Source organism: Molossus molossus, unplaced genomic scaffold (assembly GCF_014108415.1).
Source record: "Molossus molossus isolate mMolMol1 unplaced genomic scaffold, mMolMol1.p scaffold_m16_p_3, whole genome shotgun sequence".
Classification (NCBI taxonomy): domain Eukaryota; kingdom Metazoa; phylum Chordata; class Mammalia; order Chiroptera; family Molossidae; genus Molossus; species Molossus molossus.
In genome coordinates, this window is record NW_023425366.1 from 85,183,280 (window position 1) to 85,255,368 (window position 72,089).

The following is a 72,089-nucleotide window of genomic DNA, read 5'->3' on the forward strand; positions in this document are numbered from 1 at the left end:
GAAACAATATGGTGTTACCTCAAAAAATTAAAAATTGAACTTCCATTTGACCCAGTGATCCTGCTTCTAGGAATATACCCTAAGAAGCCTGAAACACCAATCTAGAATAATATATGTACCCCCATGTCATAGCAGCACTATTACAATAGCTAAGATCTGGAAACAGCCCAAGTGTCCATCAGTAAATGAATGGATAAAAAAAGCAGTGGTACATATACACAATGGAGTTCTATGCAGCTGTAAGAAAGAAAGATCTTTTATCCTTTGAGATGACATGGAGAGACCTGGAAAGTGTTATCCTAAGTGAAATAAGCCAAGCAGAAAAAGACAAATACCACATGATCTCACTTATATACGGAATATAATGAACATAACAGTCTGAGGAATATGGTAGACCCAGAAACATGGAAAGTAGGGCACAGACTGACATCCCTCAGAAGAGGGGGCGGGGAGAGTGGGCGGAGCTAAACCACAGAACTTATATGCATGTATGCCTGACCAATGGACATGGACAACAAAGCCGGGGACGGGGCTGGGGGTGGGATGGGGAGGGGGGTGCCAATGGGGTAAATAAGGAGAAACATCTGTAACAAAAAATAATTAAATAAAAAATTAAATTAAAAAAAGGATTTCAAAACCTAAGAGAAGTTGGAAATAATTTTTCTTTGATACCCCAAAATATTTTCTGCATGAGGATATTTGTGCTAAGCTAAATTGTTTAGAATGATTTATTCTTTGAATGGAAGAGGATGAGTCTGTCTGGTCTCACTGAGAGGATCCTCATATAGATTGCTTAGGTAAAAGCAGGTACCTGAGAGTTCAACAGAAAATAAGCAAAATAACAGTCTTTTTATAAAGTGCTACTACACTAACCATCTATATTAAAGGACCTTTTTTTAAATATCTATTTCATATAGACCAATATTTTGAAAACTTTATAACAAATATTAAATAAAAAAGACATACAAAGTGTAAGCCTAACTTTTTTAAATATTATATTCAATAGGCAAAAAGTACACTGTCCATTAATTATACATTTCTTAAATTCTTGCTCTCGATTTCTATTCTTAAATTGTCATGAACCAGTAAGATCTTGCAGACTTTTTCAGCTAGTACTGGTTTAGTCCACCAACATTGTGTTAGTCAGGATAATGTTAACTGTGGTAACAAATAAATCCCTAAATATATAATGGTTCCAACATGAAAAAAGCTTATATCTTGTTCACAATAGTCCAAGGTGGCCAACCCCAGTGCAATAGTGCCAGAGACAAGATTGTTCCATCTTACAACTTCACCATGCCTAGAGTGCCAAACATGATCTTGACCCAGGCATGGAAAGAGAAATAAAACATGCAGGGGCACCTGCTCCTTAAAAACCCTTGACTCGAAAGAAGCATGAATTGCTTCTACTCAGATCGATGAGAATGAGACATGTGATCACATGTAGACAACTCAAAGGAGTCTGGGTAATGTAATTACAGACTGGACAGCCACCTTCCAACAGAACTCTATTGTGGAAGAGAAAGCATGAGCTTTGATGGACAGCCAGTTCCCTCTGTCTTAACTCATCAAAAACTGATCATTGTTTTGACTTTACTCTATCTTTTGTTATAAGATCAATGACAGCAGAAATAAATAGAATAATGGCAGATAAGAGTCATTATTTACTGAGCACATCCTATATACCAAATATAGAGCTAAGAACTCTTAGTCCCTATTTTATTTTTAAAAGATGAATTTACATTTTATTTATTAGTAAGGATTTGTTGAAGGTATTTGGGTCTGATTGCCTCTAGATGAGCTAAAAAATATTGTAGATTTTTAGGGCTGAAGGCTGGATTTTAGGAAAAATCTCTCATGGAAGTGTGTGTGTGTGTGTGTGTGTGTGTGCGTGTGTGTCTAATGTCTTTCCCTTGTTTTTTTTTTTACTTTCCACTATGAATATATCAATAGAGACAACAAGGTTTTAAACATTTCACAAAGGCCGTAGGGGGAAATTATTCTCTGGTTTCTATAATATTTGGGATTTATGAAAGAGAGAGGTAAAATTGTACTGTTTTTCTTTCCACTTTGGTGGGAAATTCATAAGACAATGAGAAGTCCTTTCATATGTTTTGGCATACTTTCATTATGATTATTTATCAACATCCCAGGCCGGATGGGGCACAAGAAAATTTTCCATGGTTAACAGGTCAAAAAGCCATTTGGTCTGACTTGGAAAATAATATAACACAGTTTCCAAGGAGAATTTTAAAACATCTTCCCAAACATTGTGGTTTTCCTTTTCCTTATTAAAAAAAAATTACTTTAACTTGGAGTATTCTTTATTTGACATCACAAAAATAAAATAAATATGCCTAACATGAAATAGGAACTTGAAAATGAGAAAATAAAACCAGTGAACTTACTTTACTATACTATCTGTTGGTTGTACCCATACATGGAGTAAAAGGCTAGAGCTATATTTTTAGCAGTATTGAAATGTTGAGAAAATCATTTGAGAAGGCATTCTGCTTCTGTGTTGTTGGGTCCATTCTAACAAAAAGAAAACTTCAGAAAATCAACAAAACCATAACTTTTCTTAAGACATCAGAGAGTGGAGGTTATAAGGTAACGGGATGAATTGAATGTTAACGAAGACAAAACCCTCCTTGGAGAAACAGGATGCGTGAATTATTTCACCTCAGACAGAGCATAGGATGTTATACTTCTATGAAAAAGGGTGAGGTGAATGCAACTAAACTTTAATGAGTTTTAAAGGCTTGGTGATGACTAATGTGACAAATGTAATTCCTGAGAGCCGCAGATTCGAGGGTATACATGCTCACCAACTCTTTGCTCTAGACCTCTGTATGGATTCACATGAAAGATTAGGGGTAGGGCAGAAGATGTGAGACATACAGGCAGAAAATCCTATTGTCTTCCCAGGTCTATTTTTTATTCAGAGCAAACATTTTAAACTGCTGAAGAAGGGCTAGAAAATAGTTCCGCGCCAAGGGCTCTGGCATGCAGGGCCTCCTGAAAGCTGAGCATAGAATAAGAACTCTGAGGCAGATGTGGGGGCAGTCCAGGAACCAAACTAAATGAGGTAACATCTGGGTACTGCTGAAGTGTAATGCGCTAGAGCAGCAAAAACACAAACTCAGTTTATCTACTGACCAAATTAATTTATTGACTTTTTTTTTTTTTGGTACGTGTCTCTAGCAGGAACCGAACCCGGGACTCTCTGGTCCGCAGGCCGACGCTCCGACTGCTGAGCCAAACTGGCCAGGGCTGATTTATTAACTTAATCCCCTAACATACTCTAACAATCTGATGAAGAGGTATGGCCATTTTTAAGTTTAAATCTTAATAATTTATGTCTCTGCTGTCCTATATACAATGGACAGAGTTTAAATTTTTTAAATGAGAGCCACAAAAATTTAGGTGCAAAAATCCACTATTATATGATCAAGTTAACAAAAACAGACCCAAAGAAAAATCCCTTGGTTGGGATTATTTAAAGGGAACATTAAAACAACCAGTTATTAAGTTATATGAAAGAGTGCAAAAGCTAGAAAACATGCATGAACAGATAAAGAATTTCAGCACTGACATGGAAATTATAAAAATTAATCAAACAGAAATGTCAGAAGTTGAGAGAATGTTTTCAGTGAGCTTATTTGCAAAGAACAAAAGGGTAAGAAATTAGTGACCTTGAAGACCAGTCAACCAAAACTATACAAATGGAAAAGGTGAGGAATCAAAGAGTGAAAATATGAAACAAGTTGTAGTAGCTAACAGTTGTAGGCAATATCAAACAGCCTAATATAAGACTAATCAGAGTCCTAAAGGGAGAAGCAAGAGAGAACCAGGCAGAATAAATGTTTAAAGAAATAATGGTAGAGAATATTTATAATTTCTTCTAAATTTATTTATTTTAAAATATGTTATTAATTTTTTTGGAGAAATTGAAGGGGAAGCCCTGGCCGGTTTGGCTCAGTGGTTAGAGCGTGGGCCTGCAGTCCAGAGAGACCAGGGTTCCGTTCCCGCGAAGGGCGAGTACCTCAGTTGCAGTTTGTCCCCGGCCCTGGTTGAGTCATGCAGGTGGCAGCCACTCGATGTATCCCTTTCACGTCGATATTTCTCTCTCTCTCTCTCCCTCCCGCTCTATCTGAACAAAAAAAATGAAAAAATGTCCTCGGGTGAGGATAAAAAAATAAATTGGAGGGGAGAGAAAGATAGAAATATCCATGTAAGAAACATCAGCTGCCTCCTGCACGCCCCCTACTGGGGATTGAGCCAGCAACCTGGGCTGACCAGGAATTAAACTGGGACCTCTCAGTCCACAGAATGACATCAATCCACTGAGCCACACTGGCCAAGCAATATAATTTCTTATCAATTTAAATAACACTTTTCACAGATTCAGCATTTTCATGTGTAGATATAACTAAGAGAAATAAAATAAGTATGCCCACCCACAGACAAATATGTGGATATTTATGGCAGCTTTTGTCACAACATCTGCAAACTAGAAACAACCAAAATGTAAATTAGCTAGTAAATTGATACACAAATTGTGTTATATTCATAGAGTAGAATAACCCTCAGAAATAAAAAGGAGCAAACTATTACACATACCATAAAATGTTTGACTCTCAGAAGCGTTATGCTGAGTGAGAGACGCTAGATACAAAAGCCTACATGATTCCATTTACATGACATTCTAGAAGAGGCTACTGTATACTGTCAGAAGTCAGATTTCTGGTTGCCAGAGGCTGAGTGGGAAAGGAGAGAATCATCTACAGCGTGTTATAAGGGAACTTTCTGGGGTGATGAGAATTTTCTAAAATTTCCTTGTGGTGGCAGACACAATTGTCAAATTTCATTTTACTTTATACTTAATGAAAAGGATAAATTTTATTACAAACAAATGCTATTTCAGCAAAACTGACTTAAGTAATTTGGGTGAAATTAAGGAGAACGTGGAAGTCCTTGATGGAAATATTTTGATAGAATAAGGTCACCCCATCACAATTCTTCTAAAATTGTCGGGGAATCTTCCTGCTGTGTCTTAATAAATTGAACTTCTTAGAATATTAGTTCACTGATATCTTTGAAAATATGCAAAGCAGGATTCTGGCTACAACTCCAGGAAGAGCTGTCAATGAAGTAGAAATAAGATGATGCTTGTAGGAAGAATACATACACACACACACACACACGCACACACGCACACACATACACAAAAGTAGTAACACTATTTACCAGCAAAGCTATGTCTTTAAAATGGTTCTCAGACCTTCAACAGTTTTTTTAAATGGTCCCCTAGGACTTTTTTGAAAGACATGATCTCTTAAGTTACATTGAGTTACTTCTATTGATTAAGAAGAAAATAGAAAATTAAAGCTGAAGGGAAGGTGGGTTGCTTTAACTCTTAAAAACATATTTTTTGGGTAAAAGTTATTAAAAGAAGATTTTTACCTTTTGACCTTCAATTTTGCTTTAGAAATCTAAAATAAACAAAAATAAAATTAAAAAATCAGAATGTTTATAAGTATTATTTTTAATAGTAAATTGTTTGAAATATCTGAAATTTCTTATAACATCTGAACAGAAGTTATTATAAAAATTATAACATCAATAAACCATGTTATTTTCTGGAGGACTGGTGAAAAAGTGAAGGGATTGAGAAGTGAGATTAGAAGTTATAAAATAGTCACGGAGATGTAAAGTACAGCATAAGAAATATAGCCAATAACATTGTAATAACTATGTATGGTGCCAGGTGGGTACTTGAAACATTGAGAGGAACACTTTGTAAGTAAGGTACAATTGTCTAACCACTCTACTATATACCTGTAACTAATACAAAATATTACTAGATATAAACTGTAATAGAAAAAAATTATAAAAAATTTTAAAAATAAGAAAAACTGTTCTCTTTAAAAGTCACGTAAAAGGCTTAAGACTATCATATTTAGTATTCAGCAGAACACAAAGTTAGATCTAAAATGTGATTATAATTATGTCAAAACAAAAACTGCAAATATATTCACAAAAAGTAAGAAATAATGTTTAAATAAAATGATGTTGCTTGTTTGAGGACTGAGGGTATAATGGATATATCCTTTTATATTTCACTTAATTTTGCATGGTACTAATTAATGTTAATTTTGCATGAAAAAATGTTTTTGAAAATCTTATACTGTTACCATGTTGTTGTCAAAGTAGTCCAGAGGTACTATGATCAAATGTTAAGTCAGAGCTGTGGGCTAACGGCTTTATTTTTGTCTGAGAGACCAGGTCGGTTCTCAACAAGAAAAGATAACTGTGGTAGAGGCAGTTCAAAGAGAAAGATCCCTAAGTTGGCTTTCACTGGTAAGCTTTTCATAAATACAATCTAGTTAGTATTTGTTATTGTAGTTTTTCCTCTGTGGCAGGCTGTAGTACAATCCACATTACTAGACAGTCAAAATTTCCACTGCTGTTATTATATTGGTTATCAATTGCTGTATACAAGTGACCTCAAAATCTACCACTTAAAACAATAAATACTGTCTCACAGCTTCTGTGGTTCAAGAATCTGAATGTGACGTAGCTGAAAGCCTCTGGCTCAAGCTCTCTTGTGAGGTTGTAATCAACCTGCTGGCAGGGGTTGAAGCCACATTTAAATGTTCAGCTGACCATGGCGGGGTGGGGGAGGGGGAGTCTGTTTTCAAGCTTACATAGTTGCTTCCAGGCCTTGGTTTCTGACATAAGGGCCTCCTCTTAGGCTGCTTGAGGATCTTCATGACATGGAAGCTTGTGATGAGAAAAAGAAACAGAGAGAGGGAAGCAGGGAGGGAGAGAGAGAGAAGAAAGAAGAGAGAGGTTACCCAAGATGGAAGTCACAGTCTTTTTATGACCCAATTTAAGAAGAGGCATCATATCTCTTTGGTTGAATTCAATTAGTTACAAATTACTCAAATCCGTGAGTCTGGCTTACATTCAACAGGAAGAGTTACACATAGGCATCCATACCAAAAGTCCAGGGTAACTGGGGGCCTTCTTGGAGGCTGCTTACCACAGGTCTCCTCAGTTTCCAGGGCCAAGGTTCACCTGTAGGAACCCTTAACCCTTTCCACCTGGCTTATAACTATGTTGGCTGACACATATACACCCTTTCTAATCTTAATTAGTGACATTAACACATTTCTACTTAAAGACAGATTTCTTCTAATGTGTTCAAACTCTTTTTATCACGTTAATGATAAATATGAGTGATTAATAATAATATCAGTTGTTTGAGGGTCTCTAAGGAAACCATAATTCTATGTTAGGTAATTAATCTAAAATGAGAAAAATGTATATTCAGCTGCTTTTTTAAGAGTTGGATAAAAGCAGTAATCATTTTATAACAGATTGACAGACTATACTTTGTGACATAAATGCCTAAAAATGTAAAGCATGTTCATAAATACAATCTAATTTGTAGGCAGCAGATGCTATAGGTGATTTTACCATTCCTAGATATTTATATTTCAGTATATTATATACTGAAATAGCAAGTAAGCAACATAACCTAGTAACCTAGAACCCAAGCTTGAACCCTCTGGGATTAAAAAAATAATAATAACCTAAAGTCCAGTGACTTAGGTTAATTCTAAAATAAGAGTGACATAAGTTTATTACTCAAATAAGACTCTTTTGGATTATCTATGTGATCTACCAAAATTGAGCTCTGCAAATCTGTTCCAATTGATAGTTGTGGTTAAGTTTATAATTGATTTAGGGATGTTCACTGTTTTGCTTTTTTCTCCCCTAAGCACTCACATCTTATTCTGAAACTGCACACTCTTTATTCTGTAAAATGTGTTCACTCATTCTCCCCACTATAATATGTAGTTCCTGAGAAAACTACCGTCTTCTTGGATCTCCTCTCTTTTCCCAGCCACATGGAGTCAGGACATCTGAATTATGTTGAGACAGTCATTGTAGTCCATTCTGTTGAAAGTACTCATTGGCTTGGGAATATGCACATATCAGCTTTTCTCACTGGTATGTTGAGTAAACTAAAAAGAGCCCTTTTCTCATGTGGCAAAGGGGAGAAGATGAGAACCTGGAGCTGCCTGTGGCGGCCCCTGTTATAGAGCATGGAAAAGGTGCTCTGAGGCAGCTCAGAGCCGGAGCCAGAGAGCGTCCACCCACCCTTCCTGGCCCTGGTTTCTGTCACCTTTCCTTGATCTTTCCCAGACTATTTATATGGGGTCAATATCTTCTTTGTTCTTTGTTTGAATTTGTTTTTTAAAGCACATTTAAATTAGGTTAATGTTACCAAATATCATCAGATCTTAGTTCATGCAGAAATATTTATACTTGCATATGATCATGAATAAAATAAAGACTTAAGAGAGTAAAATGGACAATAAATAGATTAGAAAACTAAATGATATATTAATATAGGATAACAGTAAAAGGTAGGTTAAGAACAAGTGTTTGAGTGAGGCTACAGAAGGGTCATGAGTTTGATTCCCAATCAATGTCATGTACATGGGTTGCGGGTTTGATTCCTAGCCCGGATCACGGAGGCTATATAGGAGGCAACTAATCGATGTGTCTCTCTCACATCAATGTCTGTCTCTCCCTCTCTCTCTCTCTTTTTTACTCCCTCCCTCACCTCCCCTCCCTCTCTCCCTTCCACTCTTTCTACAAATCAATGGAAAAATATCCTTGGGTGAGGATTTACACCAACAAAAGATAGCAATGTTCACTGAGAGTTTACTATGTGTCAGATACTGAGTCATGACTTCAATACATCTGGATAAACTATTAAAGTTATTATATAGTGAATTTTTTAGCAATCCTGAGAGGTGGGAATTATTTTCACTTTATTGTTGAGGACACCGAGTCTAGTGGAGGTGGCTGCACTTACTTCAGGCCATCTAATTAACGCAGTGTCAGAATTTCAACCAAGATCTGCATAATACCAAGTTTGCTTTAGGTCATGAGTGCCAGACTAAGCAAGTTAGCTTTGTTCTGTAGGCAATAGAGGATGAGTGAATTGTGTGTGTGTGTGTGTGTGTGTGTGTGTGTGTGTGTGTGTGTTTAAAGCAGGACCAACCTTTGGAAAAGCTGTATTTTTTTTTATTTATTTATTTATTTATTTATTTATTATTATTATTTTTAATTAATTTATTTATTTTTGTTATAGACTTTGCTCCTTTTTCCCCCACTGATTCCCCCTCCCCCTCCCTCACTGCCCTGTCCGCAGCTTTGTTGTCCATGTCCATTGTTCATGCATCCATGCATATAAGTTCTGTGGTTTATCTCTCCCCCAACACCTCCTCTTCTGGGGATTGTCAGTCTGTACCCCACGTCTCTGGGACTACCCCATTTCTCAGACTGTTATGTTCATTATATTCCACAAATAAGTGTGATCTTATGATACTTGTCTTTCTTTGTTTGGCTTGTTTCACTAAGGATAATACTTTCCAGGTCCCTCCATGTCATCTCAATGGATAAGAGATCTTTCTTTCTTACAGCTGCATAGTACTCCATTGTGTATATGTACCACCGGAAAAAGCTGTATTTTTAGAAGGCAAGTTTTCACAGCTATGTGCAGAACTGAATCAGGGAAGGGCCAGACATATTCAGGACGCTTAAAAAACAGTCCATGTGTGAGATGATACTGGGAAATTTTTATAATATGTCAAATTGCATGTCTGTGAGTGATGGGAAATTTTTCACTATCAATAAAATACAGAGCCAGATTTTGTTAGTATGGTTTACTATTCCCCAGGAAGTGTATATGATAGGTACTCTGACTGTGAAGGTAAATATATAAGATTTCTTACCTGATCAACACTTACAGCAGCAAAGCCGTCTTTTCTGCACAGAAAAATAAGTAAAAGATGCTAGGCCCCCTGGAGCAGATTCAGTGATGCTATGCTACCCAGGCTGGAATCACTTATAATTATTTAGTTGATTTACAGTAACTGCTTGTCCCTATACCCCCAGTTGTCAGGAAACCATTTATATTTGCAGCCTACATGTCATTATTCCTAGTTTCTTCTACCTTGCTTATATTTTGATATCACTCAAAAGACAAGGAATTGATGAATACACTTATCATAGTCCCAGTAAAGATGACATATGTTTATCCCCTTATTTTTCTCTACTTTACAAGGAAGCAGTATAATTCAAAGACAGAGCAAAGAGAAGTTAGCAAACATCCTGACTTTTACATTTCAAATCTTCAGCCACCAGCTATATAACATGCCTGAAGAAATTATGTAATTTCAACATACACTTCTTAAAAATCTGGCGTATATCAGGTTTTAGAAGATCCCCAACCTCATTGAGCTGAGAAGGTAATTTACATGAGATCAATCAATGGATTATGGAAAAAGATACAGTATTGATTTATGCAGTCAATCAAGAATGGGACATTTTATTCAGACCCCACAAATTAAAGCCAATTTAGAGTGCCAGGTATCACTAAGCACCTTGGAGGAGTCAATGATACAAGCAGTAGATTCTCTATTATCATTGAAAGATGGTTGAGACCCACACTGCTCTTGTGCAACTTCATCCACAACAATGATTTGATCACATTCTACCAGAGGTAGGGAACCTTTTTTTCTGCCAAGGACCATTTGGATATTGATAACAACACTTGCAGGCCGTACAAAACTATCAACTTAAAAGTTAGCCTGCTATATTTGGTCAGGCTAATTTGGTGAGGTGTATGATGTGAGCTTGTATTGATTTCGCAGGCCTTACATGGCTTGTGGGCCAGACACTCCCACCCCTGTCTGAATAAGACTATTCCTATACCAGCACCCCATTACTTAGCCTCTCCAGTTCTGGGGCACTTCTCAAAACTAAAGGCATAGCATGGTGATTTTTCTGTTCACAGCTCTAAAGAAGCATACACCAAAGTGAAAATACAACCTCAAATGAATTAAAAAGGAGTAGCATTACCCTAGCAAAGGAAAGAAGAAGAACTCATTGGGGCACTGACATCATGGGAATTAAAGTATTCAAGGAAACTTGATGTTAGTTTAACATTTGGATTAACTATATTAACATTATTGTGTATTAACTATATTAACATCATTGTTCACAGTAGTGAGTTTATGATTGTTTTATCAAACCTTGTATATAGACTCAGAAATATGCCTGTCTCTATCAACACCAGTATTGTTTCCAGAATTTCTGAAACAAAGGGATTTAGGGAATGCAATGTGGTTTTGGGTGGGATGAAAGGGAGTGTTATTCAAGAACATTTGCTTAACACTTCATATAAGTTTTAAAAAATATTAATGTCCATGTTAAAGAATGGGGGGAATGCTCTGGGCTCGGGAGGGTGCTTTGAACCCTAATAAGGCCAGGCCAGTGACTCACCCCATCACACCACTTCTACCAGCTACTCCTTGGTACTACCACTTAGGGACAGTACTGGCTATTCTAGGATGTCTAACTGAGTTAATTTAAGTTGAACACAAGTGGTTTCTGCTTGGTTGCTTTAAATTTCACTCAATTTTTAATTATTTTATCTACCGAACATCAAATAAACATTCTAAGAAATTTCACATAAATAACAGAATTGGTCAATTGTGACACTAGATAATCATAGCCCAAAGCTACCTCACTACATTTAGAATAAGCAACCACATTAACATCAAATATGCAATTTAATCATTTGTACAAATCAAAGCAAGTCATAACAACTATTTCAGAGCTTGTCTAGAAATCTATTAGTGGGAATTGTAAATATGCAAAAGTGACATTTTGTATGTATAAATGAATTTTAGCAAGTTAATTTGTTCTCTCTATAATAAATTCTATACACTTTGAAAACATTGCACCCAAAATTAGGAAGAAATGACTTGTTGTTTAAGCAATGAAAAGACCTAATTTTAATGAGTGCATACTCTAATATTTTCATGATAGTTTATATTTAAAAAGTGTCCATAGTATAGACTAGCATTTCATATATTTTCTCATTAACCAATATTTTGATGAAAAAATTGAAATAAGATAGATTAAGCAATTTTTCCAGGGTAATACATAAGAACTGGAGCCATAAATTATGCTTGGTCAATCCAATTCCAGAATATTTGCTTATTACCCCTATCCTAAATTGTCGCTTTTGTAGGAATCATAGAGAAAGAAACTATATGATTCATTCAGAATAACTTGTTAGTAAAATTGCATTTACCAAAGGAACTCATAACCAAATACTTTTTTTTTTGGCTTATATTTTTTCAGGTTAGTCATTGGGAGTTTCTTTAGTGGGCCATCTTTGATACACTCCCATTTTAGTGATTTTGTTTTGAGCATTTTCTTATTTTTTGGCCCTACAAGGTACCCCAGATTCATCCCAAGTTCATCTCCTACCTAACATTAGAATGATCCCTTTCCTCTAGGAGACCTGGTTCTTTTATTGGGGAATAATACTAGAAAACAAGAACTGGGTGAGAACTGTGACAGGTGTCATTTTTATAACCCCCCTCAGCAGACAAAGCAAGAAATATTTGTGTCTTCTAACTCTGTATAAACATATCTATAAATATTTCTTTATGTGTCCATCTGTATCTATATTAAGCTAAATATAAGTTCACACTTTCTCCAATTCTAATTCACGGTTACATGGGACACTCTAGCCTTTTTTCCTTGTTTGTAACCTCCACTCCAGTAGTGAGAAACCTGACTCCTATCATCAGCCATCCATTTACTTTAATTGTTTAATTCCCTATACATGTAGGGTATTTTGTTATCACGGTATTTACTCATCCTATACTCTTCTAGCCTCTTTAATTGTATTTTTTTTAACTGTATACACTCAGATTCACTTTTTGTCCTGTAAAGTTTAATGGATATTTAGAAATTCATAGTATCAAGTTCACCATTGTAATATCATGCAGACTATATTCATAAATAAATTAATAGGGAAGAATAGGCAAAAATCTCTAGCAAAAAACGTATTTCAAAGAAATTATGTAGTTATTACACCCTCAAGGAGATAGAGCATAACTTCCTACTCGTTAAGTGTAGTCTGTACCTAGTGATTTCCTTCTCAAGGGAGGAGGTGGAGGAGGATGAAATGGAACTTTACTATGGGGACACCCTACAAACACTACTTCAGCCAGGTGATCAAACATATCTATAAATATTTCTATATGTGTCCATCAAACGGACTTATTAATTTTGGCCAATATACTGTATTTATGTAAGATGCTAATTATAGGGGAGTCTGAGAGGGGAGTACATGGGACTCTCTTTACTATCTTCACAACTTTTCTATAAATCCAAAATCATTCTAATATAAAAGAGTTTATTTTAGAAAAAGAAACAAAATATGAGGAACAACCATTAAAGAAACATAAATCTAGCACAGATTAACTTATAAACTAGGTAAACATGTATTCCAAGTAGAATTTTCAGAAAGACAAATAAGCAAGTTGGAGACAAGAAGTTGTTCCACACTAGAGGTAAATTTTGGGAAATGGCTTGGATGGAATTTTAAAAATTGGCTAAAATACTCAACATGTATGAGAAAGATATGAAATGTAATCAGCATCTCTATTTTCAGGAATATACAAATATTTGATGTGTGTAATTGGCAAATAGATTTGGACAAATCTAAGCTTCACTGGTTTCCGGAAAAATATGATAGTGCTTTTCAGAGAAGGTGTTAATGGAGCGGCTGAACTCTGCGGGCACACTGTAGACACTTCCTTGAGAAGACCACGCATTGTGAGATTAGATAATATAGTTTTGCCTCTCCTATTCCAGAGATTTCACTGAGCTCCAAATGGAAGACTTATTCATAAGGTGTTGCTTTTACATATCTTTGGAAACAAAGCATTTTATAACAACCTAAAGAATTTTTTCCCTTGGGTAGTCATTATGTTTCACATTTCTCTCTTCGTCAGTCAGTAAATTCATGTGATATTTTATTTTCTTTCTTTGTTAGGCAGAGTTTGTCTAACATATTCCTTCTGTCTGACAATGAGAAATTGGTGGTGCCTCTGAAATTTGGATGTGCATTCTACTGATAAGTGATTGGTCGTGTACATTTCAGCTGCATAAATGTCTCTCCATTAATTACAGTTTAACCATCACCTTCCTCCGAATGAGGAAGGAGGAGTATACGGAAAGAAGTACTGGGTTGCCACATACACCTTTGCAAAAGCTTCTCTTAACTGTTAAAGTCCCAACTTTATGGCAGGTGTGACTCTAAGAGAATCAGCACAAAGTGACACTAATCCCTTTCTAAAGAAAATGAGGGTTTGCTAATTTCTGAATAAATCTTACAATGCATAAAAGGATAAATTCCAGCAAGTAGTTTCATGCCACTTCCCATTGACTATAAGATAGGCAGAGTTCACCCTGGATAGAGAGAATCTTGTCAACTACGGCAGCCAACTCCTTAAAATAACCTCCCAAATTTCCTCTGCTAGTGACTCATTCTAGTACAGATATTTTGCTTAAATATAGCATCATGAAGCACAGCTGCAGAGGATGTGCAAAACAGACAAAATTGTACACATTGCAATCTGCGAGGGATTCTTTCTTTTTATGTCTGGGGTGTTGTTTCGAGCAATCGTGAGGATGCATCTTGGGCAGCCTGCCCTTTCTCTAGCACATTCATAAAACAGTTGTAATGACTGTACCTGGATGCTGTTCACAGAGAGGTGTATAATGTGACAGAGATGCTCTTCTATTGAAATCATTATTGAGTGTCTGAGAGAGGAGCAGGCATTTGTTTGAAGGTCATCAATGAATAATGGCAAACTAGGTTTTCAAAAAAGTGACCTGAGGTTTCTTTTGCATTTTTGCATCAGAGTTGCCCCTGGGGAAGCTCAAGAAGAACCTTAAGTGTCAACTGAGAATGGTTTTCTATTGACTTTGGAACAAAATATAAGAATCATGTCCTTGTTCAGCAGAATAGTCCACAGTGAGTTTAGAGAGATCATGGTCACCAAAGAGTATAGTTTATAAGATGTGTATGATTGGGAATAGAGAAATCAGGGATTTCCAAAGAATAATGATCCTGTGAAGTAATTGCTTGCTTTCCTGAAGATAAAAATCATTAACCACACCATTTGGTGGTGACTGTGTGTGTGTGTATGTGTGTGTGTGGGGGGGGTGTGTGTGTGTGTGACATACCTTTCTAGCTGTGGCATATTTAACAAATATTTTAGTAAACATTAATTACACACTATACACACACACGCATATGCATAAACATATGCGTGTGTGTGTGTGTGTGTGTGTATGAATTAGAAAAGGAGCTACAAAATGAATGAAACCTGATCATACCTGCCCATGTGGAGTTTATTTTTAATGAGGGAGACAGTGTTACATAGCATTGTGACAAAATTATGAGTGGTATGACACAGTTCTTCTTCTGTATAAGCTCCCAAAGTCTCCACATTGCTCAGGAGATAGAAGAATGAATGAGCTTCAGAGAAAATAACACTGAAGCTGTTTCTTAAAACACCAGTAGGTCATCAAGTTGAGCAGATTGAATAGCATGTGAAGTATGGCAGAAGATTTGAAATGAGTGTTGAGAGGCCAGTAATATTGTCTACAAAGGAGAGACAAAGCTACAAAGACTGTTATGTGAGAACAGTAGGTTTGTAACAAAAAGTGAGTGTGGAGCTAGAGGAAGCTGAGATTGAAGAGCGGGATTCCCAGCAGATTTTGTGCATTTGTGCTGGGAAGTTTGGACTTGCCACTGGAGGCAGCATCGCCCTGTGCGTTCCTGTGTAATCGGTTCCCAACAGTGCTCTGTTAAAAAATAGTGTTCAGTGGAACAATACTTTAGTAAAACTGTGACATCTGTCCCCATCTTAGAGATTCGTGATTCATATCAGGAAATAAAAGTCTTGGAGGAGACTTATAAAAAATAAAGCAGTTTAACTAAGTAATAGAGAGCCAAACAAAAGGTGTAGTGCAAGAAAAGAGTGCTCATCAGGCTTATTTTTAGGAGCAAATTCTACCATCATTGTGGAAAATGAACTGAAGTCAGGAAGCCTGGGAGAAGGAAGCAATGTTACAAGCCCATGGGACAGTGATGAGGCTACGAGAAAGACATGGAGAAAGGGATGGAAAGACTCAGAATGTTTCTCAGGAAAAATAGGATCTGCTCCATGAAAATAATGGACAGAAGGGTGTGTTTTCTGTTGGATTAACAATAACTTTGTGGGTGCAGTGCCACTGATGGTGTTAAAATTAGCTGTCATAAGTTGAATATCGACTGTGTTTCACAGTGGGTTAGACATTTTAAATATCTTACTTATCTCATTTTATTTTCACAACAATCCAGCTAAGTTGGCATTTTTTAAGGGACACGATCCTCATAAAGCTTGGGTGAACTGACCCATAACCCTATGCTTAGCAGCTAACAGAGCTATGATATGGTACAGATTTTCCAGCTCCAGAGATTTTGTGATTATAACAGGGAGCAAGAGCACGCATTGGAGAAGAACATCTATTTGGAAGGGACATCTCAGTACAGATGCAGATGGTGTCAGTGATGTTCGCTAAGATCAATACCCTGCTTGGGGATCAATACCCTTACACAGTCCTGCTTTAAATACTAGGAAGTTTGCTAATAGCAATGGGGGAAAGAAAGATGGATACTAGAAAATACAACGTGCAGCCATATGTTGGCAATGCTGCCCTATTTCCCCAGAGTCCATTCAGCCAGTAAATTCATTCTTCTCAACTTTCCCCAAAATCAGGATGAAGAACAGAGTCTGCTTAACAGCTGAACCTGGTGGCATAAAGTCCTTGCACAGAAGTTTGTGGATCTAATGTATTGGGCAATACTTTGGTTTTTCATTCATTTCAGACCGAATTATTAAAGAAAGAGCAAGCAGTGAACACAGACGGCGGGAAAAGATAACCAGGGGAAGCCGAGGGGAACATGATCAGCATTTCTGGAAGAAAAAAAAAAAAAAAAAAATATATATATATATATATATATATATATTCAAAGAAAAAAAACCATGCTTTGTAGCAAATATAGAAAGAGCAGAAACATATAGTAAGCTAAGAAGTGTCAAGGCAATCCTATTTTTTATTTATTTATTTCACAAATGTATTAGGCACCTTCTACATGCCAGGATATAGGCTTATGTCTAGGCACACTAACATACACCAGACATAAAATATATACATGGAAATGCTCATCTGATATTTTCTACCTAGCTCCTGGTGTACAGGCTTTAAAGGTATCCTTTCCTTCTCACCAAGGGGTCCTCTCCAGTGCCACACTTGAGGGCTGCCAAAGAGACCTGGGATCCCAGTATTCTGTATGTGCATGTGGTCACAGCTATCGGGCGTGAGGGAGACCAGGTTGCTCAGAGGTGTAGGAGATGCTGGTGCCTAGAATCCTTCCTGTTGCATATTTGTTTTAGTGTGCAGTGGTTGCTGGGTGATTTTTGACAGCAGCACTGACATAGTTTGAAACCTTAATTGATGAACTCCTGTTAGCCTGGAACCACTGTCACTCCTGCTGAGACTTGGAACAATATTTCCTGGCATCCACTTCCTTGTGAGGGGAACTAGCAAAGAATGTTTGGAAGGTGGAAGTGAACAGTCATTAATTTCTGGAAATAGTTATAGCCAGGTGAATGTAGGCAGATGAGAGATCCCCAGTTTTCCTATAGAGTTTCTCCAAGAGATCAGCATTTGAAAACTCATTTCTTACTCATAAATTCCCAAATAAACAACACTCTAAAGTGTATTAGTTAATCGCTTCTTGGCCTTTTGGCTAAGATCAAGTGTAGTATCTGTTCTTATCAGTTTAAAGTGTATTAGTTAAAGAAAGTAGTCTAAAAATATACTTCACTATAGTAAGTTGTTTATTATGAAACAGCTGCACAGGCAGTGAAGCTATATTCTGGAAATTGAAGTCCCGGGCATCATTTTTCTGCAAGGATTAACATGGACACAAAACATTCAGCCAATTTATAGCAACATTACAGTGTCTCTTTTATGGGAGAAAAAGAGACTAGGTAAAAAGATGAATACCTCAATCAGGGAATGCCCTTAATTTTTACTTTCTTTGCTGTCAGGCCACTAATCCCAATTTAGACCGAAATTAAGACGTTTGCAGCCAAGGAGAAAGAGAGGTAGACTTGACATGCTCACAGTATAATGAAAAGAACTGCCAGCAGTTTAAGCGACCACTCGCACTGCCTCTGCTGATTATTCTAAAAGCTAGGAGGGTGTAGCCAGGTGTTTTTGTAAATTGTAGAGGCAGAGGAAGAATCCTAGATAGAGAGTAGGCTGACACTGTCAGGGTGGGGGTGTTTGGGAGGGAGATTGAGCAAAAAAGAGAGAGAGAGAGAGAGAGAGAGAGAGAGAACTCATAGACATGGACAACAGTGTGGTGATTGTGGGGTGTGGGGACGGGTAGTGGAGGTGCAGGTAGGTAAAGGGGGGATAAATGGTGATGGAAATAAATAAATAAATAAATAAATAAATAAATAAATAAATAATAAATAAATAAAATACATTTTGGCCCGGATACGATCATAATAGCATGAGTACATGGGGAAAGTCTAGCCATTTTTCTACCACCACTAACTGACTTAAACTCAGCTCCAAAAGGGACAGAGTAACTCTATTCATGATAAGAAATACCGAAGGATTTTACAATCACAAAATTTGAAAAACATTTTAATATGGGTGTCTGAAGGAAAATCAGAGAGCAGGCTTATCACCCAATGAGACTATTTTCCTTGGGGCCATAGCATTTCTCCTTTGAATTGTTGAGACTAATGCTGATCTTCAATCCTATTTTAAAATGTCAAACTAGGATCAAGAGGCTAACTATCTGAGAGACTCATTCATGGTAACATTTTATAGCATACAGGTGAAGAAGTTAATAAGTCACTAATTGCAATCTCTGTATATTTAAAAGACATTCCAAAACATTAAATTGATGTGTTTTTTTTTTTTTAAATATTGAATAAATATAAGAAAAACTTTCATGCCTGGGCCATTTCCTCTGTATAAAAAAGTCCTCTTGTAGGATCTTGCCAGAGAAAATACGTTTTAGCCACATGTGGAAAAGGATACTGTGGCCCTGTTGCTGACTCAGAATTCTGAGTGATTGCTCTTTTTTCTCTCTGCCTTTCCATGTTCAACTGCATGTCTGAATCCATTTACATCGATTGAAGCCTAAGAAAAGTTTTAAATCCTGCCCCAAATCTCTAAATGCCTCCATCTGAATTGAATCCATGAAAGTGAGACAGCACCTGATGTGAACATTGCCCAGCCCTGATTTTACCAGGAGCCCTGAATTTCCTTCAGTCACATTAGCCAAAGGCCCTTCTCCTCCCAATCACTAAAACAATTCAGGTTCTGGTACCCTGAGACATTCCTCAGTGCCCTCCCTCCATGATGTAAGCCAGTGCTTCTCAATCTTTTTCATCTCAGGTCACACGTGAACAATTACTAAATTTCTGCTGCACACTAAAATATATGTTTTGCCGATCTGATAAAAAAATGCACACACACACACAAACTTTTGAGTAATTCACACTGGACAGCTACTGTTGTGTTGGTTGTTGTCATTTTTTTTATTTAACAGGGAAAAGTGGTCAGTGCCCCTGACTAAATAGTCAGATATATGTTTCAAAAATTCTTGCAGCACACTGGTGTGCCACAGCACACTGGTTGAAAATTGCTGATGTAAGGTCTTGGCTCTTTCCTTCAAGGTTAAATCCTGAAGGATTTGAGGAGCTAATTGCCACTGACACTTAGATATCTAATCACAATGATAAAGAGAGAGGGTTTGGCCTTTATAGTTTTCTAAAGTGCCTATATTGAAAGCATGAAATATTGTTTCAGGAATGACCGAGAGTGGATGCTTGTTCTTTATACTGGATTCGAATGAGGTCTTTTGAAATCTAATGCTTATTTTGCAAGATTAATGCAGGTTATAATCAATATAATCAAACTATAGCACTTTACTGTATTTAAGAACGAAAGTCCAGAAGAGGAAAGAATAATTAGACATTTAAAAATACAGAGATGTAGTAATGCTTTTTTGGCAGCTTGTGGTGCTGAGCACCAATTAAAATGCTTGACCCCCCCCCAAAAAAAATACCACTTCTTATGCTGAGTCAGATTATTCTCTCTTCCTACAAGCATGAGAGATATTGGCACAGCCCACTTCTCGCATGCACTGATGTGAGTAGCCACTGTGTTCATAGTTACCTGTAAAGTCCAATCTCATATACATATCTTACATTTTTATTGGTATGTTTTGCTGTCTCCATCCATCAGCCTTTCAGACTGCTGTGAAATCAGGCTATAATACAGAGTTGGACAATGATCAAGAACAATAATAACCAAATATACTAAACTTTAAGCAGACCTTTGACCATGCCAGTTTATCAATTTAGGAATTCCATTTCACCAACATACTACATATAGATTGGTTGCTTTAGGCCAGAGGGTATCTCCAACCACATGTCACACCCAAGAAATTTTTAAGTACATCTCGGGTTTGCAGAAAGTCTTCAAGAAAGTGCAGGTCAGAGGAAAACTGGTCTTTGTAGTCTGGCATCCCAAGATATGTGATCTTGGGCAAGTTATTGTCCTTCACTGAACATCCATGTTCACATCTGTAAAATGTAAAGACTACTAGCTAACTTTTCATAATAGCTGTGAGTATTCAATGAGGTAAAAGATCACAATTCTGAATAACTGCAAAACACATCTTTTTCTCTCTCTCTGCCTTTCCATGTTCTACTGCATGTCTGAATCCATTTACATCGATTGAAGCCTAAGAAAAGTTTTAAATCCTGCCCCAAATCTCTAAATGCCTCCATCTGAATTGAATCTATGAAAGTGAGACAGCACCTGATGTGAACATTGCCCAGCCCTGATTTTACCAGGAGCCCTGAATTTCCTTCAGTCACATTAGCCAAAAAAAATCACCTGGCTTAATAAATAGTAGTTTGTTGCAGTATTAGAATATTTTTATGAAAATAGTTTCTAAGTTTTAAACAGAAAAGTCTACTTTTTCCTTACTCTCACCTCTTCACCTTCTCCTGCCTCTAGCAAAAAAAAAAAAAAGTTATCATATTAGACCTAAAACTAATAGATCTCATAGGAATGGGTAGATTTATGCTTACTCTTGGATTTTGTGTCAGCATCTCTTATTTAAGACTCTACATGGTCATCCTCTCAAAAAGGGGAAATCCTCAATGATAAATAAGTTAGCCTAGTCTCCACCGAGAGCAGCAAATTCCCTGCATGAAAGATTTCCTTGGCTTCTAATAAAAAATGCATGCTACTCTTTTTATTCCCAAAGCACCCCCTGAGAGAATATTTATCATCTTTAAAGCAAAGTTGCTGTGAGCTGCTGTGCCCATTCTATCACTGAGCCCTGAGAACACTCTAACCACTTGTTGCAGTCACAGGGTATAACACAGGCTTTTAACTATATGTCAAAAGACATATCTAATTGATACCAAGAAGACCTAACAATCCCATATGAATATCTTTACCTTTCTATTTCAATAATCAAGTAAAGTTTTCTTCACCCTAGCAAAAATGGGGTTTGTGGAGCTCTCTGCCCCAGCTCATGCTTGTCACATCTCTTAGGTCACCTAATAATGTCCCATCATTGCATTTTTTAATTGAAAACTCACAGCATGCAATTTACATGTTTTCTGGGAATGTTGCGCAGCACTTCTTTCCACCCAGGCTGCCAATATAAAAGGCTAATTTCAGAAACACCCTCCCATTCTCCCACTTTTTTTATTTAAGTGAAATATTTGGGGGTTTATTTTTGTTTTTATTTTCTTTAGTATATATAAAGTTTGTTGGGTGTAAGCTTTATTATTTTTTATTAATTTTAGAGAGAAAGGGAGAGGGAGAGAGAAATAGAAACATCAATGAGAGGGAACATCAATTGGCTGCCTCCTGTATGTCCCCCACTGGGGGTTTGGCCCACAACCTGGACATGTGCCCTGATCAGGAGTCGAACTGGCAACCTCTTGGTGCATGAGTCGATGCACAACAAGTGAGCCACACTGGCTGGGCAGCTTTAAAAACACTGTAAATCACTCATCAGCTCAATAATTGCACAAAACCTGAAATACTCTAACACTTTGTATTTCTATGTATCCCAAGCTTAAGTACAGGGTTACATTTTTTGAAAGAAATCTTACCTGCTCATAGTTGGTTAAGTCTACTGCTACTCAGATTCAATGAGACCTTTCCAACTGGAAAGAACCATTTGGGTTTTGATATGATTGACAAAGATTTCTAATCAGGCATTCTGGAAGGACTACTGATATTCTAAATAGTCCTGATTTCTTAAGTGAAGGAACTTCCATCTGGGAATGATTGCATATATATTGGAATTAATACCTTGAACTGGTTTTCTCAATCACAGAATGACTACACAGCCCATTTCAACTGGTTTAAAATGTTTTGTATTAATAGAAAGATAGAGGTTAAAAATGCTATGACCTATTTGTTTTTAAAGTCTTCAGCTGACCATAAATCATTAATAATTTCTAGGGAAAAGTCTTTCAATGTGTTATATAACCAAGCAAATAAATAGTCTTGGGACCTTGGGAGTTGACTTTAAACCATCATTATAGTTTAAGTAGAATTTACTTTTGCTGTTGTCTTGAAGATTAAACAATGACTTCTTTATATTCTACAAAAAGTGAATGTTCTAAAATTATTAATTCTTTCCCAATTAACTTTAAAACACTTAGATCACTAAAAAAAATCTTAGTACAATCTCAAACATAATATATCTATTTTGTCAAAGATTTATTCTTGATACATTTACAAGACATTTAAGACCTAGCCTCCCATCTACTTCCATCAAATGAAATGAAATGTACGAACAAGCAGGAAAGAGCTACATTTGTAAATTTCAAGAAAGGAAAACATACATTATTCTCTTCTGCCTTGGAGAGTAAATGTATTACACAGCTGCTAACTTAAGAAAGTAATACTTTATCAGAGTGGTGTGAGGAAGGGGGTTTGTAACTGCTGGGTTCAGAGTCAGGAGGACAGACACATCTGCCCTCCAAATGATTAACACACCCTACTTGAAAAAAGCAGGCATGCCTAGTGCAAATAAACCAATTCACAGGAAAAGTCAAAAGAAGGGACTAGAATCTGACAGTTCACAATTCTTCTGGAAGGTGTTTGCCGGGTAAACTATACCCAGGCTATACCCAGGCTGTTGAGGGTAGGTATGAGAAGGGAAGAGAGCTTCCAATGCATTTCACCCATCATTCTCCATTTAAGGCAATGAATGAAATTCAATGCAAACTGCTTTGACTGAATATCGGGATACCTACAAACTTGATATTTTTGGTTAACTTGACTATGATAATCATTGAAGTAAGGAAGTTTAAATAAGGTAATGCAAGGTGTTGTTTTTGTTTTTTTTTTAAATCCTCAAAACCAAAGCTTTAGTATAAACCTCATTAACAGTTTTTACTTACCCAGATATACCCATAATATATATACTGAAAGCCAGGAAGGTAGAATTTTTCTCATAAAGTTTATTTGGAAAAAATTACATACAAATCCCAAACAAAACCTTATTAATTCAAACTGAGCTGCTGAACATTTATAGATTTCTCTATTACAGATTCTCTAAATCTTTATCTAGAATTTGACAGTATACAACATGTAAATGGTACGTTACCCATTTCTGAATTCTTTGCCATTAAAAGAAAAGTAACTTGAGCTTTTTTGATCTGGTTCTTGAAATTTTAAACGTGAAAAGAAGCTCACTCTATTACCTTACAAAATATTGTTGGATATGTAGAGTTATTGATGGAGAGAAAATAAAGCAAGAAATGTTTTAAATGGCCTATAGCCCTGGCTGGTTTGGCTCAGCGGTTAGAACATCGGTCTGCAGTCCAGAGAGATTCGGGTTCGGTTCCCGCTAAGGGCACGTACCTTGGTTGAAGTTTGTTCCCAGCCCTGGTTGGGTCGTGCAGGAGGCAGCCACTCAATGTGTCCCTTTCACATCAATGTTTGTCTCTCTCTCTCTCTTCCTCTCTCTCCTTTCCACTCTGTCTGAACAAAAATTGGAAAAATGTCCTCAGGTAAGGATAAAAAAAAAAAGGATAGTGATAAATAGAAACAAATATATTGTAGACAATGTTTGTTCAGAGAGAGAGTACTCTATTCACTAGGCTTCACTACTGTTACATAATTGGAGTTGCCATTTGGAAGCTATGGATAGACCATGGCTGTTTTCATCTAGGATGCAGCAGCGTAAGCATGGATCTCATTCTGGATGATTTGAACATTAATAAAGAAAGGCACTGGAGAGCGGTGATGTTCACAACAGCAAAACCCAAAATTCAAACTAATTATGGAGGCTATCAGCGAGTATCTGACTTTATAGTTCCAGGACCAGCTTATTAAGAAAGGTCCATTCTGATGCTCAGCTTCACAAAAACACTTTGAAGTTGTACTTTGTATTAACAAATCTTTAGAAATGATACTAACATTTGATATATATTTTTTGTAACAAAGATCATTAATGATGGAATAATGGTGACAAAGAAGTGTCTGCAGTCCCGAGGATGATCCCATGAATGTGTTCCTATCCAGACAGCTCTTTCTACAGTGAAGAGCAGACTAAGACGGTGAGGACTGAATGTTGCTGGTCCCATCTGGATCATTACCTAGATCTGATCAAAATCAGTACAAGGATACTAGGCGGACTATAGGTCAGCATGATATGAATGGCTAATAAAAATGAATAAAATGAAATAACCCAAAGCAAAGGAGACCTGAGTGTGTATATGTATACATGATAGATGATAGATGTATATAAATGATTGATTGACAGATAAATAGATCGTTTATTTGTTTTATTTTCACTTTTCACTGAACTTGGGGCAATGATGTTCCTTAAAGTTTCATTTCCCAATTATTAGCATGCCTAACAGAGCTCTGAAACATTTTTATTTGACTTTTCATTAAACACACACCTCCTCCTTATTCCACAAAAAACTCCTGCTGTTAATGTCCTTTACAAGTTTTTTTGAAAGAGTGTCTCTTCTAAAATGCTTAGTAATCCCACTTCTAGGAATATACCCTAAGAAGCCTGAAACACCTATCAGAAAGAATATATGTACCCCCATGTTCGTAGTAGCACTATTTACAATAGCTAAGATCTGGAAACAGCCCAAATGTCCATCAGTAGATGAATGGATAAAAAAGCTGTGGTACATATACACAGTGGAGTACTATGCAGCTTTAAGAAAGAAAGATCTCTTATCCTTTGAGACGACATGGAGGGACCTGGAAAGTATTATCCTAAATGAAACAAGCCAAACAGAGAAAGATAAATATCATATGATCTCACTTATTTGTGGAATATAATGAACATAACAGTCTAAGGAATTGGGTAGTCCCAGAGATGTGGAAGTGGGGTACAGACTGACAATCCCCAGAAGAGAGGTGGTGGGGGAGAGATAAACCACAGAACTGGATGCAAGAACAATGGACATGGACAACAAAGCTGGGGACAGGGCAGTAAGAGAAGGGGAGGGGGAATCAGTGGGGGGAAAAGGAGAAACATCTGTAACAAAAATTAATTAATTAATTAATAAAAAATAAAATATTTTTTAAATCCTCAAAAAAAATGCTTAGTAATCATGAAAAAATGTATATGTGTGTGGGTGTATTTATGTTTCCATAATAGAATAATTAATATAAAATTCACAATAGTGCTTACTTCTGGAGAGAGGCCATTAACTGACTGAACTAATTTCACACTGTTTGGTAAAGAAATGCTGCTCCAGCTCATGTGGGTATTGTCTCAGCCCAGCCTCCTTACCATCCCTCATCTGTACCTCCCCTCACTGAGGTGTCTTTAAGATCCAGGAACTAAATGTTTCCCCCTTTAGCATAGCAGCTTCAAAGTCAGCTCTTGAAGTTTGGCCATACCAGCTCTCTTTGTGCTTGTTCTCTTGTTAGATAATGTATTATCCTTAGGTCTATTGTACATTTTTTGTTAATGTTTTATTTCTTGGGTTGGAATATACATGTACTGGTGTTTATAATTATGCTATGAATTAAACATACACCAAATAAAAGAAGAGAGAAGGCACCAAAAGACAAGAGGACAAGTGAGCATTTTACTATATTTGTGAGTTTTTCCAAAGCTGCGTGACTTATTGCATAACAGGCTTTAGTTCCTCTTCTGCTTTTAACTGGGGCCCAGCTAGAAAATGTGTCCTGCATGTTTTTCTGTGAGATGTAATCCTTACTGACATCATCAATACTGGGAGCACTGCCCAGGGAGTGATATTCAATATTAATCATTATTAAATATTGAGCATGGCCTGCATACCTTGGATTACTCAAAACACAGGAGACGAGCTCTCTGGCCTGAGGATGTGCATACAGCTTTAATTAGGGAGCCAGGCAAATTCAGCTAATGGGATAGACAGAGAATCCATGTGCTCTCTGCTGGCTTCCTAGCTGTCTCTATGCACATCCTGGTGAACATACCCAGGTTACTCAATTCTGGCAGAGATCTTGGTCAAAGAGCTATATTATTGTTGTTTTTCACTTTTATTATCTGTTTGCATACATTTAATGTATTTTTACACCTAACATTTCTACAACTTTTAAAAAACATTTTAAAATTTATTTTTTAATTACAGGGACATACTATCTTATACTAGTTTCAGGAGTACAACATAGTGATTAGACATTTATATACCTTACAAAGTGAGCACCTCAATAAATCTAATGCACATGTGATGCCATACATAGTTATTATAATATTACTGACTATATTTCCTATGCTATACTTTATATCCCTGTGACTATGTTTATAACTGGCAATTTATATATATTTTCAAATTATTTTCATTAATTTATTTTTGTTACAGATGTTTATCCTTTTCTCCCCATTGACGCAATTTATATTTCTTAATCCCTTTCACCTTTTTCACTCATTTACCCAACCCGCCTACCATCTGACAACCATTAATTTATTCTCTGAATCTATGAGTTTGTTTCTGTTTTGTTTGCTTGTATTTCATTGTGGTTTTTATTTGCATTTCCCTGATGATTAGTGATTGACTATCTTTTCATATGTCTGTGGGCCATCTGTATGCCCTATTTGAAAAATGTCTATTCAGGTTTTCTGCCTAATTTTATAATTGGATTGTTTGTTTCTTTGGTGTTATGTTATATGAGTTCCTTATATATTTTGGATATTAACCCCTTCTTGGATGTATCATTGGCAAATATCTTCTCCTATCTTTTGTTTGTTGATGGTTTCCTTCACTGTGCAAAAACTTTGTTAGTTTGCTGTAGACCCATTTGTTTATTTTATTTTATTTTTTTTGTTTACCTTGCCTGAGAAACATATCCAAATAATATTGCTAAGAGTGTTGTCAAAATATTTACTGTCTGTTTCTTTATAGGAGCTTTATGATTTTAAGTTTTGCATTTGAGTGTTTAATTCATTTTTAATTTATTTTTGTATATGGTGCAAGAAAGTATGCTAGTTTATTTTTCTTTTTTGTATATATCTGTCCAGTTTTCTACACACCATTTACTGAAGAGACTATCTTTATTCCATTGTATATTTTTGCCCCTTTTCTTCAGCTTAATTGACTATATAAGCATGGGCTTATTCCTGGGCTTTCTATTCTGTTCTATTGCTCTCTGTGTCCATTATGCCCATACCAGGCTGTTTGATTACTATAACCTTGTAATATAGTTTGATATCAGGTAGCACAATACCTGCAATTTTGTTCTTCTTTCTCAATATTAATTTGGATATTTTTGGTCTTTTGTGGTTTTATATACATTTTTAGATTATTTGTGTTAGTTATGTCAAAAATGCCATTAGTATTTTGATAGGAATTGCATTAAATTTGTAGATTGCTTTGAGTGTTATGGACATTTTAATGATGTGAATTTCTCCTATCCATGAGCATGGTATATACGTCCATTTGTATTTTCTTTAATTTTTTTCTTCAATGTCTTACAGTTTTACAAATACACACCTTTTACATTCTTGCTTAAATTTATTCCTAGTATTTTATTCTTTTTGATGCAATCATAATAGGAATATTTTCTGGATTTCTCTTTTTGATAGTTTGTTATTGACTTATAAAAATAAAACCAATTTCTGAATATTAATTTTATGTCCTGCTGCTCTAGTGAATTCATTTATTAGTTCTAATAGATTTTTAGTGGAATTTTGGGAATTCTTAAATATAGTATCATGTCATCCAAACATAATAACAGTTTTACTATATTTTTTTTTTTTTAAGAAAATCAACAAAGACCAACCTTGAGATAACTCAGATATTCAAATAAGCATAGAAGGATTTTTTTCTTTATTAAATTTTAGAGAGAGAGGAAGAGAGAAAGAGAGAGAGATAGAAACATCAATGAGAAAGAACATTGATTGGCCACCTCCTGCATGCCCCCTACTGGGGATCTGGCCCACAACCTGGGCATGTGCCCTGACCAGGAATTGAACCAGTGACCTTTTGGTGCATGGGTCAATGCTCAACCACTGAGCCACACTGGCTGGGCTTACCTTTTTTTTTTTTTAAGTGGATACCTTTTATTTATTTCTCTTGTCTGATTGCTATGGATAGAACTTCTAATACTATGTGAATACAGATGGTAAAAATGAACATCCTTGTTTTGTCCCTGATCATAAAAAAAAAAAAGATTTTAGCTTTTCACCACTGAGTTTGATATCAGCTGCAGGTTTGCCATATATGGCCTTTATTATGTTGAGGTATGTTCCCTCTATCCCCATTTTGCTGTCAGTACTTATCATAAATGAATGTTGGATTTTGTCAATTGCTTTTTCTGCATCAATTTATATGATCATATTCTTTTTATCCTTCATTTGTTTGTGTGGTTTATCATATTAATTGACTTGAGGATATTGAACTAACTTCCATCTCAGGAATAAATCAGACTTTATCATAGTGCATGACCTTTTCAATGTATTGCTGAATACTGTTTGCTAATATTTTATTGAACATTTTTGTATATATCTTCATCAGAGATACTGGCCTATAATTTTCTTTTTTGTAGTGTGTTTGTCTGATTTTGGTAATAGGGTAATGTTATGGCTGCTGTTTAAGTGATGTTATTTGTGGAGTACTAAATGATCCACTATCATATTGTGTCTCCAATAAAAATGTTTTACAACATTTGTTTCTAACTATGTTTCTGAGAGTATGCTATGTATTATGTCATCTAATTTTTACTAAGTAAAAAATAAACAAACAAACAAAAAAAAGTCTTTGGTATAAGAGTAAGAGTTTGTAACAGTAGAGATAGGCAAAAAGTAGAATAGTTTTTAGAAAGAAAGTTCTTATATTGTTAATGAGCATATTTAGATATGAAAAATGAATTTTCTTACTTTCCTAAACTCTGAGAATTATTTCTAAGGAGAGTTTGTAACTATTGTAAATTGTTCTGCTTATGGAAGTAATCAGAAAACTGGAATTTTTTATCCAGAAACTGGAAGATCTAATGACTGAGGTACTTAATATTTGGAAATAAAGAAACATGTGAGACAATGAAAAGGATAAAAGTCTTATAAAAGCACTAGTGGCTGAGCCCAGCTGAAAGAGAAGCCATTAAGAAATTCCCCAAGGCAGGGAACAACCCAGTTTTTCAAGACAATAATAACTAATATTCTATTTTAAGCTATTCTATGTTTGGAATTATAGTAATCTGTGCTAACCCAAACTTTCAGTAAAATCCCTTATATACTCTTGGTTCCAATGGTACTTCTACAGAATGAGTAGAAGTGTGATAGGTGGAGTGTTTAAAATGACTTGTAAAAGATGTCTCAGCCTAATGTACAGGACCTCCTTATATGTTAAGTTTTCACCTCTATACTCATGGGATGTTATCTAGTTGACTTTTTTGTTGTTGTTTTTTTAATCCTCACCAGAGGACATTTTTCCATTTTTTGTTCAGATAGAGCGGGAGGGAGAGAGAGAAAGAAACATCCATGTGAAAGGGACACATCAAGTGACTGCCACACACACAACCCAACCAGGGCCAGGGACAAACTGCAACCGAGGTACATGCCCTTAGCGGGAACCAAACCCCGGTCTCTCTGGACTGCAGGCCAACGCTCTAACCAGTGAGCCAAACTGGCCAGGGCAATCTGGTTGATTTTAAAATGAGGATCTTATAGATAAGTCTGATCTAATCACATGAGCCCATAAAATCAGAGCTTTTTCTGGTTAATAGCAGAAGAGGAATTCAGAGAGAAGGACTCTAAGGACCAGTGTTTCTTTGAAGATGAATTGGGGTCATGTGAGAAGGAATGTTGATTGTCTTAAGGAACTGAGAGAGGCCCCTGGCTAACAGCCAGCAGTGAGCCTAGAACATTAGTCCTACAACCAAAAATAACTGAAATATGCCAACAACATGAATAAGCTTGGAAGTGGATGCTGTCCCTGAGACTCCAGATAGTGAGCCCAGGCAACACTTTAAGTTTAGCACTAAGCATAGAAACAAGTCAAGCTCATCTGGGTCTACAGAACTGTGAGCTAATAAATAGCTATTATTTTAAGCCCCTAAGACTGTGGTAATATGTTACACGGAAATAGAAAACTAATATGAGTCATCATAATTGTGGACCAAAATTAGTGAACATAGAAAATAAATCATAGGAAATAAGATAGAGAGCATAAAGTAGAAATAAAATAGGGAGCAAAGATAGACAGAGATGTGTAAGTTGCATTAGGAGGGCTCAAGTTTTCCCACAGAAGAATGGATGCTCACCCATTATCTTTAAATATTAAATTTATGTTTAATAACCCAAAGTGTTCAGATTTGGAGGAGTATCCCATGGAAAAGACGTAAAGGTTGTTGCACACCTTTCATAAAGTAATTGGTTAGTAGGGAATTTCAGTGACTGGGGTCATGAGGGAAGGTAGAAATTTTTTAGATGGGGTAAATTCATGGAATTGTATTTATCCCACCTTGAAACAATATATTATTTTAAAGATGGAAACCATGGAAGTTATAAAGACTAAAAACTAAAAGTTGTAACTAACCATCACATATTTCAGATACAGCAATCAGAGATCAGAGATCTCTCTCTGTGGACTTCAAGATAATACCAAATAAATCTATGAATGACAGTCTGCTCATGACTATAAGGGTACAGTATTACACTTGCAAATGGATGACATCTAGGCCAGAAAATCAAAGGTCAGAATATCAATAGAAAGGTGAGGTAAAAATAGGTTTACACTTGTGAGTAAGTGAAACACAAAATTTATTTTTGTATCATTATTTATTAATTATTGTATTATTTTCTATATAAACAATGGAAAACCTCCTTGCCCCACCCTGTAGATGGATGCTTTCTAAATACTGCCTGTTAAACATGGAAAACTCCTCACACATATTCACTGCTAATCCCATCAGAAATTTCACTAAAATATCCGTTAAAATATTTTTTAGACAGCAGAAACCTGAAAGTACAACCAAACGGGAGAGGCAAATGCAACAACACAACATTGGAAACCAGAAAGCATTTGAATGAATAGTCATTGACTTTGAGTTGTTCTGCAGACCCAAGAAAGCTTTAGCCATGGAGGTGGGGGTGGGGCAGCTCCAGACACAGTCATGTTATAGGAAAAACTTAGGAATTAAAGGCAATAGGTAAAGCTGACAGGTGATGCTGTACACAGGTGTCCTGTTTGAAAGTCTCTTAGATCATATCCTACACTTTACAATGTTGTTTACTCTTCCTTACCCTTCACAGCCAAAGACTGGACATTTACTTTTGGGAGGTTGGCAGATTCACTTTAATCCCAAGAAATACTATTATATTCGAGACTAGAGTATGATATTGAAAACAGGAGGATTTAGTAAAAGACAGTATATTAGATGAGATGATGTCTCTGGTTTCCATGTTTCACTAGATTCCGAATATTGACAGTCCGGTTTACAGCCCAGAGGAAGAGATGAGAGCAGGGTTGGAAACAATAGCCTGCTGTCTGTTCTTATAAAGTTTTATTGCAACAACACCACATCCTTCTTTTGTCTATGGTCTATGGCTGTTTTTGTGCTACAATAGTAAAGTTGAATACTTATGCCAAAGGCTATAGAGCCGATAAAGCATAAAATATTTGCTATCTCACCTTTTATAGAAAAAGTTTGCTGACTTTTGGACTAACAACTCATTTCAAGGGAACTGACTTGGTCAAGACAAAATCTATAGATTTAGCGTTTCCAAATAAAATGGCCAGGCAAGTCTGTCCTACAGCAAGGCCACCAGTCCATAAAGCCCGACTATGCAAATAGACTTGGTGAAGAGTTTGCAGTGATTCACCTTTCATTAAATATAAAGGAACATCTGAGGATTATCAGACATTGAAGTGAAGCCTCTAATATGAAAGACAAAAACAGAGGGGTGGGGGGAGGGATAAATAAATTAAAATAAACTTAATCAATAAAGATAGCACAAGAAAATTCCAAAATAAAGAAAAAAATCTTAAATATATCTATACATATATCGGGATATCCTTACAATCTAAATTGCATCCATTAAAGAAAAATAAGGGCCATACATAAAAGGTGCTCAGATAAGCATTGCCTGGTTTGGCTCAACAGTTAGAGCATCAGCTCTCGGACCAAAGAGACACGGGTTTGATTCCAGTCAAGGGCACGTACCTCAGTTGCAGTTAGATCCCAGCCCTTCAGGGTCCTGTGGAAGGCAACTAGTCGATGTTTCTCTCTCTCTCTCTCTCTCTCTCTCTCTCTCTCTCTCTCTGTCTCTCTCCCTCTCCCTCCCTCCCACTCTGTCTGAAAATAGATGGAAAAATATCCTTGGGTAAGGATTTAAAAAAAAAGGACTCAGATAACAAGAATTTTCCTAAAAAGGGGTATACAAATATACAATAACAGAAAAAAAGATCAGAAGAAATTCTAGAAGGTAAATTTTTAAAAAATCTAGAAAGTAGAATAACAAAGAGAGGAAAGTATCAAATAACTAATTTCAGAAAGTTCCTAAAATAGAAATACTGATGTTTCCAAACTAAGAAGAGAAACTGAGTGTTCTCCACAATGTAAGAAAATAATCGTATTTTTTTTCTGGGATTCTGATACGATAACCACAATTCGGCAAGCCACAGTCTTTCAAACTGAGCAAAATTTATATAACATAAATTTTGAAAAAATCACTACTATACATGGTCAGTACAACTAGTTTTTGTTCTAGTAACCTGATTTACACACACACACACACACACACACACACACACACATATTTGTCGCAAGTTCAAATTCTTTATCAAAGTGATAAAGTTGCTTTACAGCTACCCAGTGGCTCATCAATCCACATGACGTATTAGGATATTCTATGATAGCCTTTCTCTTCTGAGGCAGTAGAGTGGTTTGGCCCTAAATCGTCACTGCAAATCTTCACTTTTCCAAAGTAATCCAGGAGAGCCCATTTTACCAAAATTGTACTTTTACAGTGCTAATAGTACCAATATATCTCAAAAGTGTGGCAAACATGAACATGAAAAGTGATTTAACATTTTTTCTTCCTCTTCTTTTCGTACTTTACAGAGATGAAATTCAAAGCATAATGTTTAGTTAATGTTTTTAGTGGTCATACTTTAGTAGGTTTATCCGCAGTAATGGAGAACTTTTCAAAATCAAGTTGGAAGTGTGGGCTGCATAAGAGCTCAGAGCTCAGTGACTGGCTTTTAAAAAATGATCAGTCAGAATTTTTAAATTCAATTTAATTTTAAAATGTTGAATTTTAGTCATGTCTTTAAATTCAATGAGAAATAAAGTAAAATAAATCATGTATTCACGTTCTTTTCACCTCAAATACGGCTAAGAACAGATTTTAATTTTTTTTCCAAACTCAGATTTTGTCACTTTGTAAATGCTACCATCTTAGCAAGTTCAAAATTGCTCCACAAATATCTGCTCATATCTGTTTATAGTCTTTCGTATTAACATGAATGGCTCTACATCCTCCCAGGCAAAAACACATGAAATCTTAGAATAAATCTTGGAATCTCCTTGTAAACTTTTTCTTACTTTGCCCTGGCCAGTTTGGCTCAGAGGTTAGAGCATCAGCCTGCAGACCAGAGAGTCCTGGGTTCAATTCCAGCCAAGGGCACGAACCTTGGTTGTGGTTCATCGTAGCCCTAGTTGGGATCATGCTGGTGGCAACCAGTTGAAGACACATCAACACTGTCTCTCTCTCTCTCTCTCTCCCCCACTCTGAAGATAAATGTAAAAATATCCTTGGATGAGGATTTAAAAATTTTTAACATTTTTAAAGCCTCTGATAAACAGTGTCTATCATATTCAGCCCTTCCTCTGTGTTTCCACCTCAGGTCAGGCTCCAGGAACTGTATCGCGAGGCTAATCCAGTAGGAGGCTGAGAGGCCCTGGGGCTTTGAGCCTCTAATCTACTAGACCTGGCAGAGTCATTATATGGAGTCACTCCTTTGCTCACAACCTTTCCATGGTTTTTAGGGCCTTCTGAAAAGGTTCAAAACATATTATTATGGTAATTAGTAAGCATGTTATCTGTCATCAGAATTTAATTCTGACACTGTGTATATGCATAGATACACACACATACACACACACACACGAACTTCTCAGGGTTAATTGACCTTCTTCCCTTGCTCTTCCCCTTATCACTTTCTCTTCTAGAGAGATCTCTCTTCTCCATTCTGTTAACATTACATAGGCCAAGACACAATTTAGAGATTGCAAATGGCCTGCAGGTCAAAGATGAGCTTTAGATATATTTTGTTGAACCGATCATGTGTGTGTGTATAATTTATGCCTTTTCTGTATAGAATATAATCAGGATGTATATTATATATAACTTTACAAAGTATACCAATAAATATCTGTTACATATACACATACACACAAAGTTTTGCAAAATTTAAAAGGATAGAGATTGCACATAAAAATTCAAATTTGTGACATCTCCTAAGAAATCAGAAGCCTTTGTGACAGCGGGATCCTTACACTACATGGTACAAATCAACTAGATTAAGAAAAGGTTTTCCCGTTTGAAAAGAATGTATACTCTCTGATTTTTCTTAGTCTCTGTCACTCCCCTTTGTCCACAAATGGATCTCCCACTTCGTTCATAGATGTTATTCTCTCACTCCCTGTCCTCCATATAAATATCTGATTATTCCATTCACTAGAGATCCTTGATTTCTTCAAACTTTGTATTTGGTAGTGCTATTTGCATGTGTTTTTTCCTCATATTTTCTGTAATTATCTTCATGAAATTCTTATTTGGACTTTCACAGATCTAGCCATATGAAAATAAGTTGTTATTTGATATGACCTTATATCATGACTTCAGCCTCTCAAAACATTTTTTTAGCCCTGGCTGGTTTGGCTCAACAATTGGAGCTTCGGCCTGTGGACCAGAGAGTCCTGGGTTTGGTTTCCCCTAGGGGCACGTAAACATTTTTTATGCAGTGTGAAAACCAGTTTAGTGATTTGTTTAAGGTCAGAGAGTTTTTTAATCTAAGAGAGTCAACTATTAAACCCAAATACTTACAAAATTATACATTTGGAAGCATTGTTCATCTTTTTAAGTTGGATAAAACAGAGTTTAGTCTCATGGACTACTGGTCTTAGATTTGTTTGAATGGTTTAAGCATCTAACTCCTGGGAATTATAAAGAGTTGATTCATGTTCAATACACTGGCTGACTAGAAGGTAGCTATTCAAATAGAATAAAAATTGACAAATGGATTACTTGAACATTGACAGCATAGTTCCTGATAGATTGGAAGCCCTAACATTCTTCATCATTTGATGTAGAAGGAGAGAAACATAAACAGTTTTTCTACCCCTTACCTTTGTACCTTCATTTAATCTTCTAAATATTTTTGCTTTCATTATGCAGTCCTCAGCTCTGGAAAAAATGAATGATAAGCTATCAAGAGAATTAAAGTGCAGTTGTTGCACATTAGTCTAATGGAATTGTCAGGTTGCATTAATAATGGGAATGTATCATTTGTAATCAATCAGCTAGTCATTGATAGAAATAGCAAAGCTATCTTCATTTTTAAAAAATACCATTTAGTTAGACTGAGAGTCTTTCTACAGGTTTTATAATTGTTTTCCAAACCATTTTAAAATTAGTGTCATGCTTACTTTTTTAGAACTCATTTCTGCCATGCCTACATGACTACAAAAGAATCAGATTAAATTAAAAGATTGAGTTTGGCTACTTTATTCACCACTAAGTGCTTTCTTCTTTTCCTTGAACTTTGTAAATCAAGCAGTAATGTCATGGTTTTAAGGTAGAGGCACTTTATATGACTCATTACATGTATGTGTAAAGAATTAAAAATGAGCCACTTAGACTGATGACAGCCTGAGCATGGGCAGGCAGAGGTTCCCTTCTTCACTTCCTTTGATGTCCAAAAATTTCTGCTACACCAGCAAGACTATAAAGCTAATCTGTTTTCTATTTCTAGTGCACTTTCTAAGAATCTTAGACCAAGACATATTCTTTTTTTCAATTCTTTTCCCCTGCAGAATATGAAAAATGTACAAGTTTCAAGAATGAAGTGAAAATTACTTTCAAAAAATGAAAACAAAATATACTTGGTTTTGATATCTGCATATCTGTTATTTTTTAAATAATTGTTAAAACATTTATTTATGGTTCCTGTGTTAAAAAATAATATGGGCTCAGTATCATTATGCAAACCATTGATTTTTTAAAAACTCATCAACTGTTAGCTTCTTCTTTTTACAGTTCATGGGCATGATTAGTAAATATTTAAATTATATTCTTTTGTTTTCTTTTAGGTAAATTTTCATTGAAGTACAATATACCAACAGAAAAGCACATAAATCATGATCATATAACTTACCTGGATAATTATATACAAAGTGAGCCCACTCATATAATCAGTGCTCAAATTAAGAGAGCATGTTGCAAACAACCCTGAAATCTGCTCATAACTCCTTCCAGGCACTATCCTCTGAAAGGTAAGCGACAGATTGAATTCTAACACATATTAATTTCTTTGGTTTCTCAAAATATTGTGTACTCTTTGGACTTAAAAAAAAAAAATCTCTGTTATATTTTTAAACTCATCTATGTTATTGCCTAAAGCAATAGTTCATTCATTCTCTAATGATGTATAGTATTCCACTGTATGAATCCAACACAAAGTATTTGGTTTGGTTTTCCTTAGAGGCAATTACAAATAGTATTGTCATAATATGATTAAATATGTATTTTTGTTGGGTATACACATAGGACTGGGTTCACTCGGTCAAATTGGGGAAGTTAGCATGAAGGATGGTGCCAAATAGTTTTCCCATGTAATTTTTCCAATTTCTACTTTCACCAGTAGTGTATGAGAATTTCGGCTGTGCTACAACCTTGCCCACTCTTGGTTTTGTCTGCCTTTTTTATTTCAGCCATTCTTGTAGGTGAGTAATTAATCATGTGGTGATCTAACTTGTATTCTCTAATAACCAATTAAGTTGAGCACATTTTCTTTTGTTCTTTTTTTTTTTTTAATTGTTGAAAGTATTACAGATGTCCCCTTTTCCCCCCCATTGACCACCTCCTCTTTGGTCCTACCCCCCTCCTGCTTTCCCCAACCTAATGTCTGTGTCCACTGATTGTGCATATAAGCACATAAGTTCTTTGGTTTATCTTACCACTCCTCCCACTACTCATTCTTCTGAGGTTTGTTAGTCTGTTCCCTACTTCCATGACTCTGGATATATTTTGGTCAACAGTTTATTTTGTTCATTATATTCCATAAATAAGTGAGATCATGGAGTACTTGTCTGTCTCTGACTGGCTTATTTCATTTAGCATAATACTTTCTAGGACCCTCCATGTCACCTCAAAGGATAAGAGATCTTTCTTTCTTACAGTGACATAGTATTCCATTGTATATATGTACCACACTTTTTCATCTACTAATGGACAGTTGGGCTGTTACCAGATCTTAGCTATTGTAAATAGCATTACTATGAACACAGGGGTGCATATTTTATTTCTGATTGGTGTTTCAGGCTTCTTAGGATATATCCCTAGAAGGTGAATCACTGAGTAAAATGGCAATTCCATTTTTAATTTTTTGAGGAAGCAACAAATTGTTTTCCATAGTGGCTGCACCAGTCTACATTCCCACCAGCAGTATGCTAGAGTACTCTTTTCTCCACATCCTGGCCAGCACTTCTTATTTGAGGATTTGTTGATGACAGCCATTCTGGCAGGTGTGAGGTGATACCTCATAGTCATTTTAATTTGCATCTCTCTGATGATTAGAGATGTTGAGCCTTTTTTCATGTCTCCTGACTATTTGTATGTGCTGTTTGGAAAGGTGTCTATTCAGGTCCTCTGCCCACTTTTTAATTGGGTTGTTTGTCTTCCTTTTGTTGAATTGTATGACTACTCTATATATTTTGGATATTAACCCCTTATTTGATGTATCATTGGCAAATGTGTTCTCCCTATTTCATGAGTTCTAAAGAGTGGGTTCCCTTTTCATTTATAAGTTGGTTTATTTTGCTGTGCAGAGCTTTTTTTTTTTATGAAATCCCATTTATTACTTTTTTTCTTTGTTTCTCTTTTTCTAGGCAATGTATTGGTGAAAATTCTGCTACGTATGATGTCTGAGATTTTTCTGCTTACATTTTCTTCTAGAATTTGTATGGTTTCATGGGTTACATTTAAGTCTTTTATCTATTTGAATTTCTTCTTGTGTATGGTGTAAGTTGGTGGTCTAGTTTTATTTTTTTGCATGTAGCTGTCCAATTTTCCCAGCACCATTTATTGAAAAGACTGTCTTTACTCCATTGTATGCTACTGCCACCTTTGTCAAATATTAGTTGAGCATAATGTCTTGGGTTAATTTCTGGGTTCTCTGTTCTGTTCCATTTTTCTATATGCCTGTTCTTGTTCCAGTACCAGGCTGTTTGATTGCAATGCCTTTGTAGTATAACCTAATATCTGATATTGTGATCCCTTCCACTTTGTTCTTCTCTTTCAAGATTGCTGTAGCTATTTGAGGTCTTTTTGTTCCATATAAACTTTTGAAGTATTTATTCTAGATCTTTGAAATATGCTGCTGGTACTTTAATAGGGGCTTCATTGAATCTGTAGATTGCTTTGGGTAGTATGGACATTTTAATGATGATTTTTCCAATCCATGAACATGGTATAAGTTTCCACTTTTTCTATATCTTCCTCTATTTCTTTTGTCTATGTCCTGTAGTTTTCTGAGAATAGGTTTTTTACCTCCTCGGTTAAGTTCATTCCTAAGCATTTTATTTAAATTTTTGTTGCAATGGTAAATAGGACTGGTTTTATTTGTTTGTTTTTTGTTTGTTTTTTAGTTTCCCTTTCTAATGAGCATCTTTTCATATGTTTATTTTCTTTGTTTCTTGGTATTCTAGAAGATTGAACAAACTTAAATTTTTTTCAAATGGGTTCTTAACATTAAGACTCTCATTTTTTTTTGTGAGAATGTGACTGTACTAGTAGATCTGAAGCTTGCATGTCATGGAGAATAAAACTGTTTATCAAAAACATGACTCCTACACTCCCTCAATCTCATCATGCCTGCCCTCAAACTTGTAAAAGTATATTGGATAAAGAGGATGCGGGTAGATATAAAGGAGATTTCTAATGGAGCTAAAGAAAAAAATGTCATGACATTCATAATTTTTCTACTGTGGAAAATATGTTTAACTTCAAAAATTTCAATCAAACCAATAAAACAAAGAAGAAACACTGTTTATGCTATAACACAGAGCCCCCAAAGTGGAGACTGAGAAAGAGATGAGGCAGAACACCGTCCTTCCCTGCATTCTGTGCTCTACATATAGAAAAGAATCCTTCCACAGATATCAGCCAACAGAGACCAGGCTAAAATAACTCAAAGCCAATCAATGTACATGTAAATCATCAGGGCTTCCAAGGACCCTGAAACAAGGAAACACCAACACCAGCGATGGATCATGGATAACAGCAGCATAGGCCACACAGCAAAAAATAAAAATGATTCTCGGCCACCCTACTTCACATGCCTCACCATATACTTAGCAAAGAGAGTCTAGAAAATGATATTATAGCAAAACTATACAGAATTTAGAGAATATCCAGACACATGAATAGAATAGATCGGGTATGAGGGAAAAAAAACAACCTTAAATGATTGTGTTCTTCAAACAAATTACCTCTGATCTCTTCTTAAATACTGGTAAATTCAAATGGCCTAAAGTGAAGATTCGTCTAAAACAGAGTAAATTAGGAAAGAACAAAAGGGAAGAGAGATAACTGGGAAGGTAATTTGGAGAGTAAAAGAGAGCTAAGAAACCAGCATATGTTGACCATCTCTCATGCTCAGAGCTAGGGAGTGAAATACCAGTTTGGGAGGAAGTATAGAAGACAGGGGAGGAAGATCAACCATGCTGCTGTGATTCTACTGAGCAATCCACAGAGGTATCCTGTGCCCACCAAGGCCCCAGCGATGACCATGCAAATGCTTCTTCTCTGTACACTCCACTTTGTCAACCCAGCATTTTCTCTGAAGTCCACATGAACAGATGGAACCAGCATACAGTTCTCTTTATGCTGGCTATCTAACCACACTTTTTCTGCCTTTGTTTCTCTGAATGGATCTCCCCTTTTGGTATTTTGACAAATTTGGCTTTTCCTTTGCCATTCCTGTCTGCCCTTCTCCTCTTTGCCACACCATTCTCCCTTCCTCTTTTTTAGAGAGACACAGCTGTCTCCGTGTATTCTGTAAGGGAATTTGGATGGGTGGGAGGAAAGGCTATTTTTCCCATTAATGTGCGGTTGGGCATTTGTGGAATGCTGCAGTTGAGACTGTGTCTATTATTGAATTGTATATCTTTCTCAATTCATGTGATTCCCACATAAAACTGTCCACACCAACATACACATTTATACATTTTATTTCATAGATAGGGAATAAGGGTTTTTCAGCTCTAAAATAACAACTGGTAGGTTATGGTTGGTGCCTGCTTACTGAGTAGTTTACTGAGAGCCTAGTTAAATTAACAAGAGCCTTGTCATAACACTTTAATTCATCTTAGGAACAAGATTTATGATTTGGCTAACATTTTTTTCCCCCAATTCCACTGGTAAATGTACTTTCATTCTATTAAACTCAGCCTTGGTTTAACTCAGTTAGTAACTTGGACATGACATTGTACCTAACATTTTTTTGATTGAAGAATTCAGGCTTGAAAAATAAACTTGTAGATTTAATGAAAGACTGTATGGTGTTAAATTTGATAACTCTCAACACATTACATAAAAGGGAAAAGCTACTACGTCCTCCCTATTTGAGAGGAAGTTAGAATGGCAGGGCAGTCCACCTGTCTTTTTGAAACGGTGTCTCCCACTCCTCCATCCTGTCCAGGGGTCTCTGTAAGATCATTTATTTTCTTCTGCCTTTGCAGATAAAAAAAGTGGAGGAACAAAGAATTTAGAGCCATGTTGTACTGAAGGAAAGGTTAGCACTTCCCAGCGTATTAGCTTGGTCTGAAAGGGTCTCCAAACTAAAGAATTAATATGTTAATTTTTATCCATATAAGTCAATATTCTGTGAATAGTGTGATACCCAAAAAGCATCTACGAAGAAGTTCTGCTTTCTAGATACTTTTAGACAGGCAAGTTGGGTTCCATATCTCTTCTCAACTCACTTCTCCCTGAAAAATATAATTAAGAAAGAACTTTTGGGCTACTGTATCTGTTTAGGATGTCAGTAAATATCTAGAGATCAATAGGCAACGTCAATGCAAAAGTTCAGTTTCATGAATAAATTTCACCAACCATGAAATTCAAATAGGTTCATCTGGATGCCTCATAGGAAGCTGGAATGTGAAGCGTCCCAAATAGAATTGCAGGGAGCAGCTTCAGCAGGGTAATAATAGTCTGGCAGATACAGCTCTCCATGAGGGGTAAGTGACAGCATCGTGAAGCTAAAATCAGGACTCATTACAGGAAATTCTGAGTGTTTGTCTCAGACAGTACCACCCTGGGACCCCAGACTTCCTGAGGGAGAGTCCAAATAAATACATCTGGGACATAATAAGCCAAACCACAGAGATTTTGCGCTGGTAAATAGAAAACAGTGACACTGGAAGAGGGCCAAGGTTGCAGTATGACATGAGCACATCATATATATAGGTGTCCAGGATGAAGTATGGATGCGCCCATGTGCTGCTCAGCACATGGCCAAACGAAAAACACATATTCTCCTTGACAGCTCATCTCAGGCATTTACACATGGGAGACATTTCTGTAACAGGGAGAGTACTTAAGAATGGAAAATAAGGCAATTGAGAAACTGATTTTGATGGAAAGATTAAATGAGTTAAATAGGCATAGGCTGCCTATTATAGATAGAAAGGTAGACAAAGTGTTAAACAAGGCCTTGAAGAATTTGTTCTTTATATCCTCAATATCTAGCAGAGTTCTTGGCACATAGCTAGTGTTCAATAACTATCTGTTAAGTGAATAAATAACTTTTAAATAGGAGCATGATTATAAAAAAGGAGTCATTGTTCTCTCCAGGAACATACAACCCCAAGATATATTTAGTGCCCTTCTTTAGAGATTGATAAATAATTTAGAGAGAAGGCTTGGTTACTATTTCTAGGCATGAGACAAAGCTTACATACTCTCAGAATGCACACAGAGAAAGTAAACTTCCTCATGAGGCTTCTTGAGATGTCATCTTGGGTGTGGGACATTCCATTCCAGGCTTGTGAACAAGCTGCTACAGCTGTGCCAACTTTCACAGAAAGAAGCAGGAGTTTTTATATATTATAGATCATAGAGTCTCCAGAACGGATTTTGAACTCTGAAATCTTGACTGCACATGCCACCCAGAACCCTAGTGTTCCCATTTGCATATCTACATGAAACTCAGTAAATTGCAGTTTACTGTATATATGAGGATTTTTGGCTTTGCCTTGGGTTGATCATAAATAACTTTAGCAATAGACTTACACTGTAAATCCTGGCTGATTTTTAAATGGCCAGAATGTATTCACGATATGGCTGCAAACATTTAATGTGGCATGCATTTGATCAAAACTTTAATAAAGTGCAAGAAAAGATATATGTTTCCCATATGGGAAGTTGAAAATGAAAGGGTAATGCTTGTGACTCAACAATGCCATGTTTAAATAGTCGACCCGGTAAAATTAATCCACAATTCTGGCCCAGTAGAGGAGATCAAAGGGAAAATTGTGGAAACTGCTGCCATTTTTGACAGATCATCTGCAACTAAAATGAGAAAGTATAACTTTTATCAAAAAATCCGGATGTATGAGTACTGGGGATTACTAAAAGGTCCATTCAATAGTTTTTCTTTTAATAGAGTTTAAATGGTCTCAGGACATACATATTGTTCACAGAGCTTTTGGATATGATGACGGAGTCTATTTTGTGACCACCCTGCTTTCTCTGGCTAGCATTAAACAGGCACAGATGAGAAGTACATGTAAGAAGGTGTAAAGTGTATGACTAGAAAATAAGCTTACCGACATGTGGATGGACTACTATGTCACTAGGTCACCTTCTGCTTCCGAGGAGTTACTCAGAACCCCTCACTGTTCATCTTTGGTTCCTGCTGGGAAACGCTGTTCTTTCATCCAAATCTAAGATGAAGCATCAAATGCAATCTTTCTCACACTGAGTTCCTACTCTGTTCAAGGAAATTTTTTTAAGTGTTAAACCATAATGAAATACAATTACTAATGTATTAAGATGATATAGAGGGGATATAGCCAGGAAGAGCCATACACATCAAACCATTTTAAGTTCTCAAAAAATAATGATGTTATGTGGGCCCATTAGGGGTTATGTAGCTCTTGCTTCCTGTTCTGTCCTGGGCAGGGTAGCTTGGGCCACAGCACTCCTCTATTACTCTCTTCCTTTATTTTTTATTTTTTTAATTCTCACCCAAGGATATTTCTCCATTTATCTTCAGATAGAGTGGGAGGGAAGGAGAAAGAGAGAGAGAGAAACATTAACATGGGAAAAACACATCAGTTGGTTGCCTCCCGCATAACCCCAACTAAGGCTGGGGACCGAACCACAACACCTGCCCTTGACCGGATCGAACCCACAACTCTTTGCTCCACCGGCTGATGTTCTACCCACTGAGCAAAACTGGTCAGAGCTACTCTCCTCTTTTAAATGTTAGCAGTGACTTTCTAGACACAAGGATTGTGTCTGAATCAAGCATACTCTTCTTGATCTCTCTACTGAATTTGTCTAGTTGTTCACTACCTCCCTTTCTACTAGATTCCAGGACGCTGATTTGCCTTTATTCCTCCAATCACTCTGACCCTTCCTTTGCTATGTCCTATACCCGTCCCCTACATTTAATGTAAATCTCCCATGAGATTCTGCCTTCAGACCTGTCTTTTTTCCATTTCTAGTGTCTGCTCTTCACTCATTCCTTCTGTTACAGAATTTTATATCAACAGGTATGCCTTTCACTCCTCATTTGCAAAGGCCAACAGAACATCTCTTTATGATTGTTCTATTAGCATCTCAAATTTGACATGCTTACAACTAATTATTCACTTTCTCTGTATATATGCTACTATTTCTCATCTTAATCTTCATTGGCATAAGTGACAGTTCCAGTCAGATAGGCTAAAAACCTTAAGAGTCCTTCCTACAGGAGGTCTGCATTACAAATTTTATGCTAAATCTTGTAAGACAGTAAGAAAGTAACACTTCCTTATGGCTTTCTACTGTATCCCTTTTCTTTTTATTACTATTAATAATAATCTAGTTAAGAACTGTCCTCTCTCTTTTGTGAACAATATCAATAAAAGGATTCATCATATTACAGTTTCTTCTTTGAATCCATGTTATGTCAAATGGTAAGAAAATATTATTAAAGCACAACGTTGGACAAGTTGTCCCAATCACAAAACTTTCAGTGGTTTCCAAATACTTCCTGCATAAAGTAAAGTGCAGAAAACACAAGGAAGACTCATTTCAAAGCAAAAGAGCATCAGATTAGATGAGAGGAGGACTGGAGGTGGAATCAAAAGTAATAGCAACCCTGGTCAGTTTGGCTCAGCGGTTCGAAGGGTCACAGGTTTGATGCCTGGTCAAGGGCACCTACCTGAGTTGCTGGTTCCATCCCCAGTCCCTGTGGGGGTCATGTGGGAGGCAACCAATCAATGTGTCTCTCTCACATCAATATTTCTCTTTCCCTTCCTCCCTCCCTCCCTCCTACTTTACCTAAAATTCAATGGAAAAATATTCTTGGGTGAAGGTCGACAACAACAGAATAATAATAATAATAGCAAATATTTTCCATGACTAAACTGAAGGACTTGGGATATATGTTAGAATATCACCAAAGTTATCATGGTAAGGTCTTATTATAGTATGTAAAGAACCATAATGTGCTTATCTAGATTATTATCCTCCTAGACAACTTTCTTCTCTCTTAATATTATTCTATAGATATACATGTATAAAATGAATAGAGTAATCAAGGATATATTATGAGATTTAATCAGTTTTGTGGTTTTGGACATAGGACTGGAAAAACAAGTGAGGAAATAGTGGGATGATAGGGTTTGGGGTCACCTCTAAAAGGCTGGGAATCTACTATCCTGGAACAAGTCATGGGATTGTCTTTTCTAACGTATCTGTAAATATCACCAGGTCTCCTGAAATTTGCTAGTCAATAACTAGTGACTACCTAGAAAGGGAGATACTGCTGTTAATAGTTAATAGCCCTTCCCAATCTGCTTCAACCAGATTTGTTATGAAGATACACATTGATGTTCCCAGAGCTCTAGAACAAGAAAATTGGTCCTTGTCACTGAAAGGTCCTGTTACATCTAACAGTAAAAATCATAAATAATCCTTCAAATCAAATAGATTAAATTCCATTTTCTATGATACTCTTCTAAACCATTTGAAAGTTTTGGTACTCTGTCTTTTATTTAGTTTGGAAACCTCAGTTCTAATTTATTACATTGTGTGAGGTGCCTGTATTTCCGCATGTGTGTTACATTGATGACTAGAATGGAAATTCCGTGTTGTATTGTAAAGAACATTGAATATGAATTCAAAAGACTTGGTTTTGAGAAACATCTCTGGCATGTATGAGTTCTGGGATGGACTTTGAACAAGGTCTGAAACTTTTTTGAGACCCACTTTGGTTATCTGAAAAATAATTATCTTTTCTCAAAACAGTTGTAAAAAGTTTGCTTATCTATCTGAAGGTACCGTGTAAATAACTTGCTCTACAAATATTATTTAGCATGCACATCCCACACTGTACCTAAATAGTCTATTTTATATATGAGGTACTCAATAAATACTTGTAGAATCAAATTGAATTTCAACCCTTCAAGAAGAAATGGGAAATGTTTATTAAAACATAATTTAGAAAATACACTTTATAAGCTAAGGTTTTTTTTATAGATAAATGATTCCCCAAATGAATACCAACTAATAGGAAATTACATTAGGAGCAGCTCAATATCTGGAATATTTTGGTTTAAACCAAAGTATAGTTTCATCATTTTCATGTAGTTATCGAGAAAATGGAACATAGGCTTAATAGCATTGCCTTCGGCTCCAAAAGACAGAAAGAGTGTGTTTAGGAAAGAGAGACACATAAAAAGTGAATGAGAAAAAGAGAAATTAATCATTGGAGAGAGAGTCAAAAATAGGTATCTTCAACCTAATGAATACTATGATTGCACTTGCCTGCTTTCACATTACTGGAGCAAGTAAACAACCAGAACAACAAGGAATTGTTTTTTGCTTTAGAGAAATGCTGATTTTAATATGAAGCATGAATGCTTGCTGAAATCTGATCAGACCTACTCATACCCTAAGCATGAGAAGAAGAAATGAGGTTATTTTGACACTACATACTCCAAATTTAATTTTTATGAAAACCATAAATGCCAGGTACTATTAACCCAATTTTAGACTTGAGAGACCTAAAACACAGAGAAGGGATGGATTCTCACTGATATTTAAGGAGACACTTATGGTTGTTAAATTTATCGTGGTCACATTGTTTAATAAAATTATATAAGCTTCAAGTGTACATATCTATGATAGATGATCTGTATGTTGCATTGTGTGTCCACCACCCAAGGCCAAATATTCTCTTGTCACGATATATTTGACCCCTTTATCCTTTACTACTCCCTTCTAGTAACTACCATACTGTTGTCTGTGTCTATGAGTTTTTGTTTATTTGTCTTATTTGTCGCTTTCTATTTTATATCTTATATATGAGTGAAATCATATGGTTCTTGACTTTTTCTGTCTGATTTATTTATGTTTAGCATGATATTCTCAAGATACATCCATGTTGTCACAAAATGGCAGTATTTCATCTTATGGTGGAGTAGCATTTCATTTCATATATGTACCACATCTTCTTTATCTAATCATCTATTAAAGGACACTTCGGTTGTTTCCATGTCTTGGCTACTGTGAATAATGCTGCAATGAAAAGAGGCCCAAGTTACGTTGCATTTGTGCCTAGGAGACAGGTGCCAGTGGTGCACATGGTATAATCCATATTCTGCACAGAAACCAGCATGTCTCTAAGGTTTTTCATCAATGACATGCACCTCTCAGGGCTTGGAAAGCAACTCTCTGGGCACAGATATTAGTGTTCTTGTGGAGGGGCCAACCGTGGGCTCCTGGAGGAAACCTCAGAAACCTAGATGGCTTTTTAGGAAGTAGTCCTTAATGAGAGTGTGAGCATGGTGGGCAAGGATGGGGCAGGCCTCATAGCAATAATAATGCTTAGAATTTTCTGAATGCTTACTATGCGCCAGGCAATATTTTACATTCTTTATACCTATTTCCTTACTGAATGCTTAAAAAAATCCTATATGAGTCAGATACTCTTATTATTCCAATTTCACAGATCCAGATATGGAAGCAGAACAATTACACACATTGTCACAGTTATGGAAATGATGTTAGTGAAGATTGTTGGAAAACAATGCCTTAGTGCTACCCCAGCCTTACAAAATAGCTCAAGGTGACCAACTTTTTATGGACAGGTGCTCCAGATCATACACCTAGAAGTACCTGGCAATAATCTCATGCTTTTGAGAAGGGACCTGAGGGTCTATGTGGATGAATGGCTGGGAAGATGTGGCCTAATGGACTTTCATTGATAAGATCTACATCTTCTCAGGACTTGCTAGCCTGAGAGTACAAATGGAGGTATATATCTGGATATATGGAAGATTCTCTTGGGGCTCATGTTCCTCTCAGAAAAATGTCCTCATCTTTCTGGGATTCCTGGCATAGAAGAAAAAATATTTTTATGTTGCTATTTTATTGTCAGCATCTCATCAAAGCTACCATCATGATTCTAAATCTTTTGGCGTAATCTTTGCCTGTCTTGTTTTTTTCTGCCATCCCATAGTGAACATATCACTGACAATTGAATAATCAAGATAGGTATCAGCTTTGGCCAGATGGCTCAGTTAATTGGAGTGCTCCAAAAGTTTTTGGGTTTGATTCCCAGTCAGGGCACATACCTAGTTTTGGGGTTCAATTCCTGGTCAGGTACATACCTGGGTTGTGAGTTCAGTTCCTGGTTAGGAGGCATTTGAAAGGCAACTGATAGATGTTTCTTTCTCTCTCTCTCTTTCCCTTCCTCTCTCTCTCTAAAAAAAAAAAAAAAAAATCAATAAAAATATATTCTTGGATGAGGGTTAAAAAAAGAATAGGCATCAGAGAGGAGTAAGGATAGGATAAACAAGGAAGCTGGAGAAGAAAGGCTAATGTTATCATGTGTGTTTAACCACTATTTCCTTGTAATATGTTGAGGCTCTTTTCCTATAGAAAATGTAAACAGTGAAGTATGGGACTGTATTTTGATGACTGCAATTTGTCAGAATCTTGTTTTTTATCCATGAACTCTCTTTGCCACCACATGCACAAAGCAGCCCTCCTACTTATGAAAATTGCTTCCAGATCCCTCTTTCATACTATGCTGAAAATACGTTTTTAAAGCAATGGTTTTATAGGTCACATTTTTGTGCAGTGGACTGCTTGAGCAGTATAATAATGCTTATGGAACCTCTTCTCAGAATAGTGTTTTTAAACACAGACTTTTAAAATAATATTATGAAATAAATCATTTGCATTAAAATATAGTTATCAAAATAATTTTAAAATTTGTAATATAGTAATATATATATTAATTAACATACTAAGTGAAGTTCTGGCAGCAAGTCCATTACTGTCATTTCTAGGTAATAATGAAGGCAAGCAATATTTTACCATATTTGCAACAAATGTAACATGAAATGAAAATACCTGATTTCTATTGATGTCAAAGTCACAGTTGCTACTAATGTTACTATGCATGTTACACAAATTAATAATTGAAGATAATTATTTTCAAGAATAAATTTGTTAGAAATTAGTCAAGTAAAAATGTGGTATTTTTCCATCCTCAGTATTCCTTCATGAATGTCTCGGGGATACTGGGGACTCAAGGTTCAAAATGTTGAATTAAGTAGTGTCGAGTGTCATTTACATTCTACTTCTGATAGATAAGCTCATGAATGACAAACTCTTGAATTTAATTATTAGTTATTAGGTGGGAGACAATTTAGACAACCCATTGCTTTCTTCCCACTTCCAAAATCATGTTATGCAATATACTCAGACATTCCTAAAATTCCCCTTTCCTCACCATTTTCCTTCAAAGGGACAGTACATTTTGCAATTGTTATTTGAGTGGGGTAATAAAATTAACAATTTTAATTCTTGTTTAAATTAGCATTCAACTAGTTATCTAGTCATGTGCCAAGAAACTAAAGAAGAAAGCCACCGACCAGGTAACTTGAAGTGGAGATATGTGAGCATGGGCTGGAGGCTGGACTGCAGGAGGGGTGCACGGAGCACATGCATCCTAAGGAGCCAGAGGGCACCTGGATGGCCCGGACACCTAAGAGAATAGTGAATGGACAGGGCATAGTGGATAGTGGATAAGCAGGGGTTACAAACACATTGTTCCTATGCACAGCCAATCCTGTGGATAACCCAGAAATCAACTCCTGCTTCTGGACATGAAATTGTGGGCCCTATAAAAGATTTGTTTTACTGTGTGTGTGTGTGTGTGTGTGTGTGTGTAAACACCCTAAAGACTCTAAAAAGAATTTTAATTACATGTTTAATATATAAATACACTCTCCTTATAAAACCAGCTATAACACATAAAACTAAAGTGTCTTTTATCACCATTCACATTCCAATTTCTTCCCTATACATGGATGTACCAATGGAGAGTATACGTCCATACTTTTTCTATTGTAGTTATATTTGGTTTATAAGTTTCTTTTTATATCATACACAATTTAAATTGTTTTTATCCTAACAATATAATTTTGATATCTTCCCGTGTTAGCACACATATCTACTCTCCTTAGCCATTAGATATTGACATGTTATAATTTACATAAGCATTTCTTTTTAGTGGACACTTGCTGTTGTTATTTTTTAATATATTTACCATTATAAACAATTCAGTAATGAACATGTTTTGAAAACTCTCTTAAACTCATGTGCTGTGTTTTTATATTATATAAACTGATTAGTAGAGTTGCTGGGACTTAGTCTGTATATATGCATGTGCAATCGCACGTGTGTGTGTGTATCATAAGAGATGCTGCTAAACTGCTTCCTAAATGTATAGATTTATACTTCCATCAACAGTAGATTAGAGTTCCAACTTCCCATACCCTTACCAACATCTGACTTTATGGTCTGAAAGGACTCCAGGGCTTTATTTCTGTAGTCAGTCACTTCTGAAAGAGCTGCGGAACTAAGTTAAAGTAATTCCTACGAAAGAATTCCAGGTCTACTTTTTCCAGATGCACAGGTTCTCTTATGTATGTTAATCAAGGCTTAAAAAGAGTTAAGGATGCTATCAAACAACTAAAAGCTAATAATCTGATCTCTAGTTTTCAGTATGAAAAGAGAAAGTGGAGGAGAGAGTAAGAAGACATTGAAGGAGGGAGTGACAGGGATAAATGACAAGGAAAGAAACTCACATTCCTTAAATAAGTGCAGTTATAGAGCAGGGTGTGTGGTAGGTGTTCTGCTAGGTGGAGAAAAATGTAGAAAAGATGGTCCCTGCCCTAAAGAAGCTCCCAATTTAAAGAGATAATCAATTGATATTTTATCTGAGTATGATAGGTGTTAGCATGAAGGAGCTGTGGGAACACAGGAAGGGGCACCTGACCCAGCTAGGAATCCTGGCCCCGCTCTCTGACCAGGAAGGCACAAAGAGGTGTCAGTTGAGAGAACTACCATGTGTACCAAGGCAGGTGCTACACTGGGATTTATTATCTACACTGAAATCTGGATACTGCATAACAGAGTAGCTACTCTCATAACTCATGCAACAGAGCAGCCTTATGACTCAGACAACTTCTTAATAGTTCTTGTGTGACTTGGATGGGATTCAACATGGGCCTTCTTTCTTATGAAATCTATACTCTAAAGTGCATTTGATGAAGAAGGTCCTCATATCTTTAAAACATTGAGAAAGCAAAATTTTAAAAGAGGCAAACAAGAATATTTTAAACTTCATTTTTGGGGTGTGGGGTTTAATCTTAGGAAAAGCAAAGAGGGATAATAGTAAGGGCTATTAAGGCTGTTTGTGGAAGTGGACTGTAAAAACACCAGAAGCCCACGGAGATGATGAGAGCAGCAGGGTGGGTGTGAATGTACTCACATTTACATGTGCTTACTCACGTTTACATGTACTCACATTGACATGTACTCACATTGACATGTACTCATGTTTACATGTACTCACGTTTATACAAAGCCTTTGCCCACTGCAAACCTCTGGGCACATCTGCAAAATTAAAACCAGCAACATGATCAGCACACTGAAAAAACCAAACCAAACAACAACAGCAAAAATAAAACAACAAATAAAAACAGCTGTAACTAGATAGTGCCCCAAACTTAAACTCTCTGAACATTCTCTGGGAAATACATGTTCCTAGTGAATAGCAGACTGAGCCAATTATTGCCACATATCCAATCCTTTGAACCAGCACAGACATGGTATTTCATGGTGCAGAGCTTTGACTAGGAATGTCCTTTCCCATGCAGAACTTGCCTCTAATGATTCCTAAGTTTGGCAGAGCTCTTAAGAAAACAAGTGTCTTTCTTGGTTGGGAGAATGAAACAGTGCTTTCCAATGGCAACCAGAAGCCCTAGGGGGTGTGGCTGTTCCATTCCATTTGTGAAGCAGCCATGGAAGAAGGGGTTTCAAAGACCAGCTGCTGCCACAGAGCTGGAGCTAGCCCGCCCTCTGCTCTCCTCTCTTCCCATCTCTCTCTCTCTCTGTCAGCAACCTGTCATGGAGGCCCTCTGGGATCCCTGGAAGGTTCTTTCTCCCAGCTCACGATATCTAGTGAAGCTCATTTCCACTTTAAATCCTCTGTACTTTAATAAAATTCAATCCCAGCTCTCAGTCATGTTCCAGTCTTAAACGGCTTGGTTTGTTTCATAGCTCTATTCACACACAAGCGCTGGTAGAACTAATGAAAGGATTGCTAAGCAGCAGAGGCACGGAGGAGGAAGTACCTCCCCAGTGGCTCCCACTTACTACTGAGAGAGAGGTACACTGCAGGGTACACGGGGCTCAAGCGTTACTTGTCGTTCGAAGCAATAATGACCCATTTGCTCTCGGTATGGGAACAGGAATGATCTCTGCCCACATTTACTGTGGAAACAACCAAAAGCATATGTTCTTGCAACAAAAATACATCATGTCACTTCTACTTTCTGTAATAGTTGTAAAACAAAGTTTGGAACCTAGCTGAGTCAGAAAGCAAACTGCTTCGATGCAAAATAATTCGCCTATGGATGTTTCATCCTCATAAGTTAACGTGTAAAGATTCAAAATGCTTCAATCTTGGTGAATGTAGATGGCTTAGTTTTAATTAAGAACACGGATTGCCCCAGAAATAAGATTGGTGGATGTCCAGGGAGACGTTTTCCGCGGGGGGCCCTGCAGATGGAAACCGTGGTTGGCTCTGGGCTCTCGGCTTTCTTGTGTCCTGCTCTCGCCTCTCTGGGTCGTCGCACACGCTGATGCTCCCTGATCACGCGTCTGCAGTGCCGGACCCACAGCTAGATACAAGTGCAGACTGAGACAAGGTGCAAATGACGGTCAGTGCCTACGTAAAGATTAAAAGGACACTTCTCTCTCGCAATTGTTCTTCGGAGAGTAACTGTGATTCTCACTCACTCCAGTTTCCATAGGTTGTTTTCTGCACCACGTTGCAGACTGTGAGACGAGCGCGGACTGACACGGTGCACGAAGCACAACCTGGAGGCCATTTACCATTTCAACTCAGCCCGTCCCCCTATTCTTTTATATTTTCTCCTTTATGCCATTTGTATACATGCCTCTGTCTTCTATTCAATTTCCAGTCCCGTGACACCTAGGTCATATTTTTACATCTTTATATAACTTCCAACTTGGCCCCTCATCATTAATAGTTGTAATAATTGTAATCACTAATAGTTCAGTAATATTTGTTGGAGACAGAAATAGATGCTAGGCTTCCCAAAATGAACGACATAATGTGATCATAAATAGTAAGTAAATTAACCTCTCTATCTTAAAAATAGCATAATTATTTGTGGTTATTATTAAAATCACATAACATATATTTATAACTAACAATGCTTTTATGACAAAGCTAAAATGAGAATAAATATTTAAAGAATAAATATTAAAAGTATTTTAAAAATACTGATAGTTTTATGGGAATATGGCAAAAATTGTGACACTGGCGTATTTGAAAAGAAACAATATGAAGAAACTAAGGGGTCCATGACTAACCAGTATATATGATTATCACTGGGTTTTAGTGGGGAAAAAATGCTGCAGTCAGTTTCAGAGCAAGGAGTAGAACCCAGGACTCTCAAATGATGTTAGGAGTATAGCCTGTAACTATTCTAAGTCTTGCCTTTCTCATCTAAAAATTCAGCTCATTGGACTAAAGTAGATAGTTTCTCCTGTGCCCATACATCCCAACATAAGTCAAATGAGTGCACTTAAAGATGGCTGTGTGCACTTTAAAAAGCCATTCCTGGCTGCATCATTGTTTTGTCTTTTCTCTGAGTAATTTCTCTTTGTTCCCTCCCAATTTATACAATATGGCTCTGCTCCAAATTGCTGCCAAGCACAATACGATCTGTGTTTTTATTATATAGGCTAGAATGTGATGATAAACTTAATTTTGGTCTCTGGCAAGTCAGATCTCGATATGCTATGGCTCCCCTGGTAGTAATTCAAACAAGTTTCAAGGTCCTTCCAGAGTATGTGAAAGTAGATGCTTTATACATTTTTTTTTTACCTGTAGAAATTAAAGTTTTAGATAATGTTATTCTCTTGGTAAATAACACATTTTATATGACCATTTTATGCTCCCATATGTTAGTCATGATGATACCTTTCTATTAAGGACTACTTGAGCCCTGCTTCATCAATAAACACGGATTTATATTGCTTCCATAAACACTAACATAGTAAATTTTTTCTAAATAAGGCTTATGTTAAATATAATTAAATTAGAGATTCAAAGTACTTATTTATAGAGGTACCATGTTCCTGGAAGCCCATGTGAAATATAACTGTTGATAACTAATAGATATTTCCCATTAGGTACACACTCACCAGCCTATATTTCTGCCTATTCCTGAGGTTGATAGTCTCTGTTTTCCTATATATAACTTTTAGAAAGTGAGACTTATGAAATGAAACTGTATATATGGCCCTGGCTGGTTTAGTTCAGCAGTTAGAGTGTTGGCCTGTAGTCCAGAGAGACCCGGGTTCAGTTCCTACTAAGGGAGCGTACCTCGGTGGCAGTTTGTCCCCAGCCCTGGTTGGTCGTGCAGGTGGCAGCCACTCCATGTGCCCCTTTCATGTCAATATTTCTCTCTTCTCTCTCTCTCTCTCTCTCTCTCTCTCTCTCTCTCCCCCCCTCCCACTCTAGCTGAACAAAAAATTTAAAAATGCCCTCAGGTGAGGATAAAAAAAAGAAAGAAAGAAAAGAAACTACATATGTGTCTCTTATTAAGTTTTCATCTTCTTTGACTTTCACTTGCTTAACATGCCACTCTGGGGTTCTGTCGGTAAAGGTGATTTCAGAAAGGTACATTTCTTGTTACATTTCAGGTCTGTTTAAACCCTAAATTTAATAAGAAGGTTTTATTTCATTTCTTGCATGAAACTACATGAAACAGAACAGTCTAATATGAAATGTAATTGCTTTAGTAATACAGTGATACCTCGGTTCTCGAACATAATTCGTTCCAGAAGGACGGTCGAGAACCAAATTGTTCGAGAACCGAAGCAATGAAACCAATAGGAAATAATGGAAACTGGATTAATTCGTTCCAAGCCCCAGAAAATGCCTATTTACTGGCCTAATTTGTATATAATATGTAGAAAAACATAAGTCTCAACAAGAACTAAAAGTGTACAGTATGTCTAAGGGTTAAATTCAGTGTAAAGCGTGACTCTCTCCACAAAGCGTGACTCTCTCTCTGCACTCACACTGATGACGCAAGCAAGGCGCGCTGGGCCGAATGAACGCCATTCGGCTCAACTCGGCTCATCTCGGAAGTTCGAGTTCCAAATATTTGTTCGGATTCCAAGACAAAAGTTTCTCGAATCTCCTGGTCAAATACCGATTTGGTCGAAATTCGAGGCGTTCGAGAACCGAGGTATCACTGTCTTTGAAGAATGGTGTTTGAAGATCTCAGTGGGACATTAATTCAGTTGAAATTGTATCTCTCAGGTCAGCCCCTAACTTCCCCATTTTTCCTTAGTGATATAGTATGACACCATGGAAGTGTGTTTATAATCAAATTTACTCCCCTAAGCAGATGATACAGCAAATCTTTTATTCACCCAGGTCAGTTGGCATGAACAAAATGCCTTATTAGATGAAATGTTCCCAATTACTCAGTGGATTAATACAAATCTGTTTATCTGGGACTGCACTCGACAGTGTAAACCCTTCTCTGAGTTCATGGCTAACACTCTAAGAAAGAAGGTCACACTGCTAAAGGGAAAAGAAAATGAAAAAGAATAAACAGTTCGGTTCCTTCGGAGCAATGTGCATGCCTCCGTATAACCTAGCAAAACAATCAGCTAGAGACCCATGTCTTTCCTAAGCAATCAGTGATGACTAGTACAGCATTAGTAGGTCATTTGGAAATTCTTCCTTGAGGATTCAAAATATCAATTCATACCTTAGAACCCATAGACCAGGATCCCCGAATAGTAATTTTAAAAAATGTATTTAAGTGTCTTACTGTCAATTTTGCTTTGGCATCCCAATCATAGTCACCAGAAAAACATGCATTTATTTAGAGTCTATCATGAACCAGCTATTTCAATAGGCTTAATCACATACATTTTCTTATTGAATCTACTTAATGATGATTTTTAAAAAAACCTGTTATTATTTATACTTTCCAAGTGAGGCAACTGAGACTCCATGAGATTAAGTAAGTTTTCCCAAAGTCACAGAACTAATAGGTAGAGAAGTTGCATTTTAACTTAGACTAGCATGGCTCTAAGGCCCATGTTCTCTGTGCTAGGTCATGCTTCTCAAAATATAGGTTGAGTCATTAAAAAGTGTTGTTTTTATTCATCAAAGGCAATAGAACATAAGCAACTAAGCAACTACATTGAACCTAATACATTTAGAGTTGTTGAACTTTAGATGACGCAAGAATAGGTTACCGGTCAACACAAGAGGAGCTCTGAGTTTGAGGGACCACAAAACCTCAATTAGTAGGTTTGGAGAAATTTTAAGAGTGTAATGACATATATACTTTTATTTATTTATTTTTTATTCCTCACCTGAGGATACTTTTCTATTTATCATCAGATAGAGTGGAAAGGAGGGAGAGAGAGAAACATAGATGCAATAGAACTGCATCGACTGGTTGCCTCCTGCATGACCCAGCCAGGGCTGGAGACAAACTGCAACCGAGATACATGCTCTTGACTGGAATCAAACCCTTGACTCATTGGTCTGAGGGCTGACACTCTAACTGCTGAGCCAAATCAGCGACAGTGACCTATATACTTTTGACCAGGAAATAGACCAATGCTTCCCAAATTGTATGCACATATAATCACCCATAGATCATGTTAACATTGCACAGTCTAACCTAGTACCTTTGGGGTAGGACCTGGGATTCTTCCTTTGTAATGAGCTCTCAGGTGATGCCAGTATTGCTGGTCCATGAACCATACTTTGAATAGCAAGAGGTAAGACACATACTTTTAAAAATCAGTATTCATTCTTTAAGAATTGTCTGGCACCTAGAGCAACTGTTTGTAGCTTATGAAACTATGAAGAGTTCTCTGCTATGCCTTGCTTTCCCGAGAAAGGGGAATTCCACAGGGCGCGGCACAAGGACCGCTGGACTCCGCAGGAATCGCCACAGAACATGCTCTGGTTCTGCTCTTCCTAGCTCTGCTCACAGCCCCTTCCAGGCCTACATCAGAGGAAATATTAAGGGAAATGATTTCTTCCTCCTAGAAAGGTACCAACTCTGTTATAGATAATGTTAGTTATGAGCAGTGAGAAACATACGTTCAAGAAATTCCAGTTAGTATTGAACTTAGGGAGATGGTTTAGTTTTCCAACTACCCACATCCCAGCTGCTCCTCTCAAATTCTTCTAGCAAACTGTAGTTCCTTTCTCAGTTCTTCAGTATACCACTCCCCCACCCCCCGTTTTATAATACATAACCCTACGCATTCACTGAGACTTTCAGCATTCTTTTTGGAGATTTTCTTCACCAAAACCTGAAAGTTGATTTGGTACACTTTCTGTCTTCCAAGTTATAGCAGACAACAGTTTGCCCATTGTTTTGCTGCTATATAACACAGGTTGCTATTTGTCTAGTCAGTTCTCTGCAATTTTTCTAGACTTCCCTGAGTTTCCTATCCATTGTTCTGCCTAGTGTTTACTCACAATTTATTCACAGCTTTTCCAGCTTCTTCCTACTTCCTGGTCCCAAATCTAATGCCACATGTCTTATATTGTCATTCAGCAGCACTCTGCTTGTAGGTATCTATTTCTGTCTTAGCTTTTGCTGTATAACAATACACCCAACACCTAGCAGCTTAAAACAATATACGTCAATTCTTTCTCAAAATTCTGTGGATTTTCTGGACAGTTATGGTCTGGGCTGTCAGTGAGGGTGTTGGAAGGCCATGGGTGTCTGGGAGCTCTTTACACATGATGTCTCATCCATAGAAAGCTAGTCTAGTGTTCTGCCCATCACGGTCTCAGGGTGCCTAGTAGTGAGTGGGGGTAAGCCCAAACATGGTAATAGTCTTCAAAATGTTGTTTGTATCATATTTTCTAATGTCCACTAACCAAGTAAAGTCACATGGCCAAGCCCTGGCCAGCTTGGTTCAGCGGTTAGAGCGTCAGCCTGTGGACCAGAGTCCCGGGTTTGGTTCCCACTAAGGACATGTATCTCGGTTGCAGTTTGTCCCTGGTCCTGGTTGGGGCAGTGTGGGTGGTGACCACTCGATGTGTCTCTCTCACGTTGATGTTTCTCACTCTCTCTTCCTCCCTCTCTCCGTCCTGCTCTATCTGAAGATAAATGCAAAAAAAAAATTGTCCTTGGATGAGGATAAAAAAATAAATCAATTAATTAAAAAAATAAAGTCACATGGCCAAACATCAGGCTATAGATTCCACATCCTGATGAATGGAGCTATAAAATATTGTGGCTTTTTTTTTTTTTTCTCAAACTGCTAGTGTAGTTCCCAAAGGGATATCATCTTAATTTATTATGAAACGATTTGGACAAATAGAAATATATTAATCTATTTACCTGGAATGTAATGCTAGTATTGGTATTTCATGAAACACAAATATATACATATATACATAAACAAATTTATATACATAGACATATATTCATGCATGCATGCATACATATACACACTGTATACGCATGTGCATATATATAAAGCATGTATGTGTATTCTTAAATCAGATGTCTCCTGAATAAAAAGCATAGGACTCATCTTTTTTAATAAGTCTTATATTTGTTTTTAATTAATGTTATAGTTACAGTAATAATTTATCTTAATTGACTCCCTTTGGCTAAGGACCCTTTAAGATGAGAATTTTAGTTAGTCAAAATCATATGATTTATTTATATGTGTAATTTAACATCTAGATTTTCATGCATACTATAAATCAAACTCTCAATTGTTGTTTATACATGACCATATGATACATCGCATGTTTTAAAATGTTCTTTTGAACAATCTTTCTATATTTGTTACACTACTTTCCAAATAAATTTGTTAGCTAGAATGTTAACAAATGTAGAATTGAGTTGTTACCTTTAGTTTCCAGAGCTTTTCTTGAGTGTTCTAATTTAAATTATACATTTAAATCAATCCAAGTAAAACAAATAATTTTATGTAATTGGGATTTTTCCACCTAAGAAATATAGCCAATTACTTCAACATTGAAAATTTATTTCATCTTAAAAAGATTGGAGTATACATGCAATCATGAAGTTGATCCATTTTCTATTAGGGTTTGAAATCGTTGAGTATGGGGATACTTTGACAATGCAATTACAAAACAATACATGACAATTCAGAGCACTTTTTTCTCATACGATGGTACCTTAAGTAATCCAGAACTTAGTTATCTAGTAACTACAATTATCTTAGACATAATTAAGAACTGAGTGATGACAAGAGGGCTCTAAAATGTCCATCAGACCCTGCACCAAAGTCCTGAGGCTCTTCCCGGTATATATTTGCTCTTGTTTTACCAAGGAATTCACTCAGCAAATAAGTTTTAAGCACAAATTCATACCAAAGAGTTGCTGGGGATAGAATTGTGAAAATGCCAGACATGAGCCCATCCCCCTTGCTCTCAAGGACAGATGACACAGGCCAGGAAAAAGATTGTTAAAAGCACTGTGGTTTGATTGGAAGCAGTGGAATGAGTCCTTGACAGCCCAGCATAGGAACCTCAAGCCAAGATTGAGGGACTGAAAAAAGACTTCCCCTCCTCAAAAGCAGCTTTTAAATGGAAACCTGGAGGATAAGTCAAAATTTGTCAGATTGAGGGTGTGATAAAGAGGCAGGAAGGCAGGGAGGTTATCCAGGTGGAGAAGAGCGGGTGCAGAGACCCAACGGTGACAGGGTGACAGAGGGCAGCTTCCCGCATTCCTCTCGTTTCTGCCATTGGACCAGGTTCAAAGCAGTCTGGTTCTCCTGTCTGGAATTCCTCTTCACCTCAAATCAATCCAATTTTTAAATTCCCTTTACTCTGACCAAATACATGGTGGAGCACAAGTAGGTTTATGGTTGTGAGTATGCAAAACAGTTTTTTTCTTATATTATTATTTATTAATTATTATATTATTTTCTATAGGAATAACTATAAACCTACTTTTGTCCCACTCTGTATAATCCCATGTCTGTCCTACCCTAAATATCTCCTTTGCAAAGCATGAAGACACCAATTTGGTCATTTTTCTTAGTTGAATGCTTTCATGGAACACTGCATTTAGCCACTGCCACATTTATCACGATTGAATCAAACAATTAAGTAATGAGTTATTTAGTGCCACTTTGTTCTCGTAGAGTCAAAGCCCCACAAGGCAAGGACTATGCCTCTGTAAGGACCCTGGCTTGCCCAATATGTTTCAATGAGCAGACAATCTATAACTCCTTTGTTAAATGAATGTGTGAACAAATAATAATGCACTCAATATTGGCTACCAACTTGTTATATTTTGTATCTCTGGCAGTACTGAACTGTGGTACCAACATGAATGAGACTTTTTGAATATATTGAATGTTGGTGTTTTTGTAAGGAGATATGATTTAAGGATAATGTTATAAAAATTGTAAACACTGGAAACACAGATTCTAAGCTAAAATGAAAAGTGAGTGAAGTAACTGATAGATATAAAAAGTACAAGGTTAATGGGACTAAAGGTTTTAAACAGGGCCTTAAAAAGGGCAGAAAGGAAGACCGGAGTGGACAATGGGCAACTGAGAGAATTGTAGACCTCTTTCTTAGACTACCTCCTTGTTAATTTTCCCAGTAGAATGTATTTTGGTTTTCAATTTAAAAATGTAAAAGAGGCCCTGGCCGGTTCGGCTCAGCAGTTAGAGTGTCAGTCCGCAGACCAGAGAATCCTGGGTTCAGTTCCCGCTAAGGCTACGTACCTCGGTGGTGGTTTGTTCCGGCCCAGGTTGGGGTCGTGTGGGTGGCAACCACTCTATGTGTCTCTCTCACATCGATGTTTCTCTCTCTCTCTCTCTTCCTCCCTCTCTCCCGCCCACTCTATCTGAAGATAAATGCAAAAAAAATGTCCTCGAGTGAGGATAAAAAACAACAACAATAATAATAATGTAAAAAAGTATATATATAAAAATACTTTATATATATATTTCATAAACATTTCAGTGTGTGTATATATATACAATTTTTTCAACTAGTGTTTACAAAGTAAAACTTTTTTTTATTATTTTTTATTAATTTGTTTTTGTTACAGATGGTTATTCTTTTTCCCCTATTGACACCCTCCTCCCCATCACCCCCATCACCACCTTTGTTGTCCATGTCCATTGGTCATGCATACATGCATATAAGTGCTGTGGTTTATCTCTTATCCCCCCAAAACCCCTCCTCTGGAATTTGTCAGTCTGTACCCCACCTCTATGTCTCTGGGTCAATTTTGTTTATCACTTTGTTTAGTTCATTATATTCCACAAATAAGTGAGATCATGTGATATTTGTCTTTCTCTGCTTGGCTTGTTCTGCATAGCATAATACTCTCCAGGTCTCTCCATGTCATTTTAAAGGGTAAGAGATCTTTCTTTCTTACAGCTGCATAGTATTCCATTGTGTATATGTACCACTGCTTTTTTAACCATTCGTCTATTGATGGACACTTGGGCTGTTTCCAGATCCTAGCTATTGTAAATAGTGCTGCTATGAACATGGGGGTACATATATTCTTTCTGATTTGTGTTTCAGGCTTCTTAGGGTATATTCCTAGAAGTGGGATCACTAGGTCAAATGGCAGGTCAATTTTTAATTATTTGAGGTAACACCATATTGTTTTCCATAGTGGCTGCGCCATTCTGCATTCCCACCAGCAGTATACTAAAGTCCCTTTTTCTCTGCACCCGTGCCAACACTTGTTGTTTGATGCTTTGTTGATGGTGGCCATTCTGACAGGTGTGAGGTGATACCTCATAGTTATTTTAATTTGCATCTCTCTGATGATTAGTGACTTTGAGCATTTTTCCATATGTCTCTTGGCCATTTGTATGTCTTGTTTGGAGGAGTGTCTATTTAGGTCCTCTGCTCATTTTTTAATTGGGTTCTTTGTCTTCCTTTTGTTGAGTTGTATAAGCATTCTATATATTTTGGAAATTAATCCCTTATCTGATGCATCACTGGCAATTATGCTCTCCCATATAGTGGGTTCCCTTTCCATTTTGATGGTTGTTTCTTTTGCTGTGCAGAAGCTTTTGAGGTTGATGTAGTCCCCTGTGTTTATTTTTTCCTTTGTTTCTCTTGCCTTAGGTGCTGTATCAGTGAAAATTCCACTGTGTATGATGTCTGTAAATTTGTTGCCTGCATTTTCTTTTAGGACTTTTATAGATTCTTGGGCCACAATCAAGTCTTTTATACATTTTGAGTTTATTCTTGTGTATGGTGTAAGTTGGTGGTCTAGCTTCATTTTTTTGCAAGTAGCTGTCCAATTTTCCCAACACCATTTATTGAAGAGACTGTCTTGACTCCACTGTATGTTCTTGACACCTTTGTCAAATATTAACTGAGCATATTGTGTTGGGTCAATTTCTGGGTTCTCTGTTCTGTTCCATTGATCTATCTGCCTGTTCTTGTACCAGTACCAGGCTGTTTTGATTACAGTGGCTTTGTAGTATAATCTGATATCTGGTAATGTGATTCCTCCTACTTTGTTCTTCTTTTTCAAGATTGCTGTGGCTATTCGAGGTCTTTTTTGGTTCCATATAAACTTTTGGAGTGTTGATTCTAGTTCTGTGAAATATGTTGTTGGTATTTTGATGGAGATTGCATTGAGTCTATAGATTGCTTTTGGTAGTATGGACATTTTAATGATGTTAATTCTTCAAATCCATGAACAAGGTATATGCTTTCACTTTTTTATATCTTCCTCTATTTCTTTTTACAATAACCTGTAATTTTCAGTGAAGAGGTCTTTTACTTCTTTGTTTAAGTTTATTCCTAGGTATCTTAATTTTTTTGCTGCGATGGTAAATGGGATTGCTTTTTTAGTTTCTCTTTCTGTGAGTTCATCATTGATGTAAAAGAATGTCGTTGATTTCTTGACATTAATATTGTATGCTGCTACTTTGCCAAATTCATTAAGTCTAGTAGATTTTTGATGGAGTCTTTAGGGTTTTCTATGTATAATATCATGTCATCTGCGAATAATGGCAGTTTCACTTCCTCCTTTCCAATTTTGATCCTTTAATTTTTCTCTTCATATCTGATTGCTATGGCTAAGACTTCCAGTACTATGCTAAATAAGAGTGCCAAAAGTGGGCATTTCTGTGTTGTTCCTATGCTTAAAGAGAATGCTTTTAATTTTTGCCCATTGAGTATGGTGTTGGCTGTAGGTTTTACATATATGGACTTTACTATATTGAGATATAATTCCTCTATTCCCACATTGCTGAGCGTTTTTATCAGAAATGGGTGCTGGATTTTGTTGAATGCTTTTTCAGCCTCTATTGATATGATCATATGCTTTTTATCTTTCATTTTGTTTATGTGGTACATCACATTTATTGATTTGTGAATATTGTACCATCCTTGCAACCCTGGGACGAATCCCACTTGATCATGATGAATAATTTTTTTTTGTACTGCTGGATCCCATTTGCTAATATTTTGTTAAGGATTTTGGCATCTGTGTTCAGCAGGGATATTAGCCTGTAGTTTTCTTTCTTTGTAGTGTTTTTTTTCTGGTTTTGGAATTAGAATTATGCTGGCCTCATAAAATTAATTTGGAAGTGTTCCATCTTCTTGGACTTTTTGGAATAGTTTGAGGAGAATGGGTATTAGATCTTCTTTGAATGTTCACTTTAAACTCCCCCTTGAAGTCATCCAAGCCTGGGCTTCTGTTTGCTGGGAGTTTCTTAATTGCATCTTCAATTTATTTCATTGTTATTGGTCTGTTCAAGTTTTATATGTTCAGTTTTGGGAGGTTATGTGTTTCTAGAAATTTGTCCATTTATCCTAGATTGTCCAATTTGTTGGCATATAATTGTTCATAGTATGTTTCGATGATCCTTTGTATTTCTGTGGTGTCACTTGTTACTACTCTTTCATTTCTGATTTTGTTTATTTGGTTTCCTTTACAAAGTAAAACTTTTATTTATGCACTTTAATTAAGTATAATATTTAAAAACTACTAAACATGTTTGGTTCTTATTTTCATCATCTTTCACATGTCAAATAGTTAAACAAGGCTTATTTTAAATACAACAGTGCACTTCTCATCCCTCATTTCCCATGTTCAATTACTTGGCTATACATAACATCCCAAGAATGCTTATTGGTTTTTAATTTTAAGTATCATCTATGAATGCCCACTGTTGATGAGACTTTAGCTCTTTTATTCCTCCTTCATTGCCAATACACAATACCCTGTTTCATACTCTCATACTATCATTCTCCCTAATATTGATATCCTTAATAGATCAATGTCCAATATTTATATTATTATTTATACTACATAAGATCTCTCTTTATCACCATTTGGGGGAAGTGTCCTTTGTCTCTCTTCTGTATTGTGTCCCTTGTTATTTATCTCCCAAATCTTTCTTTCAATTTTGGGAGATTGCAGCCTCCAATGCCTTTCTAACAAAATATAGATGAGATCATCAAGGTTTTCTTCCATGATGATGTTTTGAATAAATAAAGATTTCTGTACTGGACCCGGCCAGTGTGGCTCAGTGGTTGAGCATTGACCCATGCACCAAGAGGTCACCGATTCAATTTCAGGTCAGGGCACATGCCCAACTTGTGGGCCAAATCCCCAGTGGGAGCATGCAGGAGGCACCAATCGATGTTCTCTCTCATTGATGTTTCTATCTCTCTCTCCCTCTCCCTCTCCCTTTCTCCCTTTCTGAAAAATATCGATAAAGAAAAACCAAATTCTGTACCGGAAATAATTTATCTTTAGAATTTTGAAAGCATTGACCCACTGTTTTTATTTCTGATATTGCTGCTAAAAAGCCCCAATCCATTCTGATATTCTGAGTCCTACTACCTGGTACTGCACACCTTTTCCCTCTTCTTCATCCTTGGGATCTTGTAAGGTTTTCTGACCATCTAGTCCTCTGAAATTTTACAATGATGTGACTTGGTATGATCTATGTATGTAGTAAGGCCTTTCAATCCAACAGTGAAAGCTCTTTTGTTCTTGAGAGTATGTCTTTAATTACTTCATGGATGATTTCATTCATTTGTTTTCTCTTTTCATTTTTTTCCTGGAAATTCTTGTATAAATATGTTGAATTTTTTTTTTTGACATTTTATTTAAGTATCTTATATTTTTCTCATATATTTTCCAACTATCTATTTTTTTGTGCTCAATATGGGATATGTTTTTAACTTTGTTTTTCATCATTCTGTGAATTTTACTTTTTACTCTCTCTTTTTAAAAAGTTTTTCAATAGTTTCTTTTGTTTCTCTGAGTGTTCTTTTATAATAGCCACTCATTCTTGTTTCACGGATTCAACATCTCAGTTGTCAAGATATTAATGGTAATTTATTTGAAGAATGTTTCTCTTTGTGTAATTTTCTTTTTATCTTTTTTGTACATTGCATTTGTTTACCTGTGTGTGAACGTGTGTTAGGCTTTTCTTAGATATTTTTTAAAACTTTATTTTGGTATTTGATTTTGTTGTTGTTGTTGTAAAAACTTTCTTCAGATATTGAGTAATCCTAATAATCTGCTTGTATTTAAGAGTGGAATGCTGAAAAGAGGATTGGAATCGCATATACTTGCTGACAAGCTTTCAATATTCAGTGTGCTGCCTGAGCACGTAATTTTGTGGCTTCCCTTTTGCCAGGTCCAATTCACTAGAGAGGGGTGATTCACTCTCCTGCCAGCATTCTGGAAGCCAACTGGCAGAAGTGGGTTTGGGAACCCCAGGAATCAGTCTGCACATATTAATAGCCTGTTTCAGTACAGTGCTCCTACCTACCAAGGGCTTAATTTCTGCTACTTCAGAGTTTCTTCTGTTTACCTTCCTGAGAAAACAAACGCCCAGTGTTCTGCTGAAGGAGGGAAAAAGATGGTAGCCTGGCTGATGAAACTGAAGGTGAGGGTTGGTTCAGAGACATGCAGAGCCCACCATGGGAACCTCTTGATTTCATCAGACCCAAGCAAATGAGTGTTTTTAAGCATCTATCTACACAATCTATCTGCTTCTCTTACCTTTTAAAAATATTATTAATATAACAGAAAGGAAAGAAACATATGGGCAGAAATATGGAAGAAGTCATGTTAAGGCAGTGTGAAGATAAGGGTACTTCTGTCTGTTTCTATATTCTCAAGGAACACGAGATAAAAATACTTGCATAGACTAAAAATGGACAATGAGGTGTGGGATATGAGTGATAGGAGGAGGAAGACTGAATTGGGTCCTTTTGTGAAAGTATTTGATGGGGACCCCAACTCTTCCAAAAATGTTATGTTCAGGATTTGTTAATTGAAAAGTAGGATAGGTTAAATGCAATAACAAATAGACTCCAAAATGTCTAATGGCCCAAATACAATAGAAATCTATTTCATGCTCATGTAGCAGTATGAGGCAGGAACATATGGTGGTGAGGTGACCTGTTCATGTAGTCAGGACTCTCACCGGCAGAGACTCTGCCATCGTCAACACTAGGTTTCTAAATTTACTAGGACCTCTTTCTTCCAGCCAGAATGGAAAAGTGTGAGGAAAGTTTTGTTTGAAGTAGGCCTAGAAGAGAATATGTCAGTTCTGCCCAAATTCCACCAGCTGAAAATAAGGCAAATAACCACATTTAATTTCAACTGAAGCTGAGAAACATGGCCCAGCTGTGTGAGTGCTAAAATAAAGAGAATATGGATACTATCGAACAGTAGTATGGACGTTTAGATTTTAGAAGAATGTCTATTAAATATAAAATAAGATATACATTATTTTAGAATTCAGTTTTGAGAGTATTTTATTCAGTGCTACATGGTACCAAATTACCATGTTATAGTGGATGTGCCATTGTGAGGGATCAAAAAAGCCAAATGTGGAAGTAGGAACCTCCCATTTATTAAAACCCTTTTGTTCCTCTGTCTGACACAGTTTGAGCCTACAGCGGACTGGAACAAATACCATTTTCATTATAAACACAATTTATGGCACTAAAATACAATGATAATTGGAAGATAAAGCTTTTTAACTCATACATTAAAAATGTATCCCCCCGCCTAAGTTCATAAATGTGAGTTGTTTACATTGTACCATTAATGTAATTTTACCCATTTTATACAGATATGAGATGTTGTGTGCTTCGTTTAAATTGGTTTAAAGCACACGTATTATTTTTTTTCTTTTTAATAAAACGACTTCACAAAAAAAGAGAAGAAAATAAAAAAGAGCAAACTCACTGTTGGACAGCCTGTTTCCATTCATTCACATCTTTCTGTAACATTATCCTTTTGATCTAACGGGCTCCAGTAAAAGATGAAAGTTGCATGGTGCCTGAGCCAAGCTTGCATTGCTGTTTTCGAGTTACACAGGGATGAAAGGGAAATGCTGTCCCTACTCTTTGATTATTTTTGCATATGTGTAACTTAGAAAGTAACCGTAAAAATTGAAACCTTCCATGGGTCTGGTTCGCAAAATAGGACGCCTCTCATGGCCAATTTAGAGAGTAAACATCCCAATTCTGAATGCTTGAAAAATTATTGCAAAGCCAGTTCTGTGGCATTTCAAACATTGAAATTTGCCCTCATTAATGACAGGCTATTTACGGCTGAGGAAGTTCACCGTGTGGCATGATGGTTTCACAGCTGGGCAGCAGTGGCATCTTTGGAAGCCCTTTCTTTCAGTCTTGGGTTGAGGGGCATCACAGTGAACCAGACTCTCAGTTTCAACACCACTGTTTGCACAATGTACCAGTGTGTTAGTAATCCGTCAACTTCAGTAATGAGAATACAATTACAAAGGAGAATAAATCTGGATATGTTCTTCAGATATATTTACTTCCTACACTTAAAACAATGTACGTTTTTCTTAGATGCTAAAAATCATCAAGAAACATATTTATCACCAGAGGTAACAACAGACAAAATGTTCATATATGTAATTTATTTGAGGGAAAGAGAAAAAAAAACATGTTTTTAATATTGAGTTCGCATTCCAACCCCTATAAACACAAGAGCTGGAAGATGCTTCTTGGCCAAATGATGATTTTCAGAATTTAATGCTAAAAAAATTATGGGATTAAGAGTGAGCCTAGTGACTATATTGTAAAAAAATCTCCGCTTTTATTGATGATTGAAGTAAGAGAAAGTAATATTATAAATTGAAAGTGATGAAAATCATAGATTTTAATTCTATGTAATGATCAAGATTACCTAATGCAAGAGGGTATCTGGTGTGCAGTGTCCGGCTGGGTTTTTAATATTTACCATGACAAGCTTAGAATCTGAACATCATTTTTCTAAAACTGTGAGCAGAATGCCAAAAGATCTATATCTGCATTCACTATTTTTGGCTGAGAAGTTCATGCTTATATATGATAAAGATTATATATCTCCAAAACACTGTTCCCGTAAACTATGGCAATGTACTGATTTCCCTGGTCAAACAAGAACCTTTGGTTTTAGACAAATGAACATGTAAAAGAAGCTCTTGAAGGTTATTTTTGATTCAAAGTAATCTACAAATATACCATGTAAGAAAACAAAATCTTCTGTATAAGTACAAGTGATCCCATTATTCAATGTAAATGGTAAGATAGAGGGAGCCAAGGAAATGCTACCACTCATCAATCACCTCTCCAGAAACCTTTCGTCCCATCTACCAGATATTCTTGTCACATATATTTACTTTAAATGCCATGCATGTCCATTTTGTCTCCTCCATCTTCATTGCTCTCCTCTTAACTCAAACTCTCATTATCTTCCTTTTGGTATCTTTCTATTATCCCTTAATGGTCATGATTTACATATACTATTGCCAGAATGGTTTACATAAAATGCAAGCCTGACCATACCATCTTTTCTCCCACTTAAATACAAATGGTGTTGGTTTACCATGCCTAGAGAATGAAGTCCAGACTTTAATAGGGCACACCACTGCTATTCACAACCTCTGGACCACTCTGCCCTCATTTCTCATCATTACTCAATTCCCCTATGTGCCAAGCACCAGCCAATCAGAAAGGCCCGAAAGCTGTAGAATTTCATACATGCTCACTGCTCCTTATATTTTGTGTGTCATACTCTCTTCCTCTTACCTCATCTGCTTTTAAAATTTTTGAAATTAAAATTTTATTTTATATTTTCATCTTTATTGAAAGTATAATGAATGCTCCCCCATTTTGCCCCCATTGACCCCCCTCCTCCCAACTCCCACCCACCCCTTGCCTGCCCCGTACTGTTGTCTATGTCCATTGGTTATGCATACACGCATGTAAGTTCTTTGGTTTATCTCTTCCTGCCACCCAACCCCACTACCATGTCTCTGGATCTGTATTGATCATCAGCTTATTTTGTTTATTATATTCCATCAATAAATGAGATCATGTGGTACTTCTCTTCCTCTGACTGGCTTATTTCCCTCCATGTCATCTCAAAGGGTGAGAGATCTTTCTTTCTTACAGCTGCAGAGTATTCCATTGTGTAAATGCACCACGCCTTTTTTATCTACTCATCTATTGATGGACACTTGGGCTGTTTCCAGATCTTAGCAATTGTAAATTGTGCTACAATGAACATAGGAGCTCATGTATTCTTTCTAATTGGTGTTTCAGGCTTCTTAGGGTATATTCATAGAAGTGGGATCACTGGGTCAAATGGCAGTTCCATTTTTAATTTTTTAAGGAAACTCCATACTGTTTTCCATAGTGGCTGCACCAGTCTGCATTCCCAAGAGCACCACTAGAGTCTCCTTTTCTCCACACCCTCATCAGCACTTGTTTGATGATTGGTTGATAGCAGCCATTCTGGCAGGTGTGAGGTGATACCTCATTGTCATTTTAATTTGCATCTCTCTGATGATTAGTGATGTTGAGTATTTTTTTCACGTCCCTTGGCCATTTGTATGTCCTGTTTGGAGAAATGTCTCCTCAGGTCCTCTGCTCATATTTTAATTGGATTGTTTGTCCAGCTCTTTTGTTGAGCTGTATGAAACTAAAAATGTAAGTTGACATCTTTAACATGTTCCTGGCATACATAACCATCAGCTAGACTTAGCCTTGACTTGACTAGGTAGTAGTATACATTACCTTAATATTCCTGCTAAAATTTTGTGATTTTTCTTAAAGTCAAATGTATCATGCAATCACAAAAAACAGGGTGGAAAAGTGAAATGCCCGGTTTGTATGTTGGTAGAGATATTAAGACAGTGAGCTCCAAGTTTCACACCCACTCTTGTTTTTTCTGCAGTGGGTCATACTTGCTTTTGGAGGAATGGAGTCCCCAAACCACCACAATGCCTACTGTATCCCTAGAGTGCATTGGATACTTGGGAGATTCAATGACTTTTAGGCAACTCTGATGCCCTGGGGCAAATGCAGATCAAATACACTATTTAGCAATTGACTGATGGCTCTGCTAACTGATATTCAAGTGACTTGAGAGTTGATGTAAAGTACATGGCTTCAATACTAAGAAGAAAACTGTGTTTGGCTGCATCTGAGTCATACATTCTCATTGCTGTTGGAAAGAAGGATTTGCATTTGGCAGATCTTTTCAGCTACAGACTATAAAAGACGAAACTGTTTTGTTCATCCTGGCAAGAACAATATTTTCCCTTTTAGATTTATTTTTTAAATAATTTGCTGATTGGCAAGTCACACAGGTAAATCATTTTCCACAGATATAATGACATTCCCAGGCCAGCAGACTTTAGTTCAAAATACTAAACCAGGCACAATCTGGAATATCCATTTGCAAACTCTATGCCAATGGGATAAAGCCCTGGCATGTTCAACCTACATTTGAATGAGTAACATACTTTGAAAATAGAAATGGCAAATCAAAACCTTTAGATTGCTGACCTTGGCTCAGAGATATGATGACATGCTTGAGGTTGACTTTATAATTTAATATGAAGCATCAACACCTAGCTGCATAGCAATCATGGAAGAAGATGATGTTTAATTGTTTTAAAAAACCCACAACGTTGTCCAGAAGCAAAGTCTGTGATTTAAATGTATTTTAGATGGCCTAGAAATGTACACTTCAGTGCTCCTAGTCAAAATGGTACTGTTAACTCCACCTAGATTTTCTGTTGCATGAGTTATTCAATATTCAGCATTGTGAGACTTTCTGACTATATTCTAAATTCTGCATGGGTAAGGAAATACCATATACTATATTTCTTCTATAGCCTCTATTTGTTCTTTCATTTGTTCAGTGTTATTGAGTACCTCTATTTTCTAAACAGCAATACTGAAGGAAGCAAATATGAACATCGGTGTTCCTTGCTCTTGAGAATTCAATCTAATGAGAAAAAGAGATATCAAAACAATAATTATAATGTACCAGAAAAAAAGTGGTATATTACAGGCACGTAAAGAATGTTATGGAACAAGAAAAGAAACAGCTACATTGGCATGGGAAGTTGGAGAACGTTTGGTCTTGAAGAGTGAGTAGGATTTAAACCAGAGCAAGAAGTGGA

The 72,089-nt window shown here is 36.6% G+C and overlaps 1 non-coding gene across 1 annotated transcript; it reads left to right on the forward strand.

The window, feature by feature from the left end:
• Positions 1 to 17,735: 17,735 nt before the first annotated feature.
• LOC118643080 lies at positions 17,736 to 17,927 on the forward strand. Its single transcript, XR_004961956.1, has one exon. It is a non-coding gene; the product is annotated as a U2 spliceosomal RNA (small nuclear RNA).
• Positions 17,928 to 72,089: the final 54,162 nt, after the last annotated feature.